This window comes from Rhinopithecus roxellana, chromosome 5 (assembly GCF_007565055.1).
Source record: "Rhinopithecus roxellana isolate Shanxi Qingling chromosome 5, ASM756505v1, whole genome shotgun sequence".
NCBI lineage: Eukaryota > Metazoa > Chordata > Mammalia > Primates > Cercopithecidae > Rhinopithecus > Rhinopithecus roxellana.
Window position 1 is genome coordinate 72,546,137 of NC_044553.1, and position 72,089 is coordinate 72,618,225.

A 72,089-nucleotide genomic window follows, 5' to 3' on the forward strand; every position below is an offset into this window, starting at 1 on the left:
CTTACCATCTCTTAATCTTCTTACTCCACAGCAACACCTGCAGGCTAAAATTGTCACAAACTCCCCATGGCTGTGATTTGTCACAAAGTTTTACAATTACTTGGGATAGTTTATATCTTAGACCATGGGATCAGAGACTGTTAGGCTAGAAGGCATTTGAGAGCTCATCCAGCACAATTTTCTAATTTTGCAAATAATAATAGATGCTGAAGAGTGAAAAAGAGTATATAGCCCTGAGTAGCCCAATCTTCAGATGAATTCCTGCCCCATATACTCTTGGAAGCAGGTGGGCTATAAAATAACAAAAAACATGAAGCCTAATCTGAAGGAGCTATATGTATATGCATATTTTTATCATTTATCTGTATAACACAACACCAGAAAAAGTAAAGCTAGTATACTAGCAAGAGCTCAGTGAGGTACAAATTTCAAGCAATGTAGAGGTTTATAGTTTAAAGGCATCAGTGAGAAATAACTAGCCAGGAAATGCTTTAGGGAGGAGGTGAAATTCCCATGGTGCTCCCTCTTCCACGCTGGCAAAGGGGAGGATATACGCCCAGAAGTTTCAGAGTGGCTGACTCCAACTCTTGTTGATAAAAAATTTTTTATCAATTTTTATCTCTACTGCCATTTTTATTTTTCTTTTTAACTTGTCTTCTCATTGTTTCCTACTCTGTTGTATCAACTCAGGGAGCCCTATATCAAACTCTATAGGACTACTCTCAGATGTCTGCTCAACTCACCGACTCACCTCTCTGGAATTGCTCATAGGAGTAGCTCCCCAGCTGGCTGGTATATCATTACCTCACTTCTCCACTCACCCTACCCAACTCCACTTCAAAGAGGTGATTAGATCAAGGATGAAAAGCTGATCCATGTTAAGGTCATCCACTTCTCCCAAGAATTTGAAATTCAATGATAACAGAGTTCCATTAGTTTTTACATTCAGTTGGAAGCACAGGGCTGGGTGCAGTGGCTCACACCTCTAATCCTAGCACTTTGGGAGGCCAAGGCAGGAGGATACTTGTAACTCAGGAGTTCGAGACGAGACCAGTCTGGGCAACATAGTGAGCCCTCATCTCTGCAATCAAAAAATCCGCCAGACATGGTGGATACCTGTAGTCTCAGCTACTCGGGAGGCAGAGGCAGGAGGATCACTTGAGCCCAGGAGTTTCGGATTGCAGCGAGCTATGATTGCACCTCTGCACTGCAGCCTGGGTAGTAGAGCGAGACTCTGTCTCAAAAAATAAAATAAAATAGATGGAAGAATATCAAGTGTCTCAGAGACCTGAATGCCAGCCATGTGTACCAGAAGCAGAAAGTGTTGGAGAACGAGTACTTTCTGGCTTTCCTGACTTTCCTAGGACTATTTCAGTCTTTTCCAAGGACTAGTTATACTCCTGCCCTCAGGTACCTATCAATATCTCTATATTCCTATAATAAATTCTCAATATTTACTTAAGTAGCTTGAGTTGTTTTCTGTTACTGAAAACCAAAGAGTTTCAATTAAAACTCACATCCTGGGCTTGAATATTTTCCCATTAATTCCATCTGGACATCTGTCTAATTCTAGAACTGCCCAAACCCAAGCATTAAGAGTAAGTTCGAACTAGTCCATTATCATTTTCACCCTCACAGATCTGTCAAAGGACTAGCAAGGCCAAGTTCAAACCAGATTTAAGAACAGTTAACTAAAATCAGATTACTCTTAGCAGCTTTTCAAATATGCAGTAACTGAATATAAAGAAGTAATCATCGGGGTCTCCAGTATAGCCTACCTCCTAGTGTATTGACTTATCAGAGCAATCTCACTCTAAATAAAACTTGAAATAATATTTTTATTCCATGCCTTTACACTCTCACATTTGTATAATTTAATATGGTAGTTTGCTTAAAAAATCAGTAAAACAAATATATGCTTATACAATAGTATAGTGTTATGATTTAAAATAAAACATTTACAAAAGAAGTTTGGCTTTATAATGAGATTCCTAAGTAAATCTGATTGGAGAATGAACTGGTTATGGTTAGAACTGATTTTGCTAATATCATGTTCAGGTTTGAAAAGAGGAGCACATCTCTTAGAAGATGGAAAATTTTCACTGGTCAATCAACACACACTGTTTGTAGTCAGGTGAACATGTCAAGAGAAACACTTTTAGAGACTTTGGTTCTTGCAAACAGATTGTTTTCTGAAGAATCACTAATTTCCTGTTTCTTCAAGAAGGTCACAGAGACTCTGAAGCATTATATCCCCCTCCCATCCTGAGTACCAGTCCTCCCATCCATCCTCCATCAGCGTCGTAAAACCGCCCAGGACCGAATCTAGGCTACATTGTGAAGCCGAGCTCTGTTTCAGTGTCCTCTCCCCAGGTAGGTTCTCAGAATCCCCATGCTACCTCTTCAGACCGGGAATCCTCCCTTTCATTCCCCCCATCTCCACCCTCAGCACTTTCTTCCTGGACAGTGCCCAGTGCTTTTGACTTCACCATTTTCCACCACCATCATTTACCTTTCTAAGTCCTTTTACCTTAGGACCTTGGTGTCTGCTGATAAAATGGTAAGTATTTAGATGGTTCTGATACATTAATTCACTACCTCCTTTGGCTAATTAGGTTTACATTTGAAGACGGCTTCTGGAGACAATGTTTATTAAATTTCAGAAGGTCCAGAATATGTTTTAACCCTTTTTTGCATATCCTATAAAATGAAATGGGGTACAGATCTTATAGTAGCTTCCAAATATAAACCTGGATTGAATTCCTGAAGATAATTAAATTAGATTAGTTATTCTAGGTTTTGCTCAATGTCTTTCACCTCTCTCTCCTCTTCTTTCCTGCATATCCATATGGTCATGCCAGATGAGGCTACATTAGTCAAACTATACGTGGTTCTGGGTAAAAACCACGTAATACATCTAGAATGTATTAGTTTGTTTCTGTATTATGGCCCTGTTGAAATCATCTGGACATACTGTATCTCAATTTCCTCCCCAGTTAAATGGGGTTACTATTGATCTATTATCATGGAGTTTTCGGTAACATTCTGTTTTGTTAAAACACTTTGAGAGCCTTCTGGGAAAACTGTCAGAGAAAACTTAATATGTACTATTAAGGTTTTTAAAAAAAATGTACTGAGCACCTATTGTACACAAAGCACTGCATCAGTTATAAAAGACACAAATATGACTAGTATTTTCAAAATGTAAAAAACTACAGTCTAATGTGGAATCTTATAATAGATTATCCTACTAATGATAAAACCACCATATGAGCCACAATATTTCTTTAAATGCTACGGAAAAGAGACAAATATGCTTTTTACTTGTCTTTCAGAAGTTTTCCCACAAATAAATGAGAAAAAGTTATGAAGAACCTCACAAATTACTTACAAGTTGTGGTCTAAAGAACATAAGCACGTATCTGAATAATTTCCTAAGCTCAATTAGGTGGCTGAGCAGAAACTGACCTTCTATCTACAGAACTGTCCTTTGAATGCCATTTGTCTCTGTGGACTCGAGGAATTTACTGTGGAGTGCCTTGCCAACAGAGTGTTCACCTTGTTAATATTAACCATGAACTTCAGGTCCTGCTGGATGTACTCAAGAGGCAATATAACACAGAACATCAAAGCCCAAGAGACAGCTGAAGAGAAATGAAGATAACAGTTAAGCTAGGAAAAACTGGAAAACTTCGAGTGGCTCTAAACAGAGTCCCCCCAACCCTTGCCACACAACACACTGACCCTGTCACGTAGTGTGGTTGCTAGGTTGAATTTATATTATTCCAAGAACTTCCACCTCTGGAGAACATATTCAACTGGAAATGACAAGTGTTACAGGGAAATGCTAAAATTTTAACACATAAAATTTTAACACATAGGCCCCTTGAATCAATATTATCTTATGGAAAATCCCAGAAATTTTAAAGTCAAATATGCTAGGGATATTCTGAACATTCATCAAAGATGCTGTTGTTAATTTGTCTCTTAGAATAAGGTAAAACATTGTTTTTCTTCCTAATTTCTGTTCATATGGAGGGAATGCATTTCTGAAAAGAATGTTCTTTAAATGTTCACTCCAAAAACAAGCAAAGAAATTTAAGAGTGAATCATATTCTCCCATTCTGCAGTTGGAGGCTGACCTGCCAGCATCTTACTCAACGCTCACAAGAAAAAGACTTTTCTTGTCTAAGAGTGCAGATAAAAGCTCTCACTTCAAAATTTTCCTCTCTTTGTAAGGCATAGTTCTTTGAGTCAGGACATGAACCTAACATTAAATGCAGCTGTCCAAGAAGTAGGTGTGCACAGGAAATGGGAAGGTGATAGGGAACAGCAAAAGGGCATTTTTATCTGGTCTCCGGGAAGGCTTGTGGAAAATTTTCCAGATATTTTATGGAATGACAAGAGCGGTAAAAAATTCAACCTTGGAGAAATATGACAAAATTATCAAGGCACAGAATTTTTATAACTTTAGGCATATAAAAGTTAATTGTGTGTGTGTGTGTGTGTGTGTGTGTGTGTGTGTGTGTGTGTGTTCATGCAGGCACAAATATATGTGTCTATCTGTTTTAATTGGTGAGTGCTAAAAATAATTCAAAGCTTAGACAATTATGGTTTTTTTATCCAAATACTTTTATCCAAATTTAAGTTATGGGTTCAGTTAATTTTATCTGTTACTTCTGTGTGACCTTACTACAGAGTAAGGATCTATCAATCAATCAATAAGGAATTTCTCTACTTTCCTGCTTTCATATATTTTCTATGACAATTTTTCCTGACCACTACTCCCTACCCTTTTTTGTGTGTCTATTTTGTGAATTCAGCACACCAAGTAATAGAATTGGGTTCTGAATATCAAACATGAGTTGCATGCTTGCAAAGAAAGTGAATATGATTTATTACAACATATATTCACATAAGACATACAATTCAAAAGTTAGAGTAAATAAATGAATCTTGGACATCACTGTATCCCTGCAGGCTACACTTTTTCATATTGATCCTTGACCTGATCTGCTGACAAATTTACAGTTTCAGAGAAGCCTGGAGTTTAACAAAAAAGCTGATATTCTCCCTTTGTATCTGCTCCTTATCCTTTTGTATCATTTTATGTTAAAATAGCCAGCTTGTCAAGTGCTTTAGCCTTTCAGAGATGAGCACTAGAAGGACAGGAATACATAGATGTCTTTTTATATAGGCTTTTTCCACCAAATTTAGCTGCAGGGGGATATAAAAGACAAATGTGTTGACAAATGACAAGATGTTACTCACTGTAAAAATATTATTGCATGCACACAATTTCCTGTTATGGTGCATATATTGACTGCAACTTTGTTCAAAATGAACTGTATATTGAGAGAAACATCTTTCCTTGTGATCTGTTCTAGCTTGAAAGTAGCTGTTTTAAAAAAAACTTGCCCTAAACCTAATAATCGCAAATAGACATGAATTTTCCCATGAGAGGCCACAAATTTAAAAAATGGATTTTATTTGGATCAAAAGTGGTTTTGCCAGAAATAGATAAAAATATTTCAGATAAAGTATGTGAAGGATGTGGCTCTGGAGACACATTAAGGAGTGTAACTGCCAACCTCTGTTGAAATGAGTGTTCTTCAATAATGATGCACAGATAGGCATATGGCTATTTGAATTTATTATCTATATTTCACTTAAGTCAAAGTCTTTAAAGACAAATTTGGCGTCAGAAATAGCATTCATGTTTGTGAGGGCCTCAAGACCCCCTAACCTCGTAAGTGTTAATGTATCATTGATTCTAATGTATTGATTACCCAAAGAATATGTACAGTAGTTCCAATGTCTATGAGCAATAATAAAAGGATCATGTAGTTCAATTTCTTATTTAGCTGAATTGAATCATCTTTAGTGTATCAACTATTAAAATGATACAATTATGAATTTATATATAGTTGTTTTTATTCTTCATCAAACCTTGGCATTCTGAAATCTAGGTTAATATCACATCACAAAATCATAATGGATGAATCAGATTGGAGCCAGTATCTGGAACAATTATACATAAAGAGAACAAACCTGAACACATTCTACTTAAGCAGTCTGGGGCTCTTGAACATATAACTCATTTGGCTCTAAAAAGAATTATGTCACAGAGGGCATCAGACCTCTGCTAGGGTAAAGAAACTAGATGTCTTATTCTAGTGACCTCAAACCGTTGGGGCAAAATAGCTCCAGTTGAAGGTTATTCAGTATTCTGCACGTTAATTAGAGTTGTCCCAGTGGTTTATGTTATGTCTGGAAATAGCACGACAAGCAAGCGCATTCTGGGTTAGAAAAGGCACCCGGTAGACACAACACTCAACTCAAGGTCTGTATTTGGGCATTGGCATGAGCAAATCCTAACTGTGTTTGGCAGAAATGTAGGTCTAATGAGCCTTTCCAAGACTAATCCAAACACAAACGAATGACTGGACTTAGTAAAGTCTTTGGCATACCGCATTTCGGGCAAGAAATAGGTCCACTACTTTTTCCGTTCTTTTATTTAAAGTCAGTATTTGACTCTAAATATTTCCTACTGCCTGTGCTGGTCTACATATCTTACAGGGCTACCACACAAAGAGGCAAATATTTTTCTGTGGGGTGGGGATTCTATTGAGGTCAGTGTTTCAGAGTTTGGTACAGGATGTCCCTTCAGCATTCTGAATCCTGGCTCAGTGAAATCACTGATAAGCCAAGCCTTTACTCTTGATTTCCCACAGAGTTGAAAAAAGTACCGCCGAAGTGACTCAGGAGAAATGGGGAAAATGTGTTTTCCCAGCCCAGCAAGCTCCTCCTGTACTCCCCCCACCAACCAACATCCTCCCACACACTATCTCTGGCTCTTTTTTATTTTTTTCTTCCTCTTTGGCTTATGCTGTTCTTTTTTGGTCCCTGGCCCTAGTTATGACAGCTGATTGACATCGCTGGCAGTTCCCCTGGTGTCTGGTTAGGCAGAATTCCCCCTGCAAAACTAGGATACCAAACAAAGAGCAGACAACAGTGCAGAAAGGAAGGCTGAACAAAACAGAACCAGGAGAGATGCAATATTGTTTGCTGAAAATATTTTTAAATTTTTCAAAAAGAGGGAGCAAACCTTTAAAAGATTGTTTTAATCATCTGTGTTGCTTTTTCTTCCCTCCTCTCTTTCTGGCTATCCCTTCCCCCCACCCTCTACATACCATTTTTGGCTTCCATTTCTCCATCTGCGTTCTTCCTTGTATTTTTTTTTTTCCTGAGTCATAAACATTTTATCAGTCAGACTTTTTGCTATTTCTGACCTTCCTTGGAGCCAAACATTTGTTTTATCTTATTTATTTTTCCACCTGGAGAGTTAAATCACGATTGTATCAAGTAGAATTATGAGCAATTATTGCTGTACCTCCTCCCATTTAAGACCTTTCTTTCACTGTCCTGAAGGAAACTAGATTTTTTGCTGCTCTCAACACTCCCAGTATGCAGAGTCCAACACTCCCATGCCAAGATAGTCTTTTCTAAAATTTTTTCACATGATAAATGGACCTCTCTATTTACCCTCTACTTAACCATCTATTGAGTGGGTCATTTCCCTGAGAAGTTCCTCTCAGTTCTCTATCATATTTCAAAAGATCACAAACAATTATGTTCATTGAGGTGTTGGTAAGTTAATATATCATCCTTTTGCTAGCACATACTATTACGGCAAAGAAATAAACACCAACTGATGGAAATTCAGGCTTCAGCAACAGGACTTTTGAGTTGTTTTCTGGTTTTATAATAATGGCAAACACCGATAATTTTAGGGCAGAGGTTTGTATCGGGGAGGGTTCTAGCAGCTCCTTAATCTTCTTTTGCTTTCAGCAACTTTGTATAAAATGTGAATTTAACTTTTATATTGCTCATGTTAATATACTTCCACAGTTTCTCTACCTCTACAGAGTATTCTCCTATATTATTTTTGTGTATGGTAAAAATAAATGACAAAAGATTTGCATCGAGAATTTTAATGAACTCCTAAAACTCAACATTAAGAAAGAACAAGGGCTAGGCACAGTGGCTCACACCTGTAATCCCAGAACTCTGAGAGGCCGAGGTAGGCAGATTGCTTGAGCTCACAAGTTTGAGACCAGCCTGGGCAACCTGGCAAAATCCTGTCTCTACCAAAAAAAAAAAAAAAAAAAAAAAAAAAAAAAAAGATAGATAGATTAGCCAGGTGTGGTGGCGTGTGTCTGTAGTCCCAGCTACTCATGAGGCTGAGGTGGGAGAATTGCTTGAGCTGCTTGAGCCTGGGAGGCAGAGGTTCCAGTGATCCAAGATCGCACCACTGAACTCCATCCTGCCTGGGCGATACAGCCAGACTTTGTCTCAAAGAACAAAAAAAAAAAAAAGGAAAAAGAAAAGAAAAAACAAGCAACCCAAATTTAAAATGTCAAAGGACTGAACAGATACTTCACTAAAGAAAGTATTGATGGTAAAGTAGCATATGAAAGGATGCTCAATAGCATTAGTCATTAGAGAAATACAAATTGGAGCCATAAGATACCCTGACAACCTATTAGAATGGCTAAAATTAAATGACTATGCCAAGTGTGGCTAAAGATGTGTAGGAACTGGAACTCTCATACACTGCTGGTGGGAATGCAAAATGGTACACGCACTTTGGAAAACAGTTTGACATTTTCTTTAAAATTTAAACACACACCTACCTCATGATCTAGCCATTTTACTCCTTTATATTTACTGAAGAGACATGAAAGCATATAGTCATACAAAGACTTATACACAAATGTTCATAGCAGCTCTATTTGTGATAGCCCCAAACTAGGAACAACACAAATGTCCATCAGCACGTGAATAGATAAACAAATTGTGACATTTCTGCACAATAGAATTATACTTATCATTAAAAAAGAACAAATTGATAATACGCACATGCAACAACATAGACAGATCTCAAAACAATCACACTGAATTTTTTTAAAAGCCAGGAAAAAAAGAATACAAAATTGATGTCTTAATTTAGATAAAACTCTAGAAAACTGCAAATGAATCTACAGTCACAGAAAGCAGACAACAATTGCCTGAAAAGGAGCTGAGATGGGCAGGAGAGAGGGCTCACAAAGAGGCACAAATAAGTTTTACAGGGTGATGGACATATTCACCCTCTTGAGGGTGATCTTGTTTTCACATGTCAAAATGTGTCAAATTCTACACATTAAATAAGTGTGATATATTATATGTTAATTATACCTCAGTAACACTATTCAAAATCAGTATGGTGGCTTGCCTTCTAAAACTTCTTTGCTCTGTTTTTCACCCCTTCCATTTAACTGTCCTCTTTTTCTGTTAAATTTTGATCTTATTTCTAGCAGTCTTTCCTTGTTGTAGAGGGGCCCTGTCCTAGAAGGGAGCATCAGTTTTGGGAGCTTATGGGTGCTAAACAAAAACCATGAAATCCTTGAACTTTTCTGTTCTTAGAGTGAGCGAACTCCCACATTTTAGTCACTGCTATGAAACTGGCCTTCCACATTTCCAGGGAATACCTGTTGACAATTTGGGGGCTCTCTCTTCTCACCTCATTGCTTCTCCCTACTTTCTCCCTCACTGATATCAATAGCATACAGCTCTTGTGTCTGTAAATGGTTTTTCCTCATTCATTTGTCTTTTTTTTTCTTTTCTGGGATGGAGTGTCACACTGTTGCCCAGGCTGGAATATACTGGCATGATCTTGGCTCACTGCAACCTCCACCTCCTGGATTCAAGTGATTCTCCTGCCTCAGCCTCTCAAGTAGCTGGGATTACAAGCGCCCACCACCTCGTTCAGCTAATTTTTGTATTTTCAGTAGAGACTTGGTTTCATCATGTTGGCCAGGCTGATCTCGAACTCCTGACCTCAAGTGATCTGTCCGTCTTGGCCTCCCAAAGTGCTGGGATTACAGGCATGAGCCTCTGCACCTGGCCTTGTCTTTTGAAGTTCATGGAGATGCCTTATTACCCAGTTTTATGTAAAATGTTGTCTATGGGTTGTTGATTTTGCTATTCTTTGTCTGTTTTCATACAGACTTGGAAAGTTCCAGAAACTATGCTGCCACTGTTGTGCCCATCTTCTCAAAATCCCTAGTTGAGATTCTTCTGAGATTTTTTTGAGTTTTTGAAATTATTTTTGTCAGGCATACAATGATTGCTCTGTTGGCAAAAATCAAATACTGTGCTTTGGTAAGGCCATACATCCTAAAACTTGTCATTTATTAAGTAATATGTATCGAGCATCTACTATGTGCCAGATTGGTTTCAGATTTGGGGGCTATAGCGGTGAACAAGGTAGATATGGTCCCTGCTCTCATGGAGTTTAAATTTAGAAGAAGAGACAGACTGACAAATAAAATAAATAAAACAAACATACTAACACATTATTTCAGGTTTGAAAATTATCAGCATGCAAGTAGTAATTGAAGCTTTGACAATAGATGATGTGACTCAGGGAGAGAATGTCGAATTAGAAGAAGCAAAATTCCCAAATAATTTTAAGTTTTAGGTGCAGAATTAGAAGAGAACAAAGAAGGAAAAGCTACAGGGGTAGAAGTAGGCCAGGAGAGATCAGAGTTATGAATGAAAATGGAGAAGAGTTTGGAAGAGAGAGATGTAAAATGATTATTTCATATAGCTTGTCCAGTAAGAAAGGAGAGAGATAGAACAATAGCAGAAAAAATATGCACACTCCTAACAGTGTGCTTTGTTATTAAGAGAGAAAATTTATGGTTTTGACTTTGATGAGGAGGCAACAGGGAGGGAGAGAATACAAAGACAGTGATTTTGTACCACTAAATGCATGTATAAAGCACTCCCAAAATTTCCTAGCATGCTTTGTTAAAAGTAGGGTCGGGCACTGGGTATACAAAGATGTAAGACTCCATCCAGTCCTGCCCCATGAAATACTCATAGTCTAGTAAAGAAGGTAGGCAAGTAGACTTAATTTATTAATTACATTAACCATCTTAAATTGACTGCATCAGCACTGAGTGCCAGATTGTAAACTGGTTGGTGGAATTTTATTCCTGGAAGGGACCTTAGCAAATATCTACTTTCTTTTTTATGTGATTTAACTGAGTCATAGAACGTTTAAATAGCTTGTCTAAGGCACAGCTCATTAATAGAAGATTCCCGATTAGGAAGGAACATTGTCCAGACTCCCAGGGATTTTTTTTTAACTTGTACAGTGTAATATCTTACTAAAGTATGAATATTGATATTATTTTTAAATACCCTATGCATGTTTAAAATATTTAAAAATCTATATAGTCGATTCCAGAAAAAAAGCAGACATAGATAAACTGAAACTATCCTGCTACCAACATCTAGAAATAATGGAAAAACACAACACAATTTTTAATGCATATCTAAGTTTGAAAGAAAAAAGGGAAATCCCAGGTGGCAGAAACAAGGGAACTGAAAAACCCTAATTGTAAGCACATGAGCTGACTCTGCAGCAGCCTTCGGGTAGGGGTAAGGTCCTCAAATTTGGCAACAGCCAGGGGCTTAGGATTGCAAAGCATATTCAAGAACAGGACATAAGACCCTGGGCCTTATATGATGCAAAGATTTAGAACTAAAACTGAGCACAAAGTCAGGCCCTTCAAAGCCACACCTTCAGAGAAAAGGAGAATAGGAAGAAAATAGACCACCACACAAGAGATATGACAAGGAAGCTTGTCTATGAGCTCCAGGGAAAAGAAAATGATTAATTAAAATCCCAAGCCTGTAACATGCACAGACTTTAGATGAAATTTATATAACCTTCATTGTTCAGGGTTCCTCAAATGAGAAACTAATTTTAAAAAATTGGCCTTAGGGACACAAGGCAGAAGTAAAAGTAAAACCACTATGGAGAGATACTTAAGTACAGAAAGCAGAGAATTTACACACACAGGCACACACATACACACACATTCACACGCACACACACACCACCTCTAAAGATATTCTCATAGTTAAAACTTACAAAACACACATAAGCAAGAGCCAGTAACAAAATCAGTGGGAGGATTAAATTCTTGTAGCAAATATTCATTACCCTCCTAGCACGCCTTGGACCTTGGACCATACCATTTCATGTTTCTTGTCAACTTTCACCTGTAGGTATCTGTATATCTTTGCCTTAGGACTGCCTCTAAAGCAGCAGCATAAGCCTTGAATACAACTGGCTACATGTTCCATGGAGTTAACACTCAACCAATGACGAAGATATAAACATCCCAGCTCCCTCACTCCTAGGTAGAGGAGGGACATGCGATAACTCTGAAGCATGTGTTCTATGCTATTTCCCGCACACTTCCTTCACCTCCCAAATAAACCACTTGCACTTGAATCTTCTGATGGTTGACTTCTGTAGACATCAGAAATCATAAAATAATAGAATAATAATTGGAATAAGAATATAAAATATTTAATATTTAAAAGTGTTAAAGGCATGAAAGAAGGAATAAAAACACAGGTAAAGAACAAAACCTGTGCCAAAACAAGAGGCAGATTTAGAAAAGAAATGAAAAAAAGGTAGAGAATAAAAAAAACATGAAAATGAGAATAAAAGCTATAGGGGATACACAAAAAAGGGCAAATATACCTCTAAAAGATGACTTTAAAGAAATGGAATAGAGAAAATGACATGGTGTGGTCTGTGTGCCTGCGCAAATCACGTGTCGAATTGTAATCTCCAATATTGGAGGTGGGGTGTGGAGGGAGGTGACTGGATCACAGGATGGATTTCTCATGAATGGTTTAGCACCATCCCCTTATTACTGTTCTCATGATGGTGAGTGAGTTCTTGGTGAGTGGTTGTTCAAAAGTGTGTAGCACTCCCACCCCTCGCTTGCTCCTGCTTTTGCCATTTGAACTGCCTGCTCCTGCCTTGCCTTCTGCCATAAGTAAAAGCACTCTGAGGCTTTCCCAGAAGCAGACTCTTCCGTGATTCTTGTACAGCCTGCAGAACCATGAGCCAATTAAACCTCTTTTCTTATAAATTACAGTCTTATAAATTAGCAAGAACTTACTAATACAGACAATATTCAAAGATAGAAATGGCTTAGAGTTGCCTTACTTAAGAGAATGCCTATATAAGGCAAATCATTTCAAGCACAACTGACTTCTCTCAATAGTACCAACAGATGCTAAATAACGTCTTCAGAGTGTTAGGAGAAAATAATCACCAACACTGAATTCTATGCCCAGCTAAACTATTACTCAAGGCAAACTAAAAATGTTCCGCAGATGAACAAAAACTGAGAGACTCTCCATTTACAGACTCTTCTTAAAAGAACTACCAAAAATTGGACTTTATAATGAAGAAAATTATGGAAGAAATAAATGTAATATAGGAAGCAACAATGATCAAGGTAACAGATTAAATATGTAAAAAAAAAAAAAAACCTGAATAAACATTGACTACAAAAAGTAATGGTCACTTATCTAGAAGGAGGAACTAAAACCAAGGTTGTTCTAAAATACTAGGTAATACTAGCATGTAAATAGAGACAGTAATACAAGTTAAAATACTCTAATGATCTTGATTTTGCATTGCTTGAGAGGAAGATAAATATACTGATCATTTTAGACATTGTTAAGACAAGAATGCATATTTAAAATGTAAGGATAACTACTAAGAAAAATGGAAAGTATTTCTGCTAAACCAGTAAAGAGAAAATAGTAAAATAAAGAAAATTTTATCAATCCAATATAAAGCAGAGAAAGAGAAACAATGAACAACAACAAAAGGCAAACAAAAAAAAATCACAAAAGGGGCTGTACACAAACATACACATCAGTACTTAACATGATAATAAATGGACCAAGAAACTTTCAGATTGGATTTCTGGAAACTAGCCATATGATATTTTATTTTATTTATTTTGCAACTTTAGCATTTTTTTTTCTATTTTAGATTCAAGGGATATATGTACAGGTTTGCTACATGGGTACATGGCATGATGCTGAGGTTTGGGCTTCTAATGATTCCATTGTCCAAGTAGTAGATATAGTACCCAACAGGTGGTTTTTCAACCCTCGCTTCCCTCTCTCCTAGTTATATGATATTTTTTAAAGACTCAAAAATATAGCATAGATAAGAAAAATAGAGAACTAATAGTAAAAATGGCATGTTTTTAAAAGAATATTACCAGTAATTTAAAAATGAAAGAAACCATTGAACAGTTACACAAATTCATATTGTTTAGCCATTGCTATTCAACAGTTAGCTATTGCTCTACAACAAACCACCCCAAAGTTCAGTGGGTTAAAAACATAACTTTTATAATTTCACATGAGTCAGATCAGCTGGGAACTAGTGGAGATATGAGCCAGGAGCAGCTAACTTTGAGTGGGCTCACTTGAATCTGCAGACAACTAGGGGGTTGGCAGGACTGCTACTCCAGGATGGCTTCATTTGGATGCTAGCTCCTGGGTGATGCAAGGAAGAGGATTGTGAATGGGTTGCATGTCTCTCATTATCCAACTGGCTAGTATGGGCAGTGGCAGGATTCTAAGACAGAAGAGAAGCACAAAAGTCTTCGAAGTCTAAGCTTCTAAGAGGCACACTGTTACTTCTACTTTATGCTGTTGGCCAAAGCAAGTCACAAGACAAACTCGTATTCAAGAAGTGGTAAAATTGACTTCATCTCTTTATGAGAGGTGCTACCAAGTGACAGCCAAGAGCATAGATGTCTGTGAAGGCCATTCATTGGGATGATCAATACAATCAAAATACCACACTCAGAAATACTAACAAAAATAAAGTTAATATCATCATAATATCAGATAAAATAGATTTTATTGTTAAGAGCAACAATACCAGAGTCAATATATATTATGAAAAATGAACATATCATCAGGAAGCTATAATATCAAACCTATTTCTACCTAACAAAAAACACCCTAAATAATTTGACTGAATTAAATTGAAAAAATGTACAAGTTTACAATTATACTGAGAGATATTAAGGAATCACACAATAAAAAAATAAAAATTTATAATTAATGAGGATATACAAGATGCAAATAGCAATATAATAACAATCTAAGGAAACTATATAGAACTCTGTGTCTAAATTTAATATATACACAGTACTTTTATGCTTATATTGGAACATTTACAAAACTGACCAAGTGTTTGGCCCAAAACAAAGTCTCAATGAGTACCAAAAACTTTGTATCACGCCAACCATATTATATCTCTGACCACATGCCACAAAAGGAGAAAAGTCACAAATATATATGAAAAATATAGCTAGAACCTCAATTAAAAAGGTGGTACCCACCCCATCCCCTCATAAAAGACCCTTCAGTTTGGAAATATAAAACACACGAGATAATGGATAAAATTGAAACTTTCATGGGAATTAGCAAAATATTTAGATGTGAAGAACAATGAATATGCTACACATCAACATTTATGGGTATTGATAAAGCAGTACTTTAAATATCTGTTAAATATGGGGAAATGGAAGTGAGAAGAACAGGGTGAAAAGAGATGTTCAATTTTTAGACCACATATTAACTATTTGAATATTTTAACATTGTAAATATACTCATAAATTACTTGTGTACTTAAAAATAAACAGTTCAGAGGGAAGAGGGAAATGGCAAATTAGAATGTGATTTTGGAAAATAATTCTAAACTTCAAATATAAATGTACATTCATCCATATATATGCATTCAAGAGCAGTCTAGGTGCTGAAACTTGTACTCAGGAGAAACAATATGAGGCATGTTTGTGTACTACATACAGATCCTTCCAATATGCCCTTTGCAGTGATTTTAACTTCAGGTTTGTATGATTTTCACATTGAAATAGCCCTCAATAAGAGCTAACAAAGACTTCCTTATATAAAGATTCACTTCATTTATTTCACGTGTTAATTGTGTGCCAATCACTATGCTAGATTCTTGGCTATAACAATGAATATGATCATAGTAATTTCCTAATGAAATTTGGAATTAGTGGACCTTGATGGGTGTCTGTGCTCTATATTCAATGCTAGAGATATCAGGAAGTCAGTGGTAATACATTGTTTCTGGAAAAAGAGAGAGTTTAAAACTTATTAAAAATGCAATGAATTAGTAGACATCAGAAAAATCCAAAGCAAAATTAGCAAAGATAAACACAGAGAAAACAATGGTGGGGGTGGACTGGGTGGAGACATGGTTTTTCCCCCTGAAATAGCCTGCATGCACGGACTTATGGACTACGAAAATGTCCTTTTTCCACCCCCCCCACACAATCACAACCATCTGTAAAATCTCTGTTTTGTAATATGTGTCCTACCCTCACTCATGTACCCCAAAACAGCAGCAGCACACGCATTCCAGAGGTATGATGTGTTTCCCTCCATCAAAACAGTTTTCAGAATCAGAAGCATTTCAACTGTTCTGAACTTGTTATTATCATACTTTTCTTGCTGCGTTTGAATTTAATCTTCCCAATTTAGCTGACAATTACAGAGCATGCCGGCAAATTTTCTAAGTAGTTATGCCTAGGGGGTTCCATAAAAGTAATGCTCTTACAGACCATCAGAGCATTGGATCGACTAAATGGTTTCTGAGAAAAAGGTCAACAACAACTGAGCATGCCAAATTAGACTGAAAACCTAAGTATTTAACCCACTGAAGTACAGAAGAATAACATGTGGACCACCAGAAAGAAGCCACAAAGGTAGTTGTCTTTATTATATTTCTAAAAACATATACAATCTGTTGGGCAAAAAACCGTACTAGAAGAAATAATCCAAAAGATTAAGACAAACACTTGAAATACAATAGTTTAGAAGGTGAAATGTGGGACTTTAACCGAAGTGCTTTCATATTTAAAAAGGATTTCCATTTTAATTTTCCAAAGAGATTTTTGGAATCGCAAAGGAAATACAAAAATATTCCACATTAGATAGGAAAACAGAGATCCAAAAAAGTACAGTGACTTAACTAGGGTCATACATTAGAATTTAATGTCTCTGTTATTACCAGAAAAGAACAACAAACCTGTTCCTTCTAGTCATCTTTGACCTGAGGACCATCGTATTACAAATGTAACTCCATCCCTTAGAATTCTCCCCAAGTCCTGAATTTTGATTGCTGAATTTACAAAGTATGAGATACACTTGAAACTAGATCTCTTCTTAGATTTCTGAAGTCTGAGGCAAAGAAAAAAGGAAACTGGTTATCTACGTTGGATATTGGTGTACTCTCTGATAATTATTGATTTTGGTTCCTTAGTAACAGAGGCACATGTGGCTGGTGACAAAATAACCTACTGTCTGATCAGAAGATGTTACAATGATGCTACTCAGTTGAGAATTTCTTTAATTTAGCTCCAGATAAGAGATAAATACTTACATGCTGAAGGGATAAAAGAGAATAAGTGTCAATGCATTGACTCGAATCTTTGGCAATAAATCACATTCTTTGGGCCAGTTAGTTGTGAATAGCTAATCACTTCAATACTCTCTTTTACTGCATAGAGAAGATGAGCCCCTGCTAAATATTTATAAATGGCAATTGTCTATACAAACTATGCCATTTTCTGATGTTAGGGAATGCAAATGAGACTGAGCAAAGAACTGAAAACACCAGCTTGCTTTTCCTAGGAAAGTATATCCTGGGATCCTTGGCACCTTTCTATTTGCTATTTCTATATTAAGCTAACCTTGAGCTAAAGTACAGTGGGACAATGAAAATAAATGAAGAGCGAAAAGCATGCAGAATGGTTAAGGAGGGCCAAGATCATCAGTCAAGTGTGTGTGGGAGGAACAAAGAGAGAGAAATCACAGAGTTTATCATCTAGTCTGAGAGGGAACATCTACACATTTGGAATGACTTATCAGGTACGACAAATGACTGGCAAATGTAAACTACTAAGCACAAACGTCGATTAACCAACACCATTAAGTGATTAGCATGAGTTGCAATTAATTTTATTTTTTCAATTCGTATGTGTTTAGCTTGGTGGAAGAGGAGAAGGAGAAGCAACACACACTTCTATTGTTTAAAAACTTTCTAAAATATGTTTTTGGACCTTTGTTATTCTAGCAAGTGTAGTTATAGTAACCATGGATATTCAATTTTCTGGGACAGCTCCCATTTCAAATATTTGGCCTCACTACTTCTGTAAGTATATTTACACAAGACATGACATGTTTCCAGATTTGAGGTAGATGATCTCCATTGAATCTTTCATTCAGGATTTTGTAAAGGCTTGAGGCTGTCAGGCTGAGCATCAGCAATCTCATATACAGAGGCAGATTAAGAAGTGACAACAGATTGCCATAAATCCATGCTACACATGAATTCAGTTTCTTTTGTGAAAAAGAAATCTATGATTTTATTAACAGTTTTTCTTTAAAAATAAAGCATATCGAAAAGATTACAGTTTGTTCAAGAGTTCAGTTAATTGATCTAACAAAGAGGTCACAAACATAAAGGAAACCTTGTACAGATTTTAGCAGAATTAATGCAGTTATTTCAGACATTGGACTTGAGTTATGGCTATGAAAATATAAACTGTCATTTTTGATTCATTAGAGTATTAATTATAATATGAGACAAGACAATGTAGCTTAGTCCACTCAAAATTTGTTTCCGAAAAGTTTCTTCCTTTCTTCCCTCTACGCTAAAATTTGGTAAGTTAAATATTCAATTTCCCAGCCCCTATTATAACTAAGATGGTCATGTGGCACAGTTCTTCACACTAAGAGGTAGGATGAATTCTGCTGAAAAGTCTTCCCTTCCAGAATAAAAAAGCAAAGCATTACAAGATAATAGCTTCCCCTTTTCTTGCTTGGAAGACACACAGAGTGGATGAAAGCTTAAAGTTTCCTTATACTAATGAATCAACACAGCAAGTAAAACATGACAACCCCAGAGAGTTGGGCCCTAATATTGTTAAGCTGCTATGCCATTGCCAGAAGCAACCCATTTCTGGCCTTTTTTGTATGCAATAACAAAAAAACCAATAAACATCTTTTTTAAGCTATTGTTTATTCTAATTCTTACAACTGAACACAACCCTAACGACTATTAATAAAAATGTCTTCTTTTTTTTTTTTTTTACAAAGTTTATTAGGGGTATTTTCCCATGAACTGTATCTCATTGTTTCTAACCACAAACCTGTGCAGTTTATACTATACTATACTATACTATACTATACTATACTATACTATACTATACTATACTGTCACTTATTAGTCATAGCAGTAGTGTCAGTAATAACAAATATAGTAATAATACAGCAGCTTAGATTTATAGCATTTGCCATGTGCTACTAGTATGCTAAGGATTTTGTAAGCATTATCTCATCAATCATTATCTCATCTTTTAAAATCAAGATTTTTCTAAACTTTACGTTTCAAAAGCACATGCAAATTATTCTTACATAGTTATCAAATTCAAATTTAAAGTGCAAATAATTCTTAAGACATTTTTAAAGTCAAATTTTTTTCCAAGAAACATCAGTAAGAGGCATTGTAACCACATTTGAAAAAGAGGGCGTTCTTTCTTTTACCCAGCCCATCAAGTAGTGTTTAGTACCACACCTTTGCTCCCATAATGTCATTTGAGTATCTCCAACAGACGTTTTGCCACATTCCAGTGCAGTTAGAATCTGCCTATCTCCCCCACAGGATTTTCCTATGCACCTTTGTTTGAGTGCACCTAGCTCATATAACATTGCAACTACTCAATACATATTTGTCCAGTAAACAAATAAAACTTTTAAATATTATCTTTAACTTTTTTCCCGTAATAACTCTGCTCTTTGCCTTCAATTGTTTCATTAGGTTATATTGTCCTCTATATTTTTGCCTCTAGCAAAATTTCTGAAAAATATGAAAAGGACTTAGAGCAATTTGACTTTGTGATTGTGAGGACTGATGCACTACCAGGATGTTAGCCTATTTTGTTTAATTTATAAGGATGATGAGCCTCTGACTTTCCTTCACCTCATTAAACAAAAAGGAGTCAAAATAGTAAATTTGATGTTGATTCAAACTACTTGTTTCACTTAAGGAACTGCCAGTTCAAACAAAACAGTGATTGAAGCACAGTCTATGTCCAGATTATATGTTTGAAATGTGAAAAGACTTCTCTGTACCAGTTGGTGTTTTTCCAACCTCAAAATAATGGCAGAAGAATGGGCTCAGTGGCTCCTGTCTGTAATCCAGGCACTTTGGGAGGCCAAGGGGGACAGATTACTTGAAGCCAGGAGTTTCAGACCAGCCTGGCCAACATGGCAAAATCTGTCTCTACTAAAAATACAAAAATTTGCCAGGTGTAGTGATACATACCTGTAATCCCAGCTACTCAGGAGGCTGAGGCAGGAGAATTGGTTGAACCCGGGAGGCACAGGTTGCAGTGAGCAGAGATCGTGCCACTGGACTCCAGCCTGGGCGACAGAACAAAACTCTGTCTCAAATAATAATTAATAATAATAATGGCAGAGGTTTTTCTAAGGTTAGACAATATATAAACATAAGCCCCCCTCACATACACATATACACACTTACACTCACACACATATTTCTGTGAATATGTTTGGCTCACTACACCTGTGCCAGAATTGAGAATACAAATTTCAACTTCAGGACCCCTTAAAAATAGTAACAAGGCCAATAAAACCCCAAAGTTGAGGGGAAAAAAAACATGTATTGTCTCTGAATCCTTTAACTAAATGATTCACATATACAAGATCAGTCAAATTTGGCTTTCATATTTACTATCCTAGTGAGATTTGTATATCACTAGGATATACAAACAAAATTTTTCAAATTTCAAGGAATAACATTTGTGTCATTAATAACTGTATTCTTGGAAATAATCTCATTATTCTAGCTGTCATAAGACACATAAGCTGTCACAAAGGGTTATGTAAATATTATTGGTCTATGTCTTGTTTTGACCATTATTAGTTTGCAATTTTATGCTTTTTAGAATGCATTGAGTCATTAGATCAATAAACATAAAAGGAACTAAGGAAGGAAAACTGTAATTGCTATAATTGTTTCATAGGTCTGAAAAGCTATATATGAATAAACTTTTTCAATGAAAAAGCTCAGTTATAAAATTTTGGTTGCTGTGGTTAAATTGCACATGTTTGGGATTATATTATGTAAGGCAACAAAACTGTGAGCATCATCTTTCCTTTCTTCCTTCTGAGCAAGCAAGATCCCCAAAGTAGCTTTGAGGATACTTTATTTATGGGCCTGCTAGTTCAGGAGCCACACACCAATTCATCATGCTCCTGCTCTGTGCCATCTGTTATAAATAAATATCCCTGCCTGCAACTTTCTGTCGGGGCATGTGTTTACTGTTATGCAGATGAATGCAATATGGGAAGACATTAAAGTTAAAAAAGAGAAAAATTGCTTATGAAAATGTCTATCGAACGTATATATTCCTACTACTTGTATACAAAGGCTCAGATCACATGCAGGCCTCCAGCCAGAGCAAGCACTAACTCAGAGCTCCTCGTTTACCTTGCAACTACCTGGGGAATTGCTGAAAACAAGCTGGGCCAACACAGCCAGGTTAACAAAGACATGCACGACAAGCGCCTCCTTCCCTGAATCCTTTTAGCCATTTCATACAACATTGTTGTGACTTTGGGGAAAGAAGGACAGATAGGTAATGTGGGAACCGTGTTAGAGAGTTTTGAAGGCAGCAGTCAGCATGCAAGCTGAAGAGTGAGGAGAAGCCTCCAGGGGCCTGTGAGAAGCAGAAAGACATGGTCAGAGCTTTTAGGAAGCAAAATAATTCTGAGAAGTGTGCAGAAAATGTTTGAAGTGGAGAGCGCCTGGGAGACTGGGAATCAAGCCAAACAAAAAAATGATGACAGTGACTCTGAGCTCAAGAAACCGTAAACAACCTCTGAATGCTCACAAACCTAGGCCAGTAGAAGCCTTTTTTCTCCCAGAGCATTTTTTGCCTCTTCTAAGGCATCTTTAGCCAATAAAATTAGGATGAGGAATCTGAAGACATTCACTTGACTTTTGGTTGCTTCCACTGATTGTTTATATATTAAGTGTATATACTGTCTATTAATAAATTTATCACTGATTAAGAGTATATATAAATATGATAATGTTGTGATTACTTTTCATACCAGTAGTATACGTAAAAAAAATCATTGCTTTCAGTGGTGAAATACAGTGCTACTCAATACAAGTAATTTTACCTTAAAAATCTATTTACAGTCATGATTTACTCTTCATGCTTTTTTTCATAGTTTTTTTAAAAAAACTATATAACTTGGCTGTGAGTTTTTTTGTAGATATGTATGGCACAAATAGAATATTTACTTGATGAATCTGTATGAGGAAAGGTTACTTCCAAATTAACATAAGAGAATAAATGATTTTCTGATGGCAAGATGAACTACAATCCTCATCCCCAGTGTGTCATTAAAGACTTGATGCATTTTTCAGTCTCCTGATCCATTTTTAAGTCTCTTCTACCAACATTTTAGTATGCTGCAATGTTTTCTGTTAGTCATTTTATTATTTCCTTTAAAGATTTAATTCAATTCTTTTTGATATGCTTCTCCAAAGATTAATTGTTCCTATTACTTATCTTTAGGATAAGATGACTCCTTGAGAAAAGGCCCTGATCCTTTCCTTTTTGATCGAACTTAAATATTTCTGGTTGGGAAGCAGGGAGTTTGCAGACGAATTTAAATTAAAAAAAAAGAATCCATTTTACTAAATATGGATATCATTACTTTAACCGTTTTTTTTTTTTTTTGGTCATGGTATTTTCCAAAATTTTGAAAGCTTCCAGAATGCTAAACTGCTTATTGTAAGAAGTAAGTTGCTAATAAGAAAGAACCTACAATTACTCATTATTTACCAAATTGCTTGATTCTGTATTGTAGTCATTGCTAAAAGTAGTAAATACTAAGGAATTGTAGAAAAATATTAATTAATGCCCAGTTACACTTATAAATAACAATCTAAATAGATTCACAGGTCAGGAGTGTAGACACTACCTGTGTATTTCTCCAACCGGAAAAGCTAGAAATTAAGAAACAACTTTCACACCTGGAACCTTTAAAGTTGCAGAGTGAATTGTACTTTTCACTCTCACATTCATTTAAGCTATTGCACCAGCAGTTATTGGAAATGGGCTTTGCACTCAACAAAATTCACATTTGAATAAAGTTGAGTGTGCAGCATGATTAAGTATGGCTAGACCTAAGACGGTTGGGGTGGGTTGGGGATGGTTGCAAGTTTCAGGACATGATATCTTCTACTTTACCAATCAGGCTGAATGTTTCTTATTTCCTTTCCACCTGAACTGTTTGCCAGATAGGAGATGGCAAATAATGAAACTGATAGTAACTTTCCAGTGAGTAAGAACAGTCCCTTCTATCTGAGAGGAAGAATGTCGGGTCTGCAAAAACCAAGTGATCCACAGCACCCAAGAGGAAAAACGCCCCAAGTGACTCCAGCACCTTGGGGCTCTTCCCCAAACAAGTCCTGTGCTGCTATCAGTTTTGATAAGCAGGCTTTCCTCACCCATGAGGCTATAACATGATAATGTCATTCAATAACCCTCACACCCTTTCCTGCTATTTGTCCGGCACAGGAAACTAAGGATTTTCTTGTCGTGTGGACACAGAGGAAATATCTAGCTAGCAAATACTGACCCTTGCATGCAAACAGATCCATATCCTCTTTCCGCCTGACAACTTCCTTCCTGCATGCTAAGAACAATCTACCCTTCTTTTTTTTTCCCGGACTTTATACTAACTACTCTGAAAGCCCTTAGGGAGAAGACCAAAGTAAACTTCCACTCAACAACTGGATTTTCAGGCAAATAGGCTGACATTAACATGGGTGAAGGTACTGAAGATGCCCTCTAAATATGGTGACATTGTATTGGTAACTGTATCTACACACCGCAAGGAACCCCTGTGCTTTGCAATTATCTGAAGAATTTGGCCTCCAAGGACAACTGCACTAGATGTTTCAGATCCAAATCTGAAGTATTTAAAATTATGTCATAGGTCAGAAAGGTCTCTTCTCTAGCTCTACTGCAGAACTTGACCTGTTATTATATTATTGTCTTCCAACCTAGGAATTTAAAGATATAGAAGTTTACACCTAGAGACGCAGAGGATCTTATGGTGGCACATCCAAATCAGCAGCTAAATCTACTTTGCTCATCCAAGCAGCTTCTTACTAGTGATTTTCAAAATCATTATTCATTTTTGAACTAGGTGGTAAGACCTGGAAAGGTAAGTTGTTTTACTAGCTAATCACATCTCACACCTCCAGCAAAGGCAGTGTGTCTTTTCAAATTTCTTTCTGAAATACTGAAAGCTTAAGCCTCATGGTCAACAACCTTGTGAGTGTGGGCTACATTCTCTCATAAGAATAACTTACTGATATTCAACAAACACAAAACTAAGCTCTGAAAGCCTAACTCAAATCTGAAAAAAAAAAAATGTTTCTAGGCAGGCTTTGCATCCTTCTATGGAAGTAGTTTCTTAGAATTTGGTGGTTTATAATGAGCAGTTAAAAAGCTAATTGAATACTGTTGTCAATAATTCCATTTGGTTTAAAACATTTTCCTTCCTGGGCAAACCTAGTATCAGGATATGCCGCTGCAACTAAGTCTCAGAGGTGTATAACAGGCACGAGAAGGCTATCAGTTGAAAGCAGTGCTGCCAAGCATGAAGTTTATCCTCAGCTGCATCTTGCCTCATATGTCCTCAAATGCTCTCTCAAACTCCAAAACTTCTACATATAAAATGATACCTAACAATGGCAGAGAAGAGTAAACACTGGTATTCCTTTATGGCAGTTGCGGAACGGAACTGGTCAATAGTATTCATGACCAAATGATTACCTTTTATCAATTTATCCAGCTGATGAGTTTTTACATATCTAAAGCACACATAAAAATTTATTGTAAAAAATATAATAGTAAAGGAAGGTAAAAAGTATGTTGGGTGTTGTCACCACAATTCTAGTGAGGGAGGTACTAAAATTCAGTCTTCCAACCCCCAACCAATGACTCAGTTGATTAGATATTTCATCACCATGATCAAATAGAATAATCATAAAAATAGTATTAAAAATATCCCAAACATTCGTTAAGCGTTTATTTTGTGCCAGGAAATGTTCTAAGAGTCTACATGAATTATCTTATTGAAACCTCTCTACAACTCTAAAAGGTAGATATTATTATTTTGTAGTATTATGTTAATATCTGATACTTACTGGATGTTTACCATGTAAAGGGCACTATTCTAAAAGAACTAATTAAATAATCCTAACAGAAACCCTGAGATGGAAGTATATCACCATTTTCACAGACAAAGAAGCTGAGACAACAAGACTAAGTAACTTGGCCACAGTCATAGAACTAGTAAATGGTGAGGCTGGGCCTGTAGGAATCAGGGAACCTGAATTTCATCACTCTAAAATTTAGTCAGGACCCTGAGTGAGTCACTGAGTCACAGGTTCCTCCTCTCTAACATGGGTCTAAAAGTAATTTCCCCTCCCCCCTCACAGGGCAATTATTTGGGTCAAATGAGAAAAGGTGTGTGAGTAATTAACATGAAATTTCTCTTACTCTTTACAAACACAATTTAAAAACACTAGAGCTAGAAGACAGGCTGTATGCCAATTAAACATAAAATCCACATTGCTTGTCTTGCGGTTTTTTGTTTCTTCACTTTCTTTAATGATTTCTGACATTTTCATAAGCTGGTTCAAAAGAAAGCAAGCTGTGCCATTTTGAGAGCAAAGAGCAATTTACTTTCTAATTGATTGGATAAAATGTCAAGAAAACAAAGAAAAGGGAAATGGTATTGGCTGTAGCCATAAAAACAACGCGGTATAACTTGTATGAAAGTTCTCAAAAAGCACTTTTAAAAGAATAGGATCTTACACATTGATTCTACAGTTATATGCTTAAAGATGCTGCTACATCAGCTCTAATATTTATCCCTGGAAGCAAAGAAGCACTGGGGCCAATTTTAGTTCAGTGCTTCCTAAGGGCGTCCTGATCTCAGAGTCAAGGTGTAGGGTAGGGGAATAGGGATACTCAGCGGCTCCATCACCAGACCTTAGTCTTAGGGATGCTCCTGCACGCACACACACACACACATAAACACATGCACACACACAAACACATGGCCCCAGTTCCACAAATACATCTCGTTGGAATACGGACCCTCTTGGGAGCAATGGGTGGCACATATGAGTGAACACACACTTCTGAGTGGATTGTCAGTTTGAGTTGAGAAAAGGAGATTCCAGAGCTCAAGAGAAGAGTCGTTTTAATAATTTCTCATATTATCTTTATCTTTTCTTCCTTCCATAAGGATGGCTGGACGGTGGTAATAACTAATGCTTATTGAGTACGTTCCTTACATAGGAGCTCTGCTGAGTGAGCCACATTATCTCTCCTAATACCACATTCCTCACTGTAGATGTTATTATGATTCCCCCTTAAGCATAAAGAATTTGAGGAACAGAGAGGTTAAGAGTGTACCACTTGTAGATGACCGAGCTGTGATACACGCACTTACAATTTGGCTCCAGCTTCCATGTGCCAAATAGTAAGGGATAACTTCTGACAAAAAAAAAGACTAACAATTAAAAGAATAGAAACGAGTGAATTTATTTTAATAAATCAACAGATAGTTGTGCCATGGTAGGTTTAGAGTGTGAACGAGGTAGCTATGTCTTATTTTTGTCAACAGAGAATGTAGATGGTCTAACAGAGAATGTAGATGCTGAATATATAATTTTAAGTGTGTCAAATCTTCGTTAGAGTTAAGTACATGTGCTAACAGCACTTCTCAAGAACTCTTAACCTAGTCTATGGGATATCTGAGGAAGCGGCATTTGCACAAAAAGGAGAAGGATAAATAAGTATGATGCAGATAAACGGAGTATGAAGTACCCTGCAGAGATAGACAGCAGTGTGGGTGCAAAGACAGGAAGGAGTATTTATTTTAGAGATAGGATCTGGCTATGTTGCCCAGGCTGGAGTGCAGTGGTTATTCACAGGCACAATCATCACAGCTGCACTATAGCCTCAAACTCCTGGCCTCAAGTGATTCTCTCCCACCTCAGCCTGTTGGGTAGCTGGGATTACAGGCACGCACCAGGATGCTTGGCCAGCGGGAGCATTTCAATATAAACCAATTCCATACATCTCTACCCACATACTACTAATATGCAAAGGATGATGCAAGTGTTCTGAGTCAACAAAGATGAGTAAGGTAAAGCCACCCCATTCAGGAACTCTCAATCCAGTGGGAGAGGCAAACCCATACATAAATGCAAGAAAAATGGGAGTAGTTTACATAAGAAGAGTCAAACAAGAAGCCGTAAGAGGATAAAAAGAGAAACTAACATTGATGTTGAGAGAATCTTTCAACTGGCCCTTGAGGAATGGGTGTAACCTTCAAAATGTGGTGAATTCTCCACTCCTGAATGGAGAACAAATGGGACAGCAGGCGTTAGCCTAGCAAGTGATGAAAGCGCTGTAGCTCCCCGCACCAGCCCACCAAAAAAAATACAAATGAGATCCTGAACTGACAGAATCAGAAGCAGCTAATGAAAATCAAGGCATGGCCATGACAGCAGAGGGAGAGCAGTAGGAAAGGGCTGTGCTGAGCAAATTCTTGGCATTGTTTACAATTCATTTTTACCTTCCCAGGAAGTGTGATATGGGAGGGCAAGCTGAGTTAAAAGGCAGAGACAAGAAGGGGTAGATATCTGTAGCAATGTGAAAAGAACCAAAAAGGTAAAAGGAGAATGAGAAAAGACATTATCTTGCCTTAGGGGACAACAGCGAAAAACATAGTCCAGAGACCTTTTTCTAGTTGTGACCACAGAGCCCCTGAAGCATAATAGCTGGTCATTGTATAAGTATAAAGATAATCTGAAAGCCCCTGAAATACATACGTGATCTGCACAGAAGCAAAAACATGAATACAGTCAAGTGAAGGAAGAAGCTGAAGAACTGACCTGTGACTAATAAACAATTGTCAACTCCCTAGTACAACATGCTGTAATAATAAAAAGTAGAAATACACCTGTACAATATGCCTGCAAGAAATAATAATACATAACAAATATTTGTACAATAATTTATAGTGCCTGAAGCATATATTTTGACATATATTATTCCAACTAATCTTGTAAACCACCTGTGAGATAAATGTAAATCATGTCAAAATGGAATGCCAGTAGATATGTATCTATTGAGAGATAAATGGCCAAGAAATAAGATTCTAAATACCTAAGTCTGGTCCCAGACCACTCAACCACCTACAAATTCCCCGAATTTAAAAAAAAAGAAAAGTTCAAGGGAGGAAAACTATTTATTACTACAGTAACTGGGGCTTGACTGCAACACTGACACAAGACTCTCGAATTCTGGTATGAGCCATGTGTAAGATTTCCTTCACCCTAACAAAGTAGACTCAAGTAGAGTAAAGTGAAAGCAGTTCTCAGGGTTTATATTATCTCCTACCACCACAATCTAAAACTGAATATCAGATCTTGCCATTCTAATGAAAGAAAAAGCCAAACCAGAATGTATATGCCAGTGGGAAGTAGTAGAAATTGCAAAAGCAAGGGAGTAGCTGCCCTAGATTTCAGTCTGGACACTGGTGACCTCTTCCAAGTCACTCTCACCTCACCAGTCATATGTTAGCAAGCGAGATGGCCTATTCCCCCTAAAAGGACTTGTCTAAGTTCATGGAGGGGGGGTGGGGGAGCAACTTAAAAGGGCCGCATTCATATGTGAGCCAGCCTTTAACCTGGCACAGCCCTTAGCACTGTGACAACAGCATGAACCCAAACAATTTATAGCAGCATTCCTCTGGAAAAGAAGCCCTCAGTTTCTCCTACAAAGAAGTATTAATATCCCTAGGGGATGGTTAGTGGGTATAAAAGAATAGTTAGAAAGAATGAATAAGACCTTAGTATTTGGTAGCATAACAGGGTAACTATAGTCAACATAATTTAATTGCACATTTTAAAATAATTAAAAGATTGTAACTGGGTTGTCTGTAAGACAAAGGATAGATGCTTGAGGTAAATGATCCCATTTACCCTAATGTAATTATTATGCATTGCATGCCTGTATCAAAATACTTCATGTACCCATAAATATTATTTATACCTACTATGTATCCATAAATTTTATATATATATATGTATATAAACTTTTTTAAAAAGAAGTATTAGTATCCCTGTTTCATAGCTGTCAGGTGACTTGGCTCAGAACATGCAATAATAAAAAGTGAAACCAAAAATGGAATCTAGATCTCTGACTTTAAATGCCCTGCTCTTTGTTAAAATGAAAGTTTGGAAGATATATTAAATTAAATCTTCATGATGTCATTTGTATATTCTCAAATAATACCTTTGTTTCCAAAGTCCCACTTAAAAACCCATTTTTGTGGTACAAATGCCTTAAGCAAGGTAAAATAAAACAGCAATCTTGTCACCATGCTGATGTCTTCTTAGAAACGCATACGTGACCAAGGAGGGTCTTTGAGGACCACAATCCAAGGTTCATACTGCTGTAGTTGCTGAATGTGAGGAGGGCACAGAGCAACTGCAGACCTGAGACCACAGATACTTGGTCATCTTGAAGCAGGGGCCCTAGCTATTGTGTTTCTCAATATCTTTGTAAACACAGAGGAAAGCATCAGTAGTTGTAAATCTTGTTCTGAGAATCACGGTTCTGTACTCAGATGCTATTATGACCTGTCAAGAAGTTGATGGGTATGCTTTGGAAGCCATTTTAATCTAATATTTTGCCTGTGAGAACTTGTTTGGTTTTAATAAAAGTCCTCAATAAATATGCATTCTTCAGTACATCATTTCTCTTGCTTCTAATTTTAGAACTTGGTACATAAAAGCAAAGAGAGTGTGAAGGAAATGGATGGTGACCTTATGACGTTTGGCATGATTTCTGAGGCAGGTGTCAGATAGGTTCATAGGTACAATCTTGCCAAATCTTATCAAAACCTAAAAGACAAAAAGAGGCAAAATATACACACTTTATAACTGACATCAAAAAGGAAGTCATTTTATTTTTAGTACATTTGCTTTGGAGGGAGAGCCAACTAATTGGAAAGAGTCCAGAATGTAACCAACATCAGATCTCCTCATTACATTTCCCATTGAAACTTAATAAATGTTAGTTTCCAGATTTATTGACTTTACAGTTTTCTCCAGTTAACGATCAGCAAGTAATTTTTATTAATGTAAATGAAAACAAAATGAAGACCTGAAATCCTGTGATCAAGAATTGATTTTTGGCGGACAAGCAAAATTGTTTGGTCTATTTTTACGGTTGACATAATTGTATTCAAAACCCATAAACAATGTACATCCACGTCAATACTTTTTCAGCCCATCTTTGGTCATAAACTTTAATTAAAACAAAACATCCCTTAGGTAAATCAAAGGAAGTGCCATTGAAATAATATAAACACCCGAGAAAACCTTGGGCTGTTTCCACGCTCAAGTCTGATTAGATGAAAAAGCACTAAGCACTTGTGTCAGTAGAGTAACCAATAGAGTTTATGATTATGAGAACTGCCTCTAGTATTAAAGATCTTTGGCATAGTTTCTGGGAAAAGTTGTGCCAAATTTCTCTATTCCAAGAGAGAGTTTTCCACTTGGAGGCTGTCGTATCTATAAAGACTATCTTTCATGAGCAGGGTGTCCTCTATTTAGCTGTCAGAAGGCCCGTCTATCGCAGGATTCAGACTGTCTGTCCCATTTGGCTGATGTCATAAACTTACACTAGAGTTATGGCAGAGAAAACATGTTTTCCATTACACCCGCACCAAAGTGTTGATTAAGGTGGCACATGTCAGACCTGGGAGTAGCCAGCATTCGAAAACAGTGTAGACCTTTTACAGATGCTGAAATTGTTTCCAGAAAATTCAGCGTCCAACTTATCTTATTGTTCCTTTTCTTTTATTAAGATAGAAAAGAACCTAGGGCCTTTTGTGCTTATTTTTAAGCTAGTACTTTAATTTTGAATTTTTATTTTTTACCACACTTGGATCTTTCTTTTGTGTTTGTGGTCAAATAATCTTTGGATATTTAACAAATGGATTCTATACAAGGCAAAGGTTTCAAATTTTACTTGAGATTTAGTGTTCTCTGTAAAGGGACTTTAAGAAAATTACTTCTAACCTTTTTAGCATGCTGACTTCTTTAAAAAATCTATTATACATTTAAAAGTATTATGTATTCTCTCTTAGAAAACAATTGTGTGGGATCACAAACCTTACCTGGCACACTCAGAGTTCCAAGGGCTTCAGGTTAATGACTCTCATCTAATTGAAGACCGAAATAATCATATAGCTAGCAGAGGATATTTTTATTTGTAAATTGGAATATAGTCCCTCCACAAAACAGAAATACTGATAAGCCCATGTATTTTAGCAGCTGCTGTGGTTTGGTTGATTCCTCTTGTTTGAGAAAGTAGGAAAAAGCAGAGATTATTCACAAGGCCAGCAAGCCCTTACATATAAGTCCTCTACAAAAGACCAGCTCCTTGGAGAGTATATTGGTTACTAAGGACCATCAGCCAAAACTGCATCACTTCCCTTTTAGGAAATATGCAGACCACAGCTTTAAGGTGATAATGACTACTGCGGATATACAAATCCTGTGGATACACAACATATACTGTGGATATACAAAAAAGACACAGCTTGGCCTGGCGCAGTGGCTCAAGCCTGTAATCCCAGCACTTTGGGAGGCCAAGGCGGGTGGATCACGAGGTCAGGAGATCGAGACCATCCTGGCTAACATGATGAAACCCCGTCTCTACTAAAAATACAAAAGAATTAGCCGGGCGTGGTGGCGGGTGCCTGTAGTCCCAGCTACTTGGGAGGCTGAGGCAGGAGAATGGCGTGAACCCAGAGGCGGAGCTTGCAGTGAGCTGAGATCGCACCACTGCACTCCAGCCCAGGTGACAGAGCGAGACTCTGTCTCAAAAAAATAAAAAAATTTTAAAAAAAGGCACAGCTAGTTTTTGCCTTCAAGAAAAGTACATTCCAGTGGAGGAGTCAAAATTGTAGACAGTAATAGATAGAAGTTGATTGGCATGAGGACATAATAACACAAAGTAGAGTGGTTCCAGAAGTATGTTAGGGTTAAAGGTGACTAAGGCAGGAGGGATTTTCTTGTGCTTGGATGAGATTACTACTGAACTGAGTTTTACATTGACTAAGCATTACCCATCAAGCAGGGAGAGTAGAGTTCTAGACAGAAAGAACACCATGTGAAAACACGTGGCAATATAAAAAAGTGTGACACTTTAAAGAAAGTTCAATAGTCCAGTATATGGCTGAGACATGTGATTCCATGGAAGGAATTATGAGGTTGCACAGATAGGAAGGACCATGTTAAAGATTTGAATTCTACCATGAAAGCAATGGAGAGTCTGAAGCATTTTATGTAAAGTGATGACATGATCAGATTTGTATTTTGAAAAAGGGTATGAAAAAATGGTTTGTAGGTGAAAAGGTCTAGAACAGGGAGCTGCTCATTGGCGATTGCAGGAATCTCTGTGCAAATGATGGAAGGTCTTCCCTAAGTCAGTGGCAACAGTGACGCAAGAAAAGAATACAAGAGATATTTAGAAACAGTTTTGATTACTTGGTGATGGATTAGATGTGGAAAGTAAGGAGAGGCATATCTGATTACAGCTCCCAAACTTCCCTGATTCCCATTATTTACAGCAGTGGATTTCAAATGGGGGTTATTTTGACCCCCAGGGAATATTGTAATCTGGAGACATTTTTCATTGTCAGAAGAAGAGGGAATAAGGAAGGGAGGAATGCCACTAAGCCAGGGATGATGCACGAGACAGCCCCTCACAACAAAGAATTATCTGATTTGAAATATCCACAGGGCTAAGGTTGAGAAGCCCTGTTATACAGCATTAAGTAGATCTCTTGCCCTAAAATTGAAAGCACTTTACATTACTCAACTTCCTTTTCAGACTAAATTCCTATCTCCCTGCAACTGTTCTTGTAGCAACCAAGCAAAAATGACCTATTCTTGATGTCCCAAACATGCCTCTCACTTCCTATCTTACCGATCTTGGTTTTACTCTTATTTTCTCATCTAGAAACATTCTCCTTGGACCCATAACTTGCTTGTCAAAATGCCACTATGTTTCCACGATGTCTTTCACAATCTGCCCTCCTAGATAAACTCTCTCCTGGATAAACTCCCTCCCTCCTCTGCACCTCTTTTAGGCACTTACTACATATACCTTGTAAATGTAATGCTAGCTGATTGACATTGTCTTATCCTACTGCCTGAAGAAAGAACCTGATAGAGCAGCACAGTGCCTTCGACAAAGTAAGCATGCAATAAGTACTTGTTGAAATTAAGTATGATTTTCTAAATATCAGTTGTCTGAAATTGTCAGTGACTAGGCTTCCTTTTATGCATGTGGCCAATTTGGAGTTGACAGGTTCTCATTTATAAATGCTAAATAATATATCGTGCCAATAAACTGCAACCAATGCTTAGTTCTATAAATGTTGTATTTTATTAAGAAATCAAATATACTTATCCGGACAGCCCATGAACTACTTCAGAGTTTCATCCTTAAGTTCTTCTTCCAGTCCAGGTTTTGGATTTGCTTGGTAAAGCAGATGCTTAAGATTCCTTCCACATCTTTACACACTGATTTACCTGTCTACCAGGTGTTCTACATTGTCCTCCAACTGCTCATTTGAAGCTATTTAATTCTGCAATACATGTTTCATTGCTGATATCCTTAGAAAATTTTTCTGCGTGGTAAAATAAAACCTATTCCTTGTCAACCTAATAGATGCCACTAAACCACTTCGTAGAAATACTGGGAAATATGAATGGCATGGATGACCAAGACTTTGCTTCTGGATTTTTACCTTATTGCATTTTGACTTTTATAAGACTTACTTAAGGACAAGGATTGAATATTGCTTAGTCCTCTGAGGGCCGTGCATTCATGACAGGCATTTCCTTCACCAAGGCACTGACTTACTTCTCACCACCTGTGAAACGATTTTTTTCAAACCTTATAAGATCTATGAAATGGAAAGAAACCTGTTAATCACCTATTACTGTATATGGTGAGGGTAAGCTTGGCAGTCTGGTTGCTGCTGCTATGTTTGGCCTTGGGCTATGTGCAACACCCTCAATATCAGGGCACAGGCAAATCTTCAGCAGGCAAAGTGGCTTAAAAATCAAACTATCCTCCAAGCTATAGAGAACTTCTCTCTGTCTGATATAGCTGGCTTAAAAAAAAAAAATCTGGGCAAAGTATGTTTTTTTCCCAAAACAGAATTTTATGAATTATCTGCACCAGGGTGGCTGTTATATTCAGGTCAAAAGGTTATGGCCCACCTCCTTTCTCCCAAACAGTTCAGCATTTGCGGCAACTGGCTTTTAGGGATGAAGGCCATTTTGTGATTCAAAGGGTAAATGATAGGCTCTGATTTTATTCTTCTGTTTTAGTCTATACTTAGTGCCAATTAATATTCTAGGAGATAGATGATAGATAGATAGATAGATAGATAGATAGATAGATAGATAGATAGATGATAGATAGATAGATAGACAGACAGACAGATAGATAGATAGACTAGACAGAGAAAGAGATGTAAAATAAAGTCTTAGGAAGCCAGTTCTTCCTAGGAAGATTAAAAGTTGGAGGAGAAAACATCAAAATGCTTTGATGTTTCCTTGACCTCGTTATTCTAGTCAGAATTATAAGCCATTTACTCCATCCTCCCTCCTCTAAGTTGATCTGGTAAAGGCATTTTTCTTATCTGTGCCTAACCGAAGGTGAACATATTTCACTATAATATGAGCCCCTGAAGACCACGGGGCTTATATGTCTTTATAAGTCTTATTCATCTTTATTTGTCTTCATGCCAACTGGCCCAGGGCTTTGCATGTTTTAGGTGTCCAGTAATTGTTATTGACTTTACATTTTGTCAGCCTGTGGTATGGAAACAGGTGTGATACGAAATGGCTCTGCCAAACCTCTCTACTACAAGTTCTCTCTGTCTAAGTGTTGAGACTTCAGTTTTCAGATGAAATTCTCAGCTAACATTTATCACACTGATTTAAAAACTCATTTGTATTTCACACAATTTGAAAAAAGATAATTTTATTTAGAAAGAAAATGAAGAGAAATGGAGAAAATTATTACTATTAGAAAAGCAAGAAACCGTTAGAACTACTAGAAAAGCATTTTAACTGTTAAAATGACCCAAAAATGTGATGCCATTAAATTTTGTTAATTATATATTTTATCCAAGGGTTTAGATTGTCCAAATGTGTATTTTGACACATTGTTTCAGTACAGTAATAACACTGAAATGAAACATAGTAAAATGCAAATAACAGATATTTCACTGTGACTTTTATTCCCAAGCTAATACCTCTGACAACATCATTCCAAAAATGTTCAAATAATATTCAAGGTCTACTTCAGCACAAATTCGGTCAATAAAAAATGAAGTACTTATTTGTCCATTATCTGTTAAATATTAACAACTTGTATAAGAATGATTCTATACACAAAGTCATGAAACACTTTTTATATCTTCCAAGAACCTCAACAGACTGCTTTGATTCTCATAATCTTGAGGGGAACAGAAAAAGCATTGTTTGTCCAAGTTTACAGGTAAGAAAACAGAGGCACATGATTTTAAATAACTTGTCTGCATACATCTTTTTTTCAGTAAGGGGCAGAGAGAGGAATGTCACCCATCAAACTTAAAGGCAGACTGTGCTTGACTCCTCTATCTGTATCACCAGGACATATATCGCAGAGTGTGAGGACATGCTAAACACTCAAACGTTTGAATCACTCATGTATTCAAAAGTGATTTGCCAAATACTCATAATGAAGGAAGGTATAAAAGTCACCTGACTCTAAATGAGGGTTTTATCCAAGCTGTACAGTGAATTTAGAATCAACATGGAAGATGCTGCCATATACCTCCAGAATACCCTTCAGGACTGAGGGATTCTTTCTCCCAACACAGATTACAGCCGTGTCTCTCTGCAGAAATTGCCCTTGGTCAACAAAAACTGCCCAAGTTTATGTTTTCTTTGGGGGACAGCTTGTATCCAGTGACTGGTCAATGCAAGGTTACCAAGCCCTTTCCCACAATTTAGGACATCTCTAAAGGATAACCGTAGCTTCAATACTTCCTGTGGGATCGTCAGAGGCTGCTACTACAACCACATTGTAGCTCAACATCTTCAGCTGCCGAATCACGTGGCCCTTGCTCCCTCACAGATGTTGATTCTGAGAGGGCACCTCCATAAAACTCCTGCATTCAAATCTCTACGTCTCGGTAAAGTCTGTTCCCCCAAGACCCTGAACTGTGACACTTGGTACCAGAGTCCTATGGGGCAAAATCTAAAATGGGATTTTGGCTCTTGGGACCCGCTGAGCAACCCATTAAACTTTAAGTTTCGGGTGACTCTTGGTCACTTTGTGCTCCTCAGACCAGCAGGTAAGAAGAGTCACCATCCTAACAGAGACAATCTACCTTGAAGATCAGGAGGAAGCTTATCTTTTTTCACACACAGGTCAAGGGGCTAGGCAGAGTGATGCATACTTGTAATCTCAGCCCTTTGGGAAGCTGAGAGCAACGCTGAAGCCTGGGAGTGTGAGGCTGCAGTGAGCTATGATCACACCACTGCACTCCAGCCTGGGTAATACAGTCAGACCTAATCTCAAAAAGGAAGAAGAAGAAGGAGAAGGAGAAGTAGTAGTTGTTATTTGGTGCCTAGGTGATCCACTGGGGCATATCTTGGCACTCCAGTTGCCAATTCTAATAATAAATGGACAAGTACCTCAGCCATGGCCTGAGAAGATCACAGTGACCTTGGGGTCATAGTTGAGAGTTTGGTGACCCTTCCAGGTAAGTCACCTGGCCCGGCAGAGTTCATCAACAATGGTGAAGGGAAGTCTGAAATGCATATCTGAGCAGAGCATTGATGAGTATCAGGTACAGCTTTGAAGACAAGCTGTACTGTCTAGGGCTGTTGTACCTCTAACCTTTTTCTTTAAGATTTCCCCAAGAAAAGAAAGCAAGTACAGAGAGTAGCTCTTCCCAGATAGGGTGAATTTACTCCATGGAACAAATGAATTCAAGTGGCGGAAGGAGTGTGCTCTACTAGATGCTGCGGAGTGTGCCTCCACATCTCCCTCAGGGCCAAGCTATTTATCTCTTCAACACTGATCCTCCCCAAGATTTACCCTTGACCAAAGGAAACTGTTTGACCAAGTTTATGTTTCCCTCCCCAGGGAAAGATCACATCCAGTGATTGAACAATGTAGGGGGACAAAAATTTAATCCCCTTGCCTCCATTTGGGATATCTCTAAAGGAATATCCCATGCTCCCTGTGAATTGCTTGAAACTACTGTTGGGACTGCGTCACCGTTTGGTTTTCTCTCTGCCCATCCTGCTTTCCATTGCTACTCAATATACTGCCTGAAACCAAATAGCCAAATTAGAGCCTGTTTTCCAGACTCTGACAACCCCACCTTTGATAACCAAGAATCCAACTGGATATTATTTCATACTTTATATTATACATCCTGAAAAGATCCAAAATTTGTTGTTTTCTTCCTTCAGGTTAAAATTTACCATTCCGGTGACAGAAGCAAAAGCAAACATCAAAATGACTACTTCATTTTTCCTCCAATGATTCCGTCTCTTGGGTTGTGATCACCTTACTTACCAAATAACTGACTATAACACTATTGAGCTTTAATTTCATCTTATGCGGCAGCTTTTTTAAAACAGCAAATATTTTATAAGGCTCATCTGCCTGCTGACTCAGAACCCATGTGGTAGCAGGTCTGACAAAATAGATTGTCATGATCTATTAAATCAATAATCCATGCACTAAAGAAAATTTACACTATAAGTTCCACTCTAGTCTCCAAAAGGCATCACTACAAAGCTTGGGGGAAATGCTGGCTGCTGTAACCAGTGCATAAAGTGGTAATTTCTAGGGTTGTTTTTTTTTTTTTCATAAGTGATACTGAAATAAATGAGTAGAATTTAGTCTTAAGGCATTCTAGTCAATCATTCCAACATTTAGCATCACAGAATCAGAGAGTCTTCGAATTGAATGGGACCTCAAGAGATCATGTCATGTAACCTTACTCAAAAAAGTTTGCCTAAATTAATTCAAATACATTCTTTTCTAAGGTGCTCTTCCAGTTTTCCAAAGAAGTCACCCATTCCAGGATTCCAAAATCCTCATTGGTAGTAAATTATTTCACATGTAATAATATGATTTTTTTAACTTGCTGTGTATTGGAAAAATAAAGCAGCTGGTCAATGTCTTCCTAGTCATCTTTTCTATACTTGGAGAAGAGAAAAGACTCTTTCAACTTTTCTTTAATAAGCTTCTTTTAATCTGTCATTAGATTGTATTTTCTAAACTTTCAGGCAAGTTTTAAATCATTCTGTTAAATATAGAGGAGTTAGAGTGAAAATTTAACTAATCGAGTAAAAATTAGTAGAGTCTTCACCAGTGACATTTCATCTTATTCATGCTAAATAAAATTGATTAATTCGTGACTGACACAGTTAATTGACTAAAACCACCATTCCCAACCATGGAGTCACACGCAAGTAAACAAAAAGTCAGCACACAACAAAGACAGTAGACACGAAAACACTTTGGGTTCTTTTTTTTTTTTTTTTTTTTGAGACAGTGCAGTGGCACGATCTTGGCTCACTGCAAGCTCCGCCTCCCGGGTTCACGCCATTCTCCTGCCTCAGCCTCCTCAGTAGCTGGGACTACAGGCGCCCACCACCTCGCCCAGCTAATTTTTTCTATGTTTTAGTAGAGACGGGGTTTCATCGTGTTAGCCAGGATGGTCTCGATCTCCTGACCTCGTGATCTGCCTGCCTCGGCCTCCCAAAGTGCTGGGATTATAGGCGTGAGCCACCACACCCAGCCAACAGCTTGGGTTCTAAATAGCATCTTTGAATAACGAAATCAACAGCAGCAATAGCACATCTCCAAACTTCTTGTTCTATGGGGAAAATAAAACCCTGATGAAGTCACTACTTGTTGGGTTTTCTGTTACTTGCAGCCCAATCAATCTTAAGTGATACCATAATCGTGACGAAGAAATATTCACTGTGTCATTTCTACAAAAGATGTGCATTCCAGCACCAGTCTTTTCTTCTTAATGTAAATGTTCAGTCAGCAGTGCACTCTTATCCATTTATGTTCATTTAATTAATGCAGCCTTTCTCAAACTATATGTTATTTTTCCTCCTTAACTGCACCACTCTATTCTGTTTGAAAGAGGGTAGGAAATTATAAATGCAGTGATGGCAAGACAGAAGTCATAGAGTAACTAATAGAGTCTTGGTTTTAACATTACCACATGTTACTCATAGAGATTTGGGAGAAAATTATGTCATGCTGGCTTTGGGTGGGTGGGTGGAGAGGGATGCGGGCAGGGAGAAGAATCTTTAGTCATCTCAGGATGCAGTTGCATCTAAATTGTTTTCTCAGTGGGTATCTTATTTCCATTCTTTGCTACATGAAAAGTAATGGGGCAAATACTGAAACCTCACTCAAGATTTTTTCTTCAAATAATTTCTGGCAAAGGCAGTTTATTTCCCAACCAAGAAGGATTAGTTTTCAGTACCAATGGTCTTTTTAATAAGATTAGTCATCCCTTGGGTGGCCCTACAGCTTCAATTCCAGTGACAACATCATGACATTCCAGTTTTTACTTTTGTGGCCATAGGAGGCAGGCATTCACAAATACCTTATATGTGCCAATGTTATCAGGAGGCTCAGAACACTACCCTTCTTAACACCACCACTATCTTACCACAGCCACCACCAATTGCTATAGTAACATACTTTGGTTGATGTTATTGATTTCTTGGGTTTCCAGAAACAAATTTACTTTATAAATGTGTAAATATATAGCTAGTAGAAAAACATGATTTTTCATGCTAATATTTTCAGATATTTGTGCAATTCAAAAAATTACAGAGAGAGAAAAATATAGAACAGGGAATAATTATGTACAGTGTAAAATGTTAGGTTATTTTCATTTTCATTGAAGACTTTTCATACTCCTGAGCTTATGAAAGTAGTGACCATGTGCATTGAGTTTTAAATGATTGTTTTTAGGTTTAGGGTTGATAGTTGAAGAAATGAGAACTCAGTAATAATCTTTAGACTGTGATATGGCTTTGCTAGCTAAGGTGAACCCACTCCTTGTAAAGTAAGACAGCCCTGGCTTCACTATAAGAGTACACTGAACAATATTAACTTAAAACATCCTATTCCTTCAAGCACTGTTTATAAACAGATTACTATAAAATAACATTAGAGGTCACAATGAAATACAAATAACATTTTGAAGTTTATCGCTCATTCTTTTCATAATTCAATAGGAGTGTATAAGGTCACTCGTAAGTAGAGTGTCTTACATCTACCTGCCTTCATTGGCCCTTAGATGGTCAGAAAAATTCTCTGCTTTAAATGGGAATTCGTTTAGTCTATTGAAAACTGTAGGAGAAGCCAGTTTCCCTAAGAATCCTTCATAAAAATATCAAAATAAGTGAAAAAAAGATGCCAAACTCTATCAAGATTTATTGGCAATTTGCTACAATCAGACCAACTTAAGCACAAGTTTGTACCTTGCCCAATTCCATCTAAAGACTACATAATGAAAAACCTTTTGACAAGTTGATTAATAATCCTGAGCTGTTAAAGTTCAGCTGAGTGAGCAATTAAACATTCCAAACAGCAATGAACCTTCAGAAGGTAATTTATGATAATTTTATGCACAAGAGCTCAGTGGCTTTTTAATTTGATAGAATGTTAGTAGCACAAATTTCTAACAAGGGAGTGTCAGGGTTCCATACATCACTGAGATTACTTAAACATTTCAAATGTGGCTGATGAATGAAGTTTCTTGAGATGTGGGGAGATACAGAAGGTGTTGGAAGGTTGAGATTATTCATCATATCAATTATTGAAAGTGGATGCACTGACATCACACTCCCTGATCATACTTTATGTCCACAGTAAAGATAAGTCAAGCTTGAAATAACAGACTTTCCTAACTACAGTATCTGCAGGTCATTCACCTCCCTTTATTTCCCTCCTCTTTCTCTCTACACTTTCCTTCAAACTTGTTGTCACATCTTTCATTCCTACCCAGATTTTTAAATCTCCAGACCCCTTACTTGAAAAATCAGAGAAATAATAAGAATAAGGGCAAGAAGAGAAGACCAAAAGAGAAAGAAAGAGAAGTGAGAATGAGTACAAAGCTACAATCATAGACTCACAGGGTCAGAAAGAACTGATGGAATAATTTGGTTTAGTTCCTCCATTTTTACCAATACACATATATGCACACACAAATACACACACTTCCATGCATTCACATACACAGATACACACCTCCAATATGGATATCTCCTCTACCACATCCCCAGCAAAGCAATGGCCATCCAGCCCCCACTCTTTTAGCACCTCCATCCTTGAATTAACACAGCACATATCTGGCAGCCTTTTTCTTCTCAGAGCACTAAAAAAAATGACACGATCTGTTTTAAGCAGAAGTAAATTCCTTATTGCTGCAATTTCTACCCTAGAATCCTTGAATTTAAAACTAGAAAAGACCCCAGAGATCATTTAGACCATAGTTCTCACTTTTAGCTCATGGAGCCTCATAATTATTTGACCCTTATATTATTTCTCTCTCTCTCTCTCTCTCTCTCTCTCTCTCTCTCTCTCTCTTTATTTAAATGAATTGCTCACTTTGAACACTGAGCTACTTTGCACAAAATCAGGATTTCTACCTTAAAAAACGGAAAAATTAGAAGCTCTGGAAACACGTTCCTCCATAACTCTCATAGCAATATTTGGCTGCTGCTTGGCAGCAGCTGCCCATTTAAAGGAGGCATGTTCTCTCCACTTCATCACAAGCCCTACCACCCTCTACAGTCTTACCCCTGGGAAGATTTACTCGTGTATGACATCAGCCAGGGCCACATAGAAATTTGAGTCTGTGATCCTTGACTTATATTAACTTGTTTTTTTTTATCATTGAAGAAATGAAGCCAATGGTAATAAAATGACCTTAACCAAGGTCACCCAGCTAGTTAGAGGCAGAACCCGGATCTGTTAACTCCTTTTCCAGTGCTCATTTCATTATACTATACATTTAGTTCAGTTCATCTTTCTCATCACTAGAAGTGTTTTTCTTTTAATGTAAAAAAAGGGAGAAATAGATGAATCTTATCAAAATACAAATGATGCCTCTATATCAATTTCCATTCAGGCTAAATTTAATCCATAAGCAATTAAATATTTTTGACACGGGTACGTTTTGTTGTCTACTCACTTCTCTCCATTTTTGACAGAGATTTATGCTCTAAAATCAAAGTAGCACATTAGAAATTGCATCATTGGAGTAATAGGTATGGACTGTCTTTATACCTATTTCTGTTCTCTTCTATAAATGTTATATATTTACATAGCAGATACCAAATGCTGACACAAAGTCAGTTTTATTTCTCTGCTACAAACACAAAGATTGAGGGCAAGATCATGGTGACTATTTTCTAATGCTTTTATTTCATCAAATGAATTCGTAAAACAAAACCAAACAAACAAACACAAGCTCATCTAGCTATCATCTCTGCAGATGTCGTTTCTTGGTAATGTGCTATTATCATTCATGTCAGGTAAACAGTCTTGCAGATGAAGTCAGAATTATTCAAGCAAGTTTCTTCATACCACCCTGTAAAGCTGTTTCCCTCACATGGGGAACTTCCACAAAGACTACTTGTTTACAGAGACCATGTGCATCGCGATCCTCTTTTGTGTTTCTCCCTCCCTGGTACCAAGCATATGTTTTTAATGTTAACACTCCCTCATCTATAGAGACCATCTGCTTATTAAAAAGAGTGCTCCCTTCTAAGCCAGCTTTTTTCATGAAACGTCCTCTCTGCTCGTTTCACGGATTTCGGGGAAGGAGAAAAGGCTATGATCTTCAAGTCCAAATAAGAAGGTTTGGGGATCTAGAGGAGCTTTGTAGAAGGAGTGGAAGGTGCTTGCGTGAATCCTGAGAAAGAGAGATGTCACATACCCAAATGCCTGAAGCTGTGCTTTTTCTGCCCCTGTAGTCAAGGGATAAAGTATAATGGTCCTGTCTCCACTAAATTACCACCACCTAATCCAATAGATCCAGGTGCTTTATTTTCCTTCTTTGCTCCTGCACCCAATCTCGGCAATGCAGATGTTATGATAATTAGATGTAGATTTCACTGAAAACAATGCACTTAACCTTAAAAGTTGAATAGCAATTGGTCAGGCAGATGAAGGTTACTGGGCTACAAGCCGAAAGAACTCCATGTGCAAAGACCTAATGTAAGAGCATGTGATCTACAGTAGTACAAATTGCTTGGTGTTTTTAAAGCTTAGGGAATCTATAAAGGAAAAGCATGAAACAAAAGAGAACTGGAGGAAGATGAAGTCTTGAGCATAAAATTGTCACCCCTATTTAAGACTAATTAGGCTGGTAAATCCTGAGTTTAAATTTTGATACGTCTGGTTTGAGGGGGCAAGATATCAATTCAGAGACTAAGAAAGGGCAATAATGGTTGTTGCACCTGCCTTGCTTTAGAGATTCAAGAAGGAGAACAATCTTGGCACAAAGTCCATGTTTGAGGTGGTGTGTCCAAGAGCACAGGAGTCCTGAAAAACCTCAGCTATCATCAGCTTTGTGGAGTTTTCTCCACCTAAACCACAGCTGCTGTCCATGACCTCTTTCTGTATCTCCTAGAAAAGGATGGGTTGAGAAAGAAAGTTTCCTAGGTTAGAGTAGTGAGCTTTTCCCCAGGGAAGCTGTGCCAAATGATATTTGAAAGAAACTTTGGAACTTCATAGGGAGCTATTATAGTAACGGGGAGTGGGCAACGGTGAGGAGCATCAGTTGGCAGGAGAGGGAAACACACCTCTTGTGGACCGAACCACCAACATCCCACTCTGGAAAGACAGAAGTGGCCAGAAAATGGCATGAAAAGCCAACTGCTTGGATGCAAGAGTTCTCTTCCCTATGCCAAGGACATTATCAAACCAGGAGAGGAACTGGAGAAATGTAGTTAATTAATATGTCCAGATACGGATATGTTTTTGAGAGTAAAAGGAGACACAATTAACAATTGTAGGACGGCTGGGTGTGGTGGCTCTCACCTGTAATCCCAGCACTTTGGAAGGTTGAGGCAGGCAGATCACGAGGTCGGGAGATCGAGACCATCCTGGCCAACATGGTGAAACCCCATCTCTGCTAAAAATACAAAATTAGCTAGGTGTGGTGGAGCGTGTTTGTAATCACCACTACTCAGGAGGCTGAGGCAGGAGAATCGCTTGAACCTGGGAGACGAAGATTGCAGTGAGCCGAGATCATGCCACTGCACTCCAGCCTGGAGACAGAGCAGGACTCTATCAAAAACAAAACAAAACAAAACAAAATTGTAGGACAACAGCCATAAATTAGACAGTTCAGCGCACTCTTGTACAAACGATCACTCTACTTGAGACGACTGGATTTAAACTTCCTCTCCTATCTGATCACTCTTATCTAATCTCTCTTCTTGCCTCTCTTCTCCCTTCCCAACCCCTCCTTGACTTAGAAGTCAGACACCCACCAGGTATCTAAAGCCAGGAACTAGATTCTTACCTTTCTCTCAGCCCCTAATGTTACACCCTTGTGTTATCCTCCTCAAGGTTTCAATGCATGCCCACTGCACTTAGAAAAAAATCCAGACCTCTGATCACGGCCTACCAGGGCTTACATAATCTGGCCCTTGGCTATTTCTTGAATCTTATCTCATGCCATTTTCCCTTTTTCTCTATCCCTCTGAACTTCTTTCAGTTTCTGGAGCCAGCTAAGCACTGTTCTGCCTTGTGGTCTTTGCACAGCCATTCCTTATGTCCATTATGCACTTCCCCTAGTTCGTCATAGACTTCTCATCCTTCTTTTTAACCCACACATCCTCTCTTGGAATAGGCTTTCTTGACTTCCATCTAAAGAAGTTCCTCTCTCCTTACCCATGCACATCAGAACAGCCTTCTTGTTTATCAATTTGCTCACTTGCATATTGTCTGTCTCTCCCACTAGTAAGCAGGGAACAACACTGTTCTATCCATGCTAAATTGCTAATGACCTAGCTTAGTAACAAGTTCTTGGCAGACACATACTTACTCTTAAAAAAAAATGTTGATTCATTGAAGAGTGTCTACAGCACTTTCCACCATTAGAACCTACCATCCTTAATCAAGATAAAGAGGAGGAAAGGTAAGATAAGAAGCCTCCAGCACCACCTACTACAAAATAAAGCTAGACCAAACATCAGAGAACAAAGTTTCATATTCTTAGTCTTTCCCTTGAGCATCCTTCAGGATTTTCAACTCTCTTCTGAAGAAACCTTATCGTAAACAATTACGCAGACCTGTATGGGGTCCATTTAAGGCTGCCCCTTCTAACTCCCAGACCTACGCTCCTGCTGTCTCTGGTGTGTCATAGACATCAGCTTGATATACTTTGAACATGGCTAAGAACCAAAACTGGGCCTGCTGGTGGATTTCTCATAGCCCCAGGCTAAACATCTTTAGTTATCTGACAATCAATATGCACGAATGTAATTATTTGTTTTCTAGGAGTTAGATGAACAAGATCATTCTAAATTCTCGTGTTATTAATACATGGTAATGAAAGTGAAATATTAATGACTCAGTCAAGTGTATTAAGAATTTGAAGTGCTGTGCAAACTGAAAACTTGCATCTTAGAGGGGGGAAGAAAGCTCAAATGTACCAGATGGCTTGGTGACAGCCATTTTATTTAGTGCAGTCTCAGCAGATATGTTTGATAGCCTTCAGGAAAGGCCGTCAACTATGCGAGGGAGGGTACTGTACCTGATTGTCTGAGAGGACTGTGCCCAAAGAAAAATCAAATGGATGGAGCCGAGCTGTGCTTCTTTGTGTCTCAAGTGTGCTTGGCCTTGAATGAGATATTAGCGCATCTCAAGCTATCGGTGAACTCAGTGGCAAAGTCTGCTGCTTCCCCCTCCCCTCCCCTGCACTGAGCTGTCATATCAATGCCTGGCTTTAGAGTAACAATCATTATATCTCTTAAAATGTGATAGAGTTGAAAGAGCCCCAGACTAAGAGTCAGCAGAACTGAGCTCCAGCCGGCCTGACCACAGAGGAGAAGAGGGGCGCTGAGCAAGCAATATCATACCTTTGGGGTGAAGTTTCCTCACCTGTAACCTAAAGACAATAAAATCCACCTCTCTGTCTCACTGAGGTTGCTGAAAAAGTTAAAACAAATAACATTTTATAGTAAATCAACTATGCAAATAGCAGAGGATGCAATTGTTTTGAGGCTGGATTTGCTTTCTCAACTCTGATACATTTTTGTGTCTGGTTTATTCATATTTACACAAGTACATCTCTCAATAATAGATTCCTCTTGTAGTAAGCTTTTACTCAAAGATTTTCTGTCTTTAATTTTCTGGATGATCTCTGTATATACTAGGACATTATAAATGCCTATGTAGACATTATATATGCCTATTCTGTTATGTCACTCTACTATCCTTAATTATTCTGCCTGATAATATCAAGATTAATTAAGAGCACAAAGGCAAAGACAGGAGGTTTCTATCTAAATCTACATAGATTTAGAAACTGCCTTTCATTTTTACCTTCTTAAAACGAAACCAGTTAATTTATGTATTCATATATTCCCCAGTCTGGTGCCATAGCTGGATATTCAGCCACGATTTCCAGGATCTGGAATCCTGGTTTACCCTAGAGCAAACAAGAAGAATTGGCCCATGTCACATGACAGACTATGGAAGACAATAATGATTAGGATAATAACAAACCAAGTACAAGTAAGGGGAGCATTCTCCCTATTGAAAAAGTAAAGATTATTTCTCCATCAATTCTATGGAGAAGATTCCCTTAGAGCCGGGAAATGTCAGCCAGACAGGAGTTTCCCAATGAACTTTGACTGAGAAGCTGAAACTCCTGTTCATTCTTCAATGGAAAGGGTCTAGTAGTTTAGAGAGTAATGATTGATGTGTTTAAAGGACTTACAGAATTTTCTTCTTAGCCCACACCTATCTTCTGATCTTAATAAATCACAGAAGTCAGTTTACTACTGGATACTCATAAGGGAATCTGAAATGTAGAAACTCTGTTAGCTAAATAGACATTTACATTTGTTAAACCTTAATCTCTTTCTCATTGCTAAATTCTGTTTCTGACTCCAGATTTGTACTTTAGATTCTTTTGGATTTTATCACATGTCATTTCCTCTGGTTGTACCCTAATGATTTCTTCTTTTAGCTATCCCTAGTTTGTTAACTTATCCATTCAACAAATATCTACTGAGAGCCTACTATATTCCTAGCACTGGCCTGGACACTGAGAAGGATATACATGAATGCAAAATCTACTCTCAAGGATCTGATAATTGAGTCAGACTTCACATCATTCAAACATCTTTAATGATCTCATCAATATAAACAAAATCATTGCTCTGTAATAATCATGATGGAATAAACTATGCATCAGTAACAAAACCCTCAAATCTCAGAGCCTTAACCCAGTGAAGCTGTATTTCTCACTCATGTCACCATCTAATACAGGTATCTTGGCCTCTCTGTGTTGGCCTCTCCAAGTGAGGATTCCAGAGACTCAGCCTTCTTCCAGTTTAAAACTCTGTCATCCCAAAGCTTTTCATTTCCAGCCATAGAGATTTAACGTCTCTCTTACTGTCTCCTGCCTCCAACTAAAATGATGCACTATTTCTGCTCATATTCTATTATTAATAGAATATTAATATAATTCATATTCTATTCATTCTATATTAGAATTAGTCACACCCCACCCAAATGCATGGGATCTGTGAAATATTGAGGAGTGCATGAATTTTTCTGGCATACTAACATTCTCTGATACAGTCTTCTAGGAAAAATAAGAACAAATCCCAGATTGTCATATCACTTCATATTTCACAATGTATGTAAAATACTAATGTCCACCTGCAAACTAATTTCTAGCACAATATCTGATACATAGCAGACACTCAATAAGTTTCTGTGGAATATAGCAAACAATAAATGATGTAGTGGGGCTAATGATTTACACAAATATCAACATATGTATAAGTTAACAGTCACTTAAAATATAAGAAAGACACACACTATACTATTTCACATTGCCCTTAACTGGCAAGTTGTACAGATAATAGGTACTTAAGAGATGGGAGCAACCACCTTAGACTGCAAAGTAAAAAAAAAAAATTTTTTAATGGTGGTGGAACTTGGTGGAGAAACAGTAAATATTTGAACACGGAGAAAGGTGATTATTGTAGAGAACTTTGCAATCAAAGACACATAAGCAGGCAAAGGCAAAGTGTATGTGAGAATCAGTAGGTCAAATGACTTGCTTAGATAAGAACACAGTTGTAAGGAAGTTATTATGAGAGAAATTTGGAGAGAAAGATTCAATAACTTAAGCTTAAATGATTATCTGCTCCATATAAAAATTTTGAATAGAGGAGTAACAACATAGAGGTTGCAGAGGTAATGTTGTTTACTGTTGCTATTGTCAAGCCATCCTGTTCTAGATGGTTAGGCTAAGTCTCGCATCAAAGTCAAACAGGATAAGTACAAAGAAAGTGCAGCCTTGTACTAAACCAATGTAAAATAACTGCCCAACATTCTGGGAATTTAAAATCTATATGGACTAAGGGGTATAAACCATAAAATTGATATAGCAAATTTTGACCACTTTTGAGAGTTATTTGTCTATGTCTATGAAGGATGAATAACTCAAAGGTGAAATAAAGATAGAACTAAGTTGGGTGCATTAATCGAACAGGATATATTGTCTAATTATTTAGGGAAATAATTTATATATTTGTATAACTTATGATTTTGTTAAAAACATTTCTTTTGAATTGTATTTAATTTTTTAAACTTTTATTTTAGGTTCAGGGGTACATGAGCAGGTTTATTATATAGGTAAACTGCATGATATGGGGGTTTGGCATACAGATTATTTTGTCACCCAGGTGATAAGCATAGTACCTAACAGGTAGTTTTTCAGTTCTCACCCTTCTCCTACCTTCTGTCCTCAAGTAGGCCTGGTGTCTGTTCCCTTTTTTGTATTCACATGTACTGAATGTTTAGCTCCCACTTGTAAGCAAGAACATGCAGTATTTGGTTTTTTGTTCCTGTATTAGTTCACATAGGATAATGGCCTCCAGCTCCAACCATGTTGCTGCAGAGAATATAATCTTGTTCTTTTTTATGACTGTGTAGTATTCCATTATGTATATGTACCATGTTTTCTTTATCAAGTCTACCACTGATGGGCATTTAGGTCGATTCCATGTCTTTGCTATTTTGAGTAGTGCTGCGTTGAACATATGCATGCATGTGTCTTCATGGTAGAATGACTTACATTCCTTTGGATGTATGCTCAATAATGGGATTGTTGGGTCAAATAGTAATTTTGTTATAAATTCTTTGAGAAATTGCCTGACTGCTTTCCACAATGGCTGAACTACCAGCAGTGTGTAAGCATTCCATTTCCCAGCAACCACACCACTATCTGTTTTTTTTTTCTTTTCTTCTTCTTTTTTTAATTAGTCAAGCTAGTGGTCTATCTTATTTATTCTTTCAAAATACTAACTCCTAGATTTGTTTATCTTTTGTATGGCTTTTCACATCTCAATTTCCTTCAGTTCAACTCTTGTTTTGGTACTTCTTGTCTTCTACTGGCTTTGGGATTGGTTTGTTCTTGTTCTCGTTGCTCTAGGTGTGATGTTAGGTTGTTAATTTGAATCTTTCTAACTTTTTGATGTGGGTGTTTAGCTCTATATACTTCCCTTCTAAAACTGCTTTTGCTGTGTCCCAGAGACTCTGATACATTGTATCTTTGTTATCATTAGCTTCAAAGAATTTCTTGATTTCTGCCTTAATTTTATTGTTTACACAAAAGTCAGGTTGCTTAATTGCCTTGTAATTTTATGGTTTTTAGTGATTTTCTTAGTACTGATTTCTATTTTTATTGCTCTGTGGTCTGAGAGTGTGGTTGGTATGATTTTCATTTTTTTAATTTGCTTAGAATTATTCTGCAGTCAACTGGGTGGTGGATTCGAGTATGTGTCATGTGCAGAGCAGAAAATGTGTATTTTGTTGTTTTTGAGTGGAGAGTTGTATATATGTCTGTTAGGTCCATTCGGTCAAGAGTTGAGTTCAGGTCCCAAATAACTTTTTAGTTTTCTGCCTCAATAATCTGGCTAATATTATTAACAAGGTGTTGAAGTCTCTCATTAATATGTGGGTATTCAAGTCTCTTTTTATGTCTCTAAGAACTTGTTTTATGGATTTTGGTACTCCTGTGTTGGCTGTGTGTGTGTCTATATATATATATAATAGTTAGATATTCTTGTTGACTTTAACTCTTTAACATTATGTAACGTCCTTCTTTGTCTTTTTTGATCACTGTTGTTTTAAAGTCTGCTTTGTCTGAAATTAGAATAGCAACCCCTGCATTTTTCTCTTTTCCATTTCCTTCGTAGATTTTTCTCCATCCCTTACTTTGAGACTATATGTGTCATTGCATGTGAGATGTGTGTCTTGAAGGCAGCATACAGTTAGGTCTTGCAGCTTTATCCAACTTGCCACTCTTGTGCCTTTTATTGGAGAGGAAATGGGCATATATAAGTGGATACATACAGATGTTTTTCTGTTTCTCTTTAGAAAGCTTGTTTTTTAGAAACTGAATAAACACACACACACACACACAAATTGAATCATGGAAGTAGTTGTTCAATTCATAAGCATATTCACTAATAGTTTCCTTTACATATTTTTTTCTTGGTGCTCTGTTTAAATATTTCAATTTGAGACTCTTAAAAGTGATTTGAAAAGCACTTTGTTGCAAAGTTTATCCCTAGCAATGTTATTCTACTTTATCTTCAATTAATTCCCAAGTAGGTAAGTACTTTGCTGGGAGTTGAGAGATTTAGCTTATATATTTGTGATCAAGGATTATGACACTGAGTCTCATGAAGCTACTTATTTTTTATTCAAGAAAAGAAACACTAACAATTATTTTCAATAATTTGAAGAATATGGCCAAATGTATTGGAGTAACAAATGAATGATTGACAGGACTAAATTCATTTAGTCAATGTCCTGTCCATAAGGCAGAGCAGTGGTTTTCAAACAGTGGGTTACCACATAATTGGTGAGCCATGACATCAAGCTAGTGGGTAACAGACTGTGTTTTTTAGAAAAAGAATAGAATAGAACAATTCAAGTATTAAAGCCAGATATTTATGAAAATTTTGTTTTAATTATGTGTGCATATGTATAGAGATGCAATATAAAATTATTTTTTACTGCAGGTCAGGGCCAAGAAGTTTGAAAATCACTGACCTAGAGACATAGTAGAGAATATGCATACCTTGAATAGTCATATCAAAATAAGAAAATGGTTAATACTGTTCTATGTAGATTATACTATCAAATCACATCCACAAATACACATTTCTTCTTTCTTCTTTTTTTAACTTTTATTTTAAATTCAGGAGTACATGTGAAAGTTCATTATATAGGTAAACTTCTGTCATGGGGGTTTGCTGTTCAGATTATTTCATCACCAGGTATTAAGCCTAGTACTCATTAGTTATTTTTCCTGATCCTCTCCATCCTCCCACCCTCCACCATCCAATAGGCCCCAGTGTGTGTTGTTCCCCTCTATGTGTCCATGTATTCTCAAGATTTAGCTCCCACTTATAAGCAAGAACATGTGGTATTTAGTTTTCTGTTCCTGTGTTAGTTTGCGCAGGATAATGGCCTCCAGCTTCATACAATTTCCTGCAAAGGACATGACCTTGTTCTATTTTATGGCTACATAGTATTCCATGGCGTATCTATACCACATTTTTTTTTATTCAGTCTACCATTGATGGGCATTTAGGTTGATTCCATGTCTTTGCTATTGTGAATAGCGCTGCAATGACCATATGTGTGTATGTGTCTTTATGATAGAATGATTTACATTCCTTTGGGTATATGCCCAGTAATGGGAATGCTGGGTCAAATGGTATTTCTGTCTTTAGGTCTTTGAATAATCACCACACTGTTTTTCACAATAATTTAACTAATGTATATTCCCACCTACAGTGTATAAGTGTTAATTTTTCCTCACAACCTCTCCAGCACCTGTCATTTTTTGACCTTTTAATAGTAGCCATTCTGACTGGTGTGAGACGGTATCTCATTGTGGTTTTGATTTGCATTTCTCTAATGACAATAATGTCGAGCTTTTTCTCATATGCTTTTTGGCTCCATGTATGTCTTCTTTTGAAAAGTGCCTGTTCATGTCCTTTGCCCACTTTTTAACGGGGTTTGTTTTTTCCTTGTAACTTTGTTTAAGTTCCTGATAGATGCTAGATAGTAGATCTTTGTCAGATGCATAGTTTGCAAATATTTTCTCCCATTCTGTAGGTTATCTGTTTACTCTGTTTCTTGTGCTGTGCAGATGCTCTTTAGTTTAATTAGGTCCCATTTGTCAATTTTTGTTGTTGATGCAATTGCTTTTGGTGTCTTCATCATCAAATCTTTGCCCATTCCTATCTCCAGAATGCTATTGCCTAGGTTGTCCTCCAGGGTTTTTACAGTTTTGAAGTTTACATTTAAGTCTTTAATCCATCTTTAGTTGATTTTTGTGTATGTTATAAGGAAGGAGTCCAGTTTCAATCTTCTGCATATGGCTAGCCAGTTATCCCAGCACCATTTATTGAATACGGAGTCCTTTCTCCATTACTTCTTTTTGTCATCTTTGTTGAAGATCAGATGTTATAGATGGATAGCTTTATTTCTGGGCTCTCTATTCTCTTCTATTGATCTATATATCTATTTTTGTACCAGTACCATGCTGCTAGTATAGTTGGAAGTAGGTAGCATGATGCCTCCAGTTTTGTTCTTTTTGCTTAGGACTGTCTTGGCTATTTGGGCTCTCTTTTGGTTCCACATGAATTTTAAAATAGTTTTTTCTAATTCTGTGTGGAATGTCATTGGTAATTTGATAGGAATAGTACTGAATCTATAAATTGCTTTGGGCAGTATGGCCATTTTAACAATATTGATTCTTCCTATCTATGAGTATGGAATGTTTTTCCATTTGTTTGTGTCATCTCTGATTTCTTTGAGCAGCTTTTTACAATTCTTGTTGTAAATATCTTTCACCTCCCTGGTGAGCTGAATCCTAGGTATTTTATTCTTTTTCTGGCTATTGTGAATAAAATTGTGTATCTTACTTGGCTCTCAGCTTAACAACTGTTGGTCTATAAGAATGCTAGTGAATTTTGTACACTGATTATGTACAGTGAGATTTTATGGAAGTTGTTTATCAGCTTAAAGAGCTTTTGGGCCTAGACTACAGGACTTTTAGATATAGGATTATCTCATCTGCAAATAGGGTAATTTGATTTCTTCTCTTCCTATTTGCATACCTTTATTTTTTTCTCTTGCCTTATCACTCTGGATGGGACTTCCAATGTTATGTTGGATAGGAGTGGTGAGAGAGGGCACCAGTCTTGTGCCAGTTTTCAACGGAAATGCTTCCTGCTTTTGCCCATTCAGTATGATGTTGGCTGTGGGTTTGTCATAGATGGCTTTTATTATTTTGAGGTGTGTTTCTTCAATACCTAATTTATTGAAAATTTTTAACATGAAGGGATGTTGAATTTTATCAAAGGTCTTTTCTGCATCTATTAAGATAATCGTGTGGTTTTTGTCTTTATTTCTGTTTATGTGATGAATTGCATTTATTGATTTGCATATGTTGAACCAACCTTGCATTCCAGGGATAAAGACTACTTGATTATGGTGGATAAGCATTATGATGTACTACTGGATTTGGTTTGTCAGTATTTCATTGAGAATTTTTGTATCAAAGTTCATCAAGGATGTTGGCCTGAAGTTTTCTTTTTTTGTTGTGTCTCTGCCAGGTTTTGGTATCAGAATGATGCTGACCTCATAGAATGAGTTAGGGATGAGTCCACCTCCTCAATTTTTTTGGAATAGTTTCAGTAGGAATGGTACCAGCTCTTTTTTGTATATCTGGTAGAACTGGGTTATTAATCCATCTGATTCTGGGCTTTTAGTGGTTGGTAGGCTATTTATTAATGATTCAATTTCAGAGCTTATTTTTAGTCTGTTCAGGATTCAATTTCTTCCTGGTTCAGTCTTGGGAGAGTGTATGTGTCCAGGATTTTATTCATTTCTTCTAGGTTTTCTAGTTTGTGTCCATAAAGGTGTTCATAACATTCTCTGATGATTATTTGTAGTTTTATGGAGTCAGTGATAATATCCCTTTTGTAATTACTAATTGTGTTTATTTGGATCTTCTCTCTTTTTCTTTATTAGTCTCACTAGTGATCTATGTATTTAATAATTTTTTTCAACAAATCAACTCCTGGATTTGTTGATCTTTTGAATGTTTTTCATGTCTCAATCTCCTTCAGTTCAGCTCTGATTTTGGTTATTTGTTGTCTTCTGCTAGCTTTGGAGTTTGTTTGTTTTGATTCTCTAGTTATTTTAGTTGTGATGTTAGGTTGTTACATTGAGATCTTTCTAACTTTTTGATGTGGACATTTAGTGCTGTGAATTTCCCTCTGCATCAGCTGTGTCCCAGATATTCTGGTACATTGTATTTTTATTCTCACTAGTTTTACAAAACTTCTTGATTTCTGCCTTAATTTCATTACTTACCCAAAAGTCACTCAGAAGCAAATTATTCAATTTCCATGTAATTGTATAGTTTTAAGTGATTTTCTTAGTCTTGATCTCTAATTTGATCGTACTGTGGTCCAAGAGAGTGATTGTTATGATTTCAGTTATTTTGCAATTGCATAGGAGTGTTTTGTGTACAATAATGTGGTTGATTTTAGAGTATGTGCCATGTGGCAATGAGAAGAATGTATATTCTGTTGTTTTGGGGTAGGAGAGTTCTGTAGATGACCATCAGGTCCATTTGATCCAGTGATGAGTTCAGGTCCTGAATATCTTTGTTAACTTTCTTCCTTGATGATCTGTCTAATACTGTCAGTAGAGTGTTGAAGTCTCTCACCATCATTGTGTGGGAGTCTAAGTCTCTTTGAATGTTTCTAAGAACTTGCTTTATGAATCTGGGTGCTCCCGTGTTGGGTGTGTATATATTTATAATAGTGTTGGGTGTATATATATTTATAATAGTTAGGTCTTCTTATTGAATTGAACCCTTTACCATTATGTAATGCCCTTCTTTGTTTTGTTTTGTTTTTCATCTTTGTTGGTTTAAAGTCTGTTTTCTCTGAAATTAGGAATATAATGTCTGCTTTTTTTTTTTTTTTTTCTGTTTTCCATTTGCTTGGTAGGTTTTCCTCCATCCCTTTATTTTGAGCTTATGGATGTCTTTGTCTTTGCATGTGAGATGAGTCTCTTGAAGACCACATACCAATCTATCTTGGTTCTTTATGCAGCTGGCCACTTTGTGCCTTTTAATTGGGAAATTTAGCCTATATACATTAAAGTTTCATACTGATAGGTATAGGTTTGATCCTGTTATGATGTTAGCTGGTTACTATGCAGATTTGTTTGTGTGGTTGCTTTACAGTGTCATTGGTCAGTGTATTTAAAGTTGTTTTTGTAGTGGCTGGTATTTATCTTTCTTTTCCATATTTAGCACTTCCTTCAGGAGCTCTTGTAAGGCAGGTCTCCAGGTAACAAATTCCCCTGGGATTTGCTTGTCTAAAAAGGATCTTATTTCTCCCTCACTTATGAAGCTTAGTTTGGCCAGATATGAAATTCTTGGTTGGAATTTCTTTTCTTTAAGAATGTTAAATATTGGCCCTCAATCTCTTCTGGCTTTCTGCTGAGACATTTGCTGTTAGTCTGATGGACTTCCCTTTGTAGGTGACCTGTCCTTCCTATCTAGCTGCCTTTAACAGCTTTTTCTTTCATTTTGACCTTGGAGAATCAGATGATTATACACATCTCTTCTTAAGGATCCTGGTTAGATTTTGAAAGCATATGCGTATTACCTAACAATTTTTACAGACAAATTTCTCTATTAACTGTGCTAGGCCTATTTCTTCTTCTTCTTCTTATTATTATTATTTTATTTTATTTATTTATTTATTTATTTATTTATTTATTTATTTATTTTTGGAGACAGAGTCTCGCTCTGTCACCTAGGCTGGAGTGCAGTGTCATGATCTTGGCTCACTGCAGCCTCCACCTCCCAGGTTCAAGCAATTCTCCTACCTCAGCCTCCCAAGTAGTTGGGACTACAGGTACACACCACCACGCCCAGCTAATTTTTTGTATTTTAGTAGAGATGGGGTTTCACCATGTTGCCCAGTCTGGTCTCAAACTCCTGAACTCAGACAACCCACCCACCTCGGCCTCCCAAAGTGCTAGCATTACAGGCATGAGCCACCATACACAGCTGGCTTATTTCTTCTTAAGGAGAAGAAATAAATTGGGATTAAGTAGTACTGCTTCATCTGTTATTCTTACTCCATTTGCTCCCAGCAGAAGGCCAATGCTTTCTTTTTTTTCCTATACAAAGCATAACTGAAACCAAGCTCCTTTTGGTCACCCAAATTCATATCTGACTCTATTCCTTCTACCTTTGGTTTCCAGATCCCATTGAAATTAATTTACCCCACTCTCTATATCAATCCTGGATCATGTGCCTTTTCTTTTATTTTTGGCTAATTATCATTGAAAAGATTAATTCACTTGAGATCTATACAGCAACAGTAAATTACTTAGCTGTCTCCCCTCTTCCTCTCTGTTATTAACAATTTCATACCAGCAGACGGTTTTGCAATAGTTAACTATCTCTTTTGGGGTCCTTTGGTGAGCAGCCTTGAATTCAACTTCCCCAACCTTTCACCTTTTCTTGCCTTATATTCCTACCTATGTTGCTAGAACAAATCTCTTCCCATACCATTACTACTTCATTTTTCACTGACATCTGGTCTAATTCATTTTTTAAATGCCTGTTCCCTCTTAGTTCTCAGAGATACTCTTGGCCTTTTGGTAAATCCTTCATTTTCTCCTGCCTCACTTGACCTTTCTTCTTGGCATCCATGCATGATTCTTTATTTTTCAATTCAATTCAAGCATTAAAGCCCTGTAGCTATTCCCTGCTTAACAGTCCCTTCAGATTTCAGTATAGAGTATACAGTTTTTCTCTTGACATTATTCTCTACCAACCTCTTTGCTGCCAAAAATGGTGACCTAGTTTAAGTAGGTCCTTTATGAAGACAGTTTTCCTCATTTCTTGAAATATTAGATACTTTCCCAGTAGTTATTTCACTTTTTAAGAAATAATAAGTTATTACCGTGTAATAAATGTAGGTTCTCTCATGATGATAATAAATTGTAGGATAATTTAATTTGATGAATTTTAGAATTCTTTTTTTTTTTTCCTTTACAAAAAGCAAAAAAGTGCTAGTAATTTTGAAGTTCTGTTCTCCCTTTCCTGTCCTTATATAGTGGGGTGTTGTTCCCTTTACAGTTCCTCACTGAAACATCCCTGACAGCACTTCACTTGCCTGCTTGTAAGGAGGGTCAATGATATTTTAACACAGAATCACCATAAGCTTAGTGAAAGCAACCCAAAGCATATTTTTTCAAACTGTTGACTTGTTTGACTCCCACTTGCCTCCTCGCCAAATGAGCACAATTTTCCCTTTGTCTGTGGGCCATTCCCTCAAACCCAATGCTATCACATACCCAAGATCACTCTTAAAAGATAAATCTGATAACCAATGTTTACTCATATGCTAATAACTTACAGTGATACCTTTCACAAGAGAACCTGATAGGAGAAGGTAATATTTAATTCAAATATATTACTTTTACTGGGAAAGCCAGGTTCTGTGACATGTTTCAGGAGATAAATTGAAAGCAGAGGTAACTTGCAAATTGTACTACATAAGTGACTGATGTCTGCATCCTCAGGTAGGTCTGACCAAGAGCCCAATTTAAACAAGTCCTTGTTTCACTTTCTCTATAGACACATCCATATTCTAGGAAGCTTGCATCTCCTATCAGGCAAAGGCAGCTCATTTCCTATTTCTCATTACCTCTCTACTGAAATAAAAACAGAGCCCACTGACACTCATCATACACCCTGGGATTTCTGGAATGCAGACAATAATCAACTATGAAGAATTGGCTAATATAGCTCCTAATTATTAACTCTGCCACATTTTGATTGTTCAATACATTTAAGAACATAAACTAAAATGGAAAGGATATGAATTCCAGGTAGAATACAATGCAAATTTATACAGTTTTGCAAAACCCTTGCCCCTTGCAAATAAATTTACATGCCCTTCAGCCTTAGACACAGTGGCATCTGAACAGTCTCAGGGATTAACAGTTTTAAATTCTGGTTGGACTCCAGGTGCCAGCTGTACAATACCACCATCCTTCTTTAATAGAAAGTTATAAGTATCCAGAATTCACAGGAGTCTGGCTGGCTTCTATCCAGGACAAGAATGTAGAGGAGAGGTAATCAATATGCCCTAGCCTGTCCTGCAAGGTTTATTTTAAAGATTACTTTGAGTTATGGTAGGGTCTTTGTGAAATAGATCATCCTTACAGAGTAAAGCAGATCCATGGAGGTGTCCTGGATGGGTCTTCAGGGAACCAGAGCAAAATGTCAAGAAGCCCTCGAAGTCTCTGTTTTTATTTTATGAGGAGGAGAGGGTCGATAGTAGTGATTGGTAGAGCCCAGTTGATGAAAAGGTCCATAACATGGGAGGATGCTTCCAGCAGTGATTGGCAGAGGGGCCAGGTTGCAGCTTAGAGGCAAGAATTAAAGTTGCATAAGCAACATGAGCTGAGCCCAAACACTGGGTAATCTAGAAATAGCCTTGTCAGAAAAGCCATGCTGGAGAGAATTACAGAAATCAATTTTGGTTGCAAGCAAAGCCTTGTTTAAAATTTCAGCTTGCTAGATACTAACAACTATGAGAGATTCTTCGATTCAAGAAAATTGGAGGCAAATGCTTTGGGATACTACTGTGTGATTGACATGGTTGAGTTCTAGGAGAGAAATGTGGTGTCTTTGTAATGAGGTTGAGAAAAATCCTCCCATACTGCTACACCATAGTTTCTACTATCACTGTAAATATTACTCGTAGGTGAAATTAAAATGTTTATGAAAGTACTTTATAAACTTTAAAGCATTTACATTTGTAAATAGTTGCTATCTGTTTACTACAACATTAATTTGTTCTCTAAGAATTAGTAGAATTAGTGGAATCTTTTTTTAAGTCAATAACAGCTTGTGGTAGGTAGGTGAGAGTATATTTTGTGACAACTGAAAAACTTAAGTAACAGAGAATAATTTTAACAGGACAGCTTTTGGTGGTGGTGAGAAAAACAGATAGAAACCATTGAAAGTCTATTTAACTCATGATCCTGACCAGGTAGAATATACACAAAGGCTAATTTGATTAAAGTACCTCCTCATAAACTCTGGATCATATGGGAAATTTCTTGGTTCCATTGTTTTTAGTTACTACGGCTCATCTCTACCTTCAATGTTTATGTTTATCTGTCAGCTTGTGAACCCACTCACTTGATCCTGCAATTCCTTCTATGTTTGGAGCCAATTTACAACCAAGTCTGTTTCGATTTCACCTTCATCTTCAGTACAATTTTTAACCCCTTTGCAATCTGGCCTTTATCCCCATAATTCCACTGCCACCAAATTTCTCCAAACTTTCCAGTGGTTTCTTCTGCATCACACTCTTTTACACTCTGGATGGCATTAAATGTTTTGATCTTCTGCCTCCCTTTTAAGGACTGGTTCTTGTCTAACCTCTACAATTGTTTCCTCTCTTCCTTATTTAAATCTTCTAGAGGTCTCTTTGCCTCCCACCCACCTGCTGTCATTCAAGTTTTAGTTTTTGATCCTACTCTAACTGCCCTCTGTCTTTTCTCCTTCAGAAAATTTATCTATTCTTGAGGGTGCAATCACCATCTTTATCTTCCAAATATTATATGTCAGATAACACATCTCATACATCTCTGCCTTATAATCTTCAAAAACCACTGCTTTGTTCATGTTGTTCTCCATTTTTAAGAGACAACACATATGCCTGGATTCATTCCTTCTAATCACACTGTTCTCATTTCCTTAATTACATGTTATTATCATTCTCTGCTCCTGAAATATTATCCCTGTTTTTGCCGTTAATACAAATTATGAACTTCTCTAAGACCCATCCTCCACAGTTGACCTCTTTCATGAAGCACATCTTGATAAATCCTAGTCCAACAATGGTATGGCCTCATTAAATGTTTCTACCACTTTTCTGTGTCACACAATCATTACCTTTTATTATCTAGTTTACCTAGATCATCAGTCTCAAAATATAACACACTGCATGATCCCATTCATATGATTTTTTCACAAAAACAAAGCTACAGTGATAAAAAACAGATCAGTGGCTGCCAAGAGTTGGGCGGAGACTATGACTATAAAGGGATAGCACAGGGGGCTTTTAGGGGTGATAGAACTGTTCTGAATCCTGATTGTAGAGGTCATTTCACAAACCTATTCATGTGTTAAAATTCATAGAACTTTACATCTAAAAAGTCAGCTTTACTGTGTGATCATTTGAAAAATAAAATTTTTAAAGGAGTTAGGGCTCTGGATAATGTTTTCATCTCTTTTTTCCATTTTGAAAACTTTGGAATAAAAAAGGAGGCTTGTTAAAGACTAGAGCTGGTCTGTGGATAAAGTTTTTAAAAATCAGATTTATCTGCTGGGTTCTGTGTGGTTCCACAGTGAGGGTGTGGGCCATGTATATTGGTCACAGCTGTGAAAAAAAAGCATGAAGTAAATTAGAGTTTTACAATAAATGCCACTCGGCCAATTTAGCAAATAGGCAAAAGCAATCCCCCAAAAATATCTTCTCATAGATTGTAGCTATGACTGACCACGCCTGTAAAAAGAAAGCTAAGAGTTAAGAGAAAAGCACCCAGCATCAACTCTGAGGGTGATAGAACTTAGGAGACATCTCAGGTCACAATTCTTTCTCTTAACCCTAGGTCATTAATAACTAATAGAGTCTAATTTCACCAAGATTCTATAGCCTATCTGTGTTTTGGGGTTTTGGGGGATTTCTTGTTTGTTTTTGTTTTTGTTTTGAGACAGGGTCTCACTTTGTCACACAGGCTGGAGTGCAGTGGCCAATTTTGGTTCATTGCAGCCTCCAACCTCCTGGGCTCAAGAGATCCTCTCACCTCAGCCCCTCAAATAACTAGGACTGCAGGTACATGCCACCACGCTTGGCTAATTTTTTCTATTTTTTGTAGAGACAGAGTTTTGTCATATTGCCCAGGCTGTTCTCAAACCCTTGAGCCCAAGCAATCCACTTGCATTGGCCTCCCAAAGTGCCAGGATTAGGCATGAGCCACCACACTTGGCCTGTGACTTTATTTCTTATCTTGATAGAAGCAATTATATTTTTACACTGTCGCAGAACAAATACAACAGTGACTTGTTTCACAATTTATGCAGCTGACTTCATGTACTTTTTGACAACACTGTCATGTCTCTGAATTATAAATTTTTCTCCTTCTGCAATTTGAGGTCTGGTAGGGGGTGAGGGGAATATATTATCTGTAATTCCCCCTCTGATGTTCCATTAATGGTTAAATGCCTGACTTGGGGTGAGCTTTACCAAAAACCTTCAGTCTTCAGTCTTTTACAAGTCTCCTATAATCTTCTTCAATCAAAAGTTACCACCTTAGGGACACTGCCTTCTTTGCAGGCAGCTAGAACTTCCACAACTTTTTGTTAGGCAGAACTTTTCTAACCCAAGGCATGATCAATATATTTTAAAACTAGAGGCAGTCCCCTTTGCTAAGGTTATCTGCAACCATTTCTTTTACTGCCACTCACAGTTGGAGATTTTCTTATTGAAATGTAATCAGCACCATGATAGCCTTGCCACTCTTGAAGCTCCCAGTGATCTCTTCAGAACCTGGAAGTACTCCTCCTTGAGGAAGGCTGGATCAAGCAATGGCCCCAGGCTCTCTGTGGGACACCTCAGATACTATGTGATGGGCACTTGCCCCTCTTGAAGCATCTCATCCAGGCTTGCTATTCAAAGTTCAAATGCTTCCTTCCCAGGAACAAAAACAGGCCTGAATATAGTCTCTTTTACAGACATTGGGTTCAATCAGGGGAGAGCTTTTTTGACTGCAGAATGCCCTGTTTCAAGGCTTTGGGCTTGACAACCATCATGTCAAGGAGTCACTCAAAGGCCCAGCATATCGATACTACCCCTCCCCTCAACCTCAAACAGTATTTCAGCATTCATATGGGCACGGTCCCAAAACCATTTTCTCAAAAATCTCTGAGGAAGTTGAGGAAGGTTTATTTAACTACCTCCAGGAGTTTACTCTTGGTAGTTTACTTAACTACCCCTTAGGTAGTATAGTTGGCTCTGTTACCACTGGCAGGCTATATAACCCTATTAGAGAATTGTTTTTGAAAACATAAAGCAAAAAGGCTAAGCCAGAGAGTACCAGGCTTTGCACAACTTTGAGATTATTCTTAGTGCCCCATTGCTCATGGCAAAGTACACCCCTAAATTGCCAGGTAGCACCTCCCTAGCCCAGCTGTTGGAGAATTAGCACAATAGCAATGGAAGAGAAATGATATTGAAGAGACAAAATTAGGGTAAACATATTGCTCAGCATTCCAAGAGGCATCTCCAACTAATAAGGGATGGTTCCTCACCCTTTAGAGGGAAAATTCTGAAGCATATTTTATACAGTCTCCCAGAGGCGCCATGACAAGACTGAGCCTCAGTAGCCCACAGAGGAAACCCACACATTAATATATGATTCATTGGCTTCCCCTTCCATCCCTCACTTCCTCACTCCCTCACAATGCTTCCTGAAGTAACCTTCAGAATAAATTCCTTGTGTCCAATTTGTCAGAGTATTTGTTTGAGGCAAAATAATCTAACACATGGGTCTGCATCTCATATACAGCTTTTTGGGATTTCAACTTTCCAGGCTTTCTGCTGATTGGATGTGATTTATTTTTATTCAAAGAATATTTACAGACAACAACAATTTTACATTATCCGTGCACCTGCATCTTTAGAATGCTTAGATTACAAAGAGAAATAAGAGCTGAAAATTAAATACACACACATGTATTAGAATGTGTAAAATAGGAGTAATAAAAAGTTGTAAATGTGAGAGGCAGAAAGAAGGAGCTCAGAGGACCAGGATAGAAGGACTAAAGGAGCAGACAGTGGAGCAGGACCTTAAAGCGTAGCAGGAATATAGCATCCAAAAGTCCAAAAGAAGTTCCAGGCAGAGGAAAGGATGAGTGAGGACACTGAGTCAGGAAAGCACAAGGTATGTGTAGGAAACAATGAGTAGTTCTGCTTATTCCAAGTACAATATGTAATAAGGACAAGTAGTGAGAGATTAAAATGGAAAGGTAGGGTATTGTCAGATCATGGATTCCCAATCTATGTAGGGTATTGGGAAAACAATAGCATACCATTAAAAATATTTGGAAAAAAATAGAAATATCATATATTTCATGTCTCAGTTTCTGCACCTCCCTAGCCCAGTTCAGGTATATTTACCTTTACCCCTCTATACAACTGTCCCTACTTTTTTTTTTTTTTTTTTTTTGAGACGGAGTCTCGCTCTGTCGCCCAGGCTGGAGTGCAGTGGCCAGATCTCAGCTCATTGCAAGCTCCTCCTCCCGGGTTTATGCCATTCTCCTGCCTCAGCCTCCCGAGTAGCTGGGACTACAGGTGCCCGCCACCTCGCCCAGCTAGTTTTTTGTATTTTTTTAGCAGAGACGGGGTTTCACCGTGTTAGCCAGGATGGTCTCGATCTCCCGACCTCGTGATCCACCCATCTTGGCCTCCCAAAGTGCTGGGATTACAGAAGTTCCAGGCTGGAAGGTTTTTGTTGAGAGCCTGGCTGGCTGACGTGCAGAACTGATCCTTCCAACAGGTAGCGCTTTCCTGCCACTTCATAGGTTAACCCAGATGAGTAAAGGAAGGCAATGTGGCATGGTTTTTTTCTGTTTGTTACAAGTTTTCTATTGTTCTAGCCAGGCCTATGTCTCTATAAGTCCATACACCCCTGGCTAGAACACAAATCTTTGTATTTTTGATATTGACTCTTAACATTAGACACTGAGTGTGCTATAGGAACCTGAGTCTCTCATTTCCAAAATAAAGAAAGGATTCATGTCAACCCAGAGAGACAACTTCCCAAGGCTTACTACAAAAGAATGAAACTCTTGAGCAGACAGACGGCATCTGTGACCACCTGGCCTGAGCATAGTTCATTCCTCCAACAGCACAAGAATGACCTCAACACATTAATGCAACACTCTTAGGCAAGAGAATATGTCAAAACTGGCAGCTCCACCAACTCGGCTAGAAAGACAACACATCAAAAAATAATTGGGGCAGCTAAGGAGGAAGAGGGTGCTTCTCTCTACGCAAAACCCAGAGGGACATGCCCAGGAACTCAGAGAAAATCAGGGTAGTTAATCACTAGCCATGTTTAACAATAGCAGTGATCACAACAGAGAGAAAAATAGAAAAAGGATATCTTAAGTTAAATGTAAACAACAAAAAAATGGATAGATAAAAGGGAAGAGGGATGAGAATAATCTCGATTTCATTCTGAAAATGCAGACTTTCCAGCTTCCATTGTTCGTAGCCTCATGTTTCAACAGTCCTACCAGTGTCTCCTGTTTTCAATTTTCTAGCCCAGACTCCCAAATGCTTCCCTGTTAATCCATCCTCCTTCTTTTTTTGCTTCTCTCTTTCTGTATCCTCTTTCCCTTCTTTTCCCTTTCTCCTCCCTGTCACCCCATACTTGTTAAAATTGCTATTTGCATATAGTATTCATAATAACTTCATTTTGTAGCAAAGTGACTTACATGGGGGGGCACTTTTGATAAATATTCATTTAAGATTACTTTTCTCCCTCTTTTGCCACAGCTCCCCGCCCCACTAACCCATGAAGCCACCATTCTTTTTGTAGTTCACAAAACGAATGAAGTGCAAGGATTTCACTTCAGTAAGAAACAGGAATCAGGACTTTTGTCACTGACTTTCATGAACTGGGCTTCCAACTTTTAAATGTGGTGCATAATTGACACTTTGATACTTTTAGGCTATGGTGTATTCTCACACTCTCGTGGGGAAAAAATACTTGCTGACACAATCAGGAAACAGATGGTGACAAAGATCTTATACTTTGGTGCCAATCAATATGTTTTACTTGCCACTACTAAAATCTCATTTGTAGGACCCAGGAATTTAAAGGAATTTTTCTGTTCTTTTTTTCTATCCTTTAAAGACTATTTTTAAGATTCTTCAGGGCTTAAAAGTTTTATTTCATTTTTCCTTTTCAGTTTTATTAATGCAATTCTAGAAGGGTTTTAGCTTGTATCTGCCAGAAAAAAAAAATTAGTGAATTTAAAATGTTTTCTTCTTTATTGTCAGTGACAGAATAAGTCTCTTAACCCTTTCCCCTAACATTCAAACACCTCCCTTGAGTATAACTACCCTAGCCTTGAATAAATAATGTTTTGGAGAATGATGAGTTCAGGAATTGTGCAATGAGATAGCAACAGAAATGCTTATTCCCATCCCTTCATAACTGTGCATTTACATAACAGTGGCTACTTGTCAACCAACCAAGCAAACAAAAGGAATATTTCTAGAAGGCATAGACAATAATATTATTAATCAGAATACAAAAGATGAGTTGAAACTTTATAAGGATAAATAATGAGATATCATATCTGATTGGGAACTCCTCCACCAAACCAAGTTTCTGAGAGGCAGGGATAATGTTTTATTCTACTTCAGGGCCCACACAGCCATATTTAACAAATATTCGCTAAGTTGAATCTGTAGCAGTCTGTGAATTGGCTAGATAGATGTACACCAAAAGAATACCCCCTTGTTTATGGAACCCTAATATTTTTGATTTGCACTGTGACTTTGAGAGTTTGGAATGCCTAGAAATGTATAGATAAGTTAATCTTTATGCAGCATCGGCCCAGGCAACTATTGGAGCCAGACTTAATTAGATATCTTCTCTTTCATTATACTTTTCTGCTCCATATTCAAATGGGTTATTAATATATTGCAAATAATTTAAAAATATTTGTTGAGTATGAACTTCATAGAGGATACAGAGGAAGAAAACTGCAATATGTTTATCACACACTTTATGCCAAGCACACATAAGCTATATAACTTAACCCTCAAAACAACTGTGCAAGGGAGCTGTTATCATTATTCCCATTTCACAACAAGGGAACAAAGACTCAGAAATATTAATTAGCTAGCTTAACCCTACACAGATTGTGACATAGCTGGAATATAATCCTAAATCTATCTGGCTACAATGTCTGTTGCACAGGCAGACTAATTTTACTTTAATTTCCTTGAGTCTATACCAGCTGTATGCTCCTGTTTCTAAGATCATAAACAGGTCATTACTTCTAAACTCTCAGTTACTTCTCTAATAGCTTACCCAGCAAGGTTTTTGGCTCTGACATACTACAAGAGCTCTTCTGATACAGGTTTGGTTTTCATCCTTATTCCCAGTCCTTCTCAGAAGTTCATAAAAAGTCTGAAAGTGTCCCAATCTAACTCTGTATATCAGGCTTCCTAAAAAATTCTCTAAACCCTAAACTGATTACAATCTTTCATAGGAACAAATGCATGACATAAACATCACGTAATTCTTCTGCTCAAAACCTTCCAATAAATCACCATTTTCTTCAAAGCAAAAAAATCTTTGGCTTTACAATGGCCCATAAGGCATTGTAGTATCTGGGCCCTCCTCCATTACCTTTCTGATGGTCCGTCATACTATTTTCTCCCTGGTTCATGATTCTCTGACCACGCTTCCTTCCATGAGTTTCAGTCTTGCTCCCACATTAGGGCCTTTGCATTGACTATTCCTCCTACATGCTGCATTCTTCCCCAGCTGCACAGATAGCTCACTCCCTTTTCTCCTTCAAGTCTTTCTTTGAAAGTCACCCTCTCACGCCTATCATGGGGAGGGGGGAGGGGGGAGGAGGGAGGGATTGCATTGGGGAGTTATACATGATATAAATGATGAATTGATGGGTGCTGACGAGTTGATGGGTGCAGCACACCAACATGGCATAAGTATACATATGTAACAAACCTGCAGGTTATGCACATGTACCCTAGAACTTAAAGTATAATAAAAAAAAAAAAAAAAAGAAAGTCACCCTCTCAATGATATCTGCCCTCATCCTCCCATTTAAAATTGTAACCAAACATAAGCAAGAGTTCTTAATCTCCTTTACTCTGTTAAGCTTTTTTTGGTAATAATTATCCATTTCTAACATACTTTATATTTTAATTATTTCTTATTCTCACTATTCATTATCTGTATCCTGCACTGGAAGTAAGCTCCACAAGGGCAGGAATTGTTTTAAATTTTGCACATGAGTATATCTGAAGCACATAAAACAATGTAAATAATAGGTACTCAATAAATAAAAAGCCACACATGTAAACACATATATATTTGTGTGCTCTCAAACATCCGAATTTCTCAGGAGAAGGAGCACAAAACAATAATAAGAATGATCATTATCTGGTTTATGAATTTAGATTCTATCCACATGACTTCATATTTCTTTTGTATGAAAAGAAATCCAACAGGAATAGTCCAAGATCCAGCTGCACACATGTCTTCAAAAGGCCATTAGATACCATATGCATTTTATTTTATAATAAAATGATTTACTTGAATTAGAAACCTCAAAGTTCATGTATCAGGGGGAAAATGCTCTCATATAATCTGAAAAGTATATAGAGATCAACATAAAAAGGCCATCCAGACTCTACTTTGTTTTTCATCTATCTGTTCATCGTTGAGTTTCCTGCTGCCTCTTTAAGTCTGTGCTATTCTCTTAGGTGTAGTGCTCTATTTCTCCCAACTCAAGAGGAAAACAGTCTCCCATCAAACATGGTACTGTGGCTCAGCCTTCCTTAAGCACTGCACCAGATTTATTGCTAGCTTCATCACTTATCAATAAAACCAGCTTACACACCTTGCTCTATCTCGACAGCCGTTTCTCCAGACATCAGGAACCAAGGTTTACAAAGACTCTCGACTTTATCTGGGCTCCGTGATGTACAATATCATGGCAACGAGGCATTTTCTCTTTGTTCTGGGGAAACTTGAGCCATAATGTGCCAGACTGGTGTTCATGCTGATTGTGATAAAGAGCAACACACTCGAGCATTTTCTCTCACTCTCCTCTCTTCTTTTTTCTTTCCTCTCTCTCTCTCTTTTAAAGAAACAGGTGTTGGCATGGATTAGAGAAAAATTACATCATCTCAAAGAGAAGAGGAGGAATGGAAAGGAGAAAAAAATAGGGAAAAAAGTGGCAACCAGACCCAAATACATTTGCACATATAAAGCTGTTCTAATGAGAGCCAAATTGATTTGACATTCAGTGGCAGTTTGAAGCCAAGAAAAGCAAAGCAGCCTACAAAAGGCCTAGCTCATTGTTTATGGAGTGTCATACTCTATCATCTGTGAGACCAATAACAGGGATGGGAAGACCTTTAAAGGCAGGGTGTGTGCTGGGAAGGGCTGCATAGATACCACCAATGTCAGATCTGATAGACGGATTGTACATGGCTTCCTGAGCTGAGATGATGTTTGTCAGATGAGGCAGATATCCTCTGCAGATTACACATTAGCTAGCAAATTTGTAAAGTGTTAGCATTCTTTGAGGATGTGTGCTATGCTCAGGGAGGCATATTTTGTGTAGGTCTGGGGGAAAAAAATTCTCGTAAAACTATTAACCAACAGAAGAAAGTAAAGAATTACATGTCATTCAAATGGAATCATATGCATGATATTGTAAAAGCATCATAACCATCATAAATAAGGATGGTCCCTTCACAGCCAGTAACATACATTGCAGGTATGCATATGTATACAGTTCACAGAATGAAGAAAGTCATATTAAAATAGAAATTATTTCCATTAACCTTATTTTTCCAAAAAGAAGCTATATAAATGTTTGGTCATTTCAATACTGTTAACTGGCCAGGGATTTAGTATTCTGCAGCTCATTGTTTAAAATACCTGCAGAGGAATGAGGTGTTTATTAAATGTCAGCACATGACAAGGTGGATTAAATAAGTCTTCCTAGAAATATGTGAAATGCTAGAGTGTTACAGTCTGTGTAAAAATAAGAGTTTTCTTTCTCCCTAACCTCAAGCTTCAAGCCCAGTCTAACTATTACTTTGATTATTAGATTCTGTATATGATTCAGATATTAGTGTTTACTTTTGGACTTCACAAAGGAAAGTTGATTTCATTGCAGAGTATTGATGAGTGATCTCAAATCAAAAATTTCAGCATCTTTTATCTCAATTTTCTAAACACTCATAGGGCTAAGAATAGAATTTGACCTTAAGTAATTTAGACTTCACATTGTCTCTCCAGCATGAATTTTATAGCAGTATAAAATAGTGTCTATATAAGACAAGGAGTAAATACCAAAATGGTGTTGCAGGGAGCATATTAATATATCATGAATAACCAGAACTCCTATGAATTTAAACTTATACATCTTTAATATAAATTCAAAAAGAGAAATGAAAAGAATTATTGTTGGAAGGAAAAATAATAGCACAAATTGAGATTTTATTATTCACATTTATCTTGTACAGCTGTAAGATGCTTACTTGATATTCTTTGGGACTCAATATGCCTTGATGCTCCCTTGCCCCATATGATGCTGAGGGTCATAGGTGGGAGAAATCTGAATAATTACATGTAAAAAACAATTAGAAGAGTTTACTAAGACCTCTGCTCCTAGTTATTTGCATTCAGATAGTGAGTTATAGACATTTTATAGCACCCTTATGGAGCATAAACACCTTATTCTGAGCAAAACCAGAATCCCTTAGTCCGTACCCTGTGCAGTATATAAGAATGAAAGCTAGGGCTGTGGCCAGGCTGAGACACAATGTTTGACACACAGCTTCTCTTCTTTCTTGTCACCACCACACCAATGGAATCACCATTAGGAATTCAATTCTACAAACATTTACTGTGCCCACATTGGCTTGATGCTGAGGATACATAGTTAAATAAGATCTTATTCCTTACCCTTATGAAGCTTTAACAAAACGTACAGAGTATTAGGCAAGAATCCCTCTTTCTCCCTTGGGATCTCAGGCCCTCTCACCACCATCTGAGTGCATGCCATCTGGTTGCATAACTGTATGCCTCACTGAACAGAGAGATAAACATTTCTTAATAGGGATCTGATGGAGCTGGAGACTCAGAGAGTCTAAGCGAACAAGTATGAAAACCTTAAATTAAAACTCATCCACCTTCACCTATGGATCATGTGGCCAAGGAAAATAGGGGTTCAAAATAATAACTTCTAACTAATTGTATAGTGCTTGTTTTCAAATGACTTCACATACATGATTTTCTTTGATAATGTGAAATAATTTGGTCATTTGATGGGACAGTTAGGATGGGCATGTGATGGAAGATGTATGAATGATTGTTACGCTCAACCAAAGAGAAAGTTCTAGCATGTGCAGACCCCATAGAGAATTCATCCAAAAGACAAAGATTCTTCAGGAAGTACCCTGGCTCTCTAGGTAAGATCTGGACTCCATGTTTTTTTGGGATATAATTTCTACAAATAGCAATTACAATATAAAAATGATTTATATTCTTCTATATGTAGATATTTCATGGCTTTGGGAAACATTTTAAGCACAACTTGGGTTAAGTTGATTAAGACAGTCTATGTGTTCTATAAAGCAGAGCAATTAACACGATTATTACTTTTGAGTCTTTGTCATATAAACTGATTCCTGCTAATTTTTTAAACTAATGTAGCTGTCAGAATAATTCTGCCTTCTTTGGATTAATAATTAATAGTAACAAGCCTGGTTTTAAGTATTGTTTCTGCCTCTTACTAGCTAGAAAACCTTAAACAATGTAATTATCCCTTCTGTACCTTAATTTCTTCATCTGTAAAATGGGAATAATAAAAGAGGAACTATGGAGTGGCACGGTGGCTCATGCCTGTAATCCCAGCACTTTGGGAGGCCGAGGTGGGTGGATCACCTGAGGTCAGGAGTTCAAGACCAGCCTGGCCAACATGGGGAAACATCATCTCTACAAAAAAAAATAGAAAAATTAGCCGGGCATGATGGTGGGTGCCTGTAATCCCAGCTACTTGGGAGGGTGAGGCAGGAGAATCGCTTGAACCCAGGAGGCAGAGGTTGCAGTGAGCAGAGATCGAGTCACTGAACTCCAGCCTGGGTGACAGAGCAAGACTCTGTCTCAAAAGTAATAATAATAATAAAAAATAAAAATAAAAAACAAAAGAGAAACTATAAAGATTAAACAAAAAAAAATGGGTAGAAGCCATACAGCACATATTAAACTAATAATGCCAACAACCATAAGTTTTAATTAAGAAATAATCCCAATAAGTTTTAATTATGAAATAATCCCAATAATGTACTTTTTAAAATTCAATAACTGTTCCACTGGATTTGTAGTGAAAATTTTCCTTTTCAATTTGGAACCCCTGTTTATTTAGTGTTGATGATAACATTAGGGAAAGATGAAGAATGGAGGAAGAAAGTTTCTGATCATCTCTCCTCATCAAATCAAATGATATTCCTTTAAAAAAATGCCGGACTGTATTCTTTCTTTCTTTCTTTCTTTCTTTCTTTCTTTCTTTTTTTTTTTTTTTTTGAGATGCAGTGTCGCTATGTTGCCCAGGCTGGAGTGCAGTGGTGCGATCTC